This window comes from Helianthus annuus, chromosome 5, assembly GCF_002127325.2.
Source record: "Helianthus annuus cultivar XRQ/B chromosome 5, HanXRQr2.0-SUNRISE, whole genome shotgun sequence".
Lineage (NCBI taxonomy): Eukaryota > Viridiplantae > Streptophyta > Magnoliopsida > Asterales > Asteraceae > Helianthus > Helianthus annuus.
The window spans coordinates 61,826,203-61,898,291 of record NC_035437.2 but is presented as its reverse complement, the minus strand read 5'-3'; the positions used below and the strand labels follow the sequence as shown (position 1 = coordinate 61,898,291).

At 37.5% G+C, this 72,089-nt stretch overlaps 1 protein-coding gene across 1 annotated transcript; it reads left to right on the top strand.

Annotated features, from left to right (window-relative positions):
* The first annotated feature begins 42,076 nt into the window (after positions 1 to 42,076).
* Positions 42,077 to 51,400, top strand: LOC118492110. Its single transcript, XM_035989900.1, has 3 exons — positions 42,077 to 42,420; positions 42,471 to 43,128; positions 51,335 to 51,400. The coding sequence occupies exons 1-3, from the start codon at positions 42,077 to 42,079 to the stop codon at positions 51,398 to 51,400; spliced, it is 1,068 nt and encodes a 355-aa protein (XP_035845793.1).
* The last annotated feature ends 20,689 nt before the right edge of the window (positions 51,401 to 72,089 follow it).

The window sequence follows — 72,089 nt, the reverse complement described above, 5'->3', positions numbered from 1 at the left end:
CTTTACACATGTGTCCTGCACAACCGAGGACAGTAAGTAGTATAAGCATCCAAAGGTTTACGTATGTGTCCTGCACAACCGAGGACAGTAAGTAGTATAAGCATACGTAGGTTTACGTATGTGTCCTGCACAACCGAGGACAGTAAGTAGTATAAGCATACGTAGGTTTACGTATGTGTCCTGCACAACCGAGGACGCTGGTATGGTAGTCTAGTGGTAGTGTCAGTATGAATCTATTTAACCTTATTCCTTCAATCCCATTCCCAACCCTGGGAATCCCATGCCTTAGTAAGGGTGTGAACTCACCTTGGTTTGCTCGGTATGTTATTGCTTCTAGGGTTAATTAGATGTCTAAGTCCGTTACACACGACCTAGGATGCATTGCACATGATACGATGTAAGTATTTTACGTTCAATTAGGGTTGACAACCTCTTGGTGTTCAATCAACTGTGTGTGGTAACTGATTACAGACTGTCAAGACATGATTTGCACAGAACATATAGCAATATGCACAAGATGTAGCAACATATAATATCGTATCATGCAGTAACATGTGTGGCGTTCATTATACAGAGTTTTTGGCTCAGCACCACAAGTAATTCAGACTTTTCAATCAGAATTTGGATCATGTATCATCAGTAAAACTCGGCCATCCTGCTTATATCATAATTTCTGTCAATATACACAACACATAAAGATTCGGGCCCTACACCTTAATAAAACCCGCACCCTTAATGATATATATATTATATATATAAGAATTCGGACATCAAGTGTCCACTAAAGTTCGGATTGGGGGGGTGGGGGTTAAACTCGGACAAGTGATCATGTGATTAAAGAATTCGGACAACAACTATGATGTCAAACTCGGACAAAGTGTATTGTTACAAACAAAAAGTCGGGTATGCTACCATATACATAAAAGTCGGACAAAGGGGAGTCTCACAAAGCTCGGACATGGCTCCTCTTTAAAAACTCGGACAAGTGAGCCCCATATAAAAGTCGGACATGTGTGATAAGTGTGAAAACTCGGACACTTGGTGAACCTCACAAAACTCGGACAATCATGATGAAAGGAACTCGGACATACATGTGTATGAGGAAGCTCGGACCCTTTACTTCCTTTAAAACTCGGGCCTAATGTAATGTTCATAAAACTCGGTCTATATAACATTCATTAAGAAAATTCGGACCCTATGTGTTTAACACAAAACTCGGACCTACTACATTATGTCACAAAGATCGGACAACATGTGGAAATTAAACTCGGACCATGTATTATTGTTAAAGGTCGGACCAATCAACAAAACTTAAAGCAAACCCTAGTTGCACAGAAAACATAATATACGTAACGTAACAGCACATTCATACGATCTTGAACCCTAATCTCATAATGGAAGACAATTCAACAGTTAACATCTTCATCGTATCAAGCATATATTGTCAACAAACCAACAATTTCACAACTAATCATCATAACACAATAATCAAGATTCAATTCGGTAATTACAGAACATCATATATGAAAACTAGGGTTTACAAAAATTACAAAAACCAAGAATCAAGAATTGATACAATCAGATTATCAATTAGGGTTTACAAGTATTAAACCATTACCTTGAACGATTCTAGAGAAAGAGAGGAATCAAAAGTGTTGAATGTCTTGTGCCAATGATGATGGTGATAATGATTGTTAGAGGATTAGAGAATACAAGTACGTGCTTTGGTTTTGTGAAAATGATTAGTGAACAAGGGATTAGGGTTAAGAATCTCTAGGATTTCACTAATTACCCTCTACCTCCCTAAGTATCATATGTTACACATGTACACCATCTCATAACAATTTCATAGTTTCACCACCAAGTTCATATATTTACCAAGTCTTTCACAATTAACAAACAACCATGCACAATCACACAATACGATTCATTGCATCAAACGTATATAATTCCATAGCAATTAATTGTGCAAATAATCAACTAAACAATACAAGAACGTGCAATAAATGCGAAATAGAAATCTTGGAAATTCGAGTTGTCACATTGTAATATGTTAAAACGTATTGTAGTCGGTATATTATACTTGATGGGTGTTGAGTGTGTTTATATGTTTTGATGTGGTAATATTATGCTTTGTGTTATTAATATGTTGGTGAAATCATAATCAATACAATTGAATCATGCCAAACACCCCCCTCATGAAATCATTTCACCCCACGAAAACACCAAGTGTTTTCGTCCACACTTGGAGGTCAACGGAAACAGGTATGGACCTTGGCCCAGTGATGTTCTATTATATGTTTTAAATTCCAACCTATACAATTAGAGTTTGATCGCAAAACCCTAGAGCACTTCTCTAACTGTGACGGCAACTACAAGCCTACGGAACCTTCTTGTGCCATCAATCCATTAGTTCCTATCTCGGTTAGTGTGATCCTTGTTCAGGTAGTAGATTAAATACATTTGTGATTAATTGTTGATCTTATGTAGTAACAGTTAGGTAATTTGGTTCACGGATTTAATATATATGCGATTAGGTTATGGCTGATTATGCATGTGTTTTGTATCGAAAATGCAGCCATAGTAGATAAAGCTTTACTTCATGAATTGTCGGCCACTTTGTTCTTGTCTTGCATGTGCATTTAAGATTTGATATGATGACTACAACTGCTCTCATAAATAAGGATTAGACTTTGATAATTGGCGACTTGCTTTTGATTTGGGATTGCTGATTTCGTAACTGTATTGATGTGATGATAGTGGATAAATAGCGGAATATGGTTCTATGTCGAGTATACGTCGACTACTGTATATTCATAATAACTTGTTAATATTGAATAATGATTTCATGATGATAACCTGTTGATCAAGGGTGTATGTTATAGCTTCTGGTATGATTTGAATGAGCCATTGATTGATGATCTGTTTGATGATCTAGACGTAATTGATAGTTAAGCATTTGCTTAGCTGTTGTTGTGGAATGAAAACCCTACCCCAGCGAAATCCCCACCCCGACGAAAACCCAAACTTGACGAAATCACTTTGGGATTTCGTCACCCTAGTTATTTCGCCAACTAGTGTCTTCGCCAAATAGGGTGTTCGGCTGATGTTCTGCAGTTAGTAGGTAACTCTGTTAGCATTAACTCCGTTAGTTGACAATTCAGTTAAACATGTTAACTCCATTACATCCGTTAAACTTATTAACCCCGTTAAGTGTGTTGGTAACACTGTTCAGCATGAAACATTGTTAGCTTATTGAACCTGTTCATTATTATCATTGTTAACTTAGTAAACTCTATTAGTTTATTAATCCCGTTAGACGGTAACTCTATTAAGATATGCATGTAACCCTGTTAAATGTGTTAATCTGGTAAAGTATGTTAACTGCCTGTTAATCCTGTCAAGCATGAATTTACATGGATTTGACTGACTGCTTATATGCTGCATGATGATTAACTGCCAAACACACTATGTGACGTTAGATTTGTGTGCAAGATATTACGAACATGAACTGATTGAGTATACATGCACTATAGGACCTGATTGATTAACTGTGAGCATATACTTTAGCATACCGAGCAAACCAAGGTGAGTTCACACCCTTACTAAGGCATGGGATTCCCAAGGGCTTGGGAATGGGATTGAAGGAATGAGATTGACTAGATTCGTACATACACTGTTACTAGACTACCATACCATCGTCCTCGGTTGTGCAGGACACATACGTAAAACCTACGTATACTTGTGCTATTCACTGTCCTCAGGTTGCGAAAGACACTCACGTAAAACCTACGTGAACTTATACTCACTACTGCCTCGGTTGTGTCAGGCACTTACGTAAAACCTACGTAAACCCCCGCGTACCCCTATCCTCGGTTGTGAAGGATTACTTACGTAAAACCTACGTAAACTTGTACGTATTACTGTTCTCGGGATATGTAGAACACTTATGGTTACGAATAGTCTAGTGGTTATACAACATGGGAAGCCCCCACCAATAGAACGTACTATCAGCCCAGTAGAGCCACATGTTATAAACGAACTTACTATTACGCATTTACTTTCTGTGAACTCGCTCAACTAGTTGTTGATCCTCTGTTACATGCCTTGCAGGTCGTTAGAATACATGGAGCTTGCACAGGGAGGAGCTGGTCGTTGTGGGCTTGGATCGTGATTGTCTTGTTAAACACTTATGACATTGATACTTCATTATGATGGGTTTTATGTATACGCTTCCGCTAAACAATGATAACTTACTTATGTTTTGGAACATCTTTCACATGGATTTGGTTTGGTTTAATGGCAATTATTTTTACTATATATATTGTTCTATATGATTGGTGGCTTAATCCTGGTCATGTCACGCTCCCAGGCGGTGATACTCCGCAGGTGGATTTTGGGGGTGTGACAGATACAACTTATCTAGCTTCCTCAGTGCCAAATTTCGGGACGAAATTTCTTTTAAGTTGGGGATAATGTGACAACTCGTATTTCGAACCCACTTTTGTGTAACGTTACGTGCTTATGTGAACTATATTAATTGATTTAATGCATGATATGTTATGTGAATGTATATGTGTTTACATGAACCGAACCGCACAAGACTCACTCGATCGCACAATGCACACAAGCCCGTTTGGGCCGCACAATTTAGTTAGCCTGAACCGAATGGGCAGCCCAAGTTGGGTTCGGCCCATCCCTCCCTTATCCGATTTACACTTAGAATGTTAGTAACATTCTCACAACTTGCAAAAGATTAGCACACACACAAAACCCTAGGAGATCTTTCTCTCCTCTCAAGCGCGACGGCAAACATCCCCCTTCAACCGAAGCATTTTCCTTCAATCGGACCACCCTTTCATCCTACCTTCTATTTCGGTTAATGTTTGGAATTCTTTGGTGACATGTTTGATGATGTTTTGATGTGTGTTTACAATTTTGCATGTTGATCTAGAATTACTGTTAACATGATTGATTATGTTGTTGTTCATGTTATAACCGGCTCATAATTATATATTAGATTATGTTCACATAAATCAGAATTGTATGATAAGGATCTAGAACCGAATGCATGGTTGGTATGATGAATCGGTTAGGGTTACATGCTAGTCTTTGAGTTCAATAGTCGAACGAGTAGGTTGTATGTTCATATGATACTGATTGATTGTTCTGGAATTGATATGAACGTGTTTGAATGATTGAATAATTGTGATTTGATCTGATTATGAAACTGCCAAATCTGTTTGCTAATGTTACGGAGATAATGAGCATCAAACAAGGAAATTTGTTACGACACGGGTTGTGAGTCGAGAACCCACTGTCTCGACTCGAGACCACCATACCGACACAAAACAGCACAACTCGAGACCAGCATTGCGAGTCCTGTTGCGACTCGAGACCTGACTCGAGACCACCTAGTCTCGAGTGATATATGCACCAGCCGAGACCTCCTTGTTGCGACTCGAGACCCCGAAACCAATACAACTCGAGATCGTTAGTCTCGACTCGAGACCGCGAACACTTGAACACTATTGGACTTTCACTGTACGAGCCCAACTGATTGGGCCGGATACTTGGACTTGTTACGTGATTTCTATTGAACTGCTACAAATACTTGTGCATGCCATGTTTATACTTGTGTACAATACGTGTAGGACATACGTGCTATACTTGAATACGAACCTAACTTGTATGGTAACCATGGTAGGACGTGGTTGATCACCATATAGCTTAATTGAACTTTCTGTGTATCTGCCGAGCAAACCAAGGTGAGTTCACACAACCAAGGCATGGGATTCCCGGGTTGGGAATTGGGTTGGAAGATTTGAATTGGATAATTACTCGTACTTACGCTATTGCTAGACTATATACCATCGTCCTCAGGTTAGTCAGGACACTTACGTAAAACCTACGTAAACTAGTATCTACCACTGTCTCCCGGGTCGGGAGGACACTTACGTAAAACCTACGTAAACTCATACCTACTACTGTCTTCCGGGTCGGAAGGACACTTACGTAAAACCTACGTAAATCCCACGCGTACCACTGTCCTTGGGGAAGGGCACTCACGTAAAACCTACGTGACCTTGTACGTATTCCTGTTCTCGGATTATGAAGAACACTCATGGTTACAATAGTCTAGTAAGGATAAGCATGGGAAGCCCAAACTAGTAATAAGTATAATCACGGGAAACCCCCCACTAGTAGTACATACGTACATGGGAAGCCCCCACTAAATGAACATACGTTTTGCTATTACGAACGTATTTTCTTTGAACTCGCTCAACTAGTTGTTGACTCTCTGCTGCATGCCTTGCAGGACCTTAGGTACTTATGGAGCTTGCATAGGGAGGAGCAGGTCGTTGTGGACAAGGATCGTGAATGCTATGATTGAACGTTATGACATTACATACTTATTTGCCTCCAAGCGGTGGTACTCCGCATGTGGATTTTGGGGGTGTGACAATATCAATGTAATCCTAAAGAGTCCCACATGAAAGTTGTTAAAAGAGTTTTTAAATATCTTAAAGGCACATCAGATCATAGTTTGTGGTATCCTAGGAACACAAACTTAGAATTCATTGCATACATAGATGCAGATCATGCAGGGTGTAAACTTGATAGAAAAGCACATCTGGTGCCTGTCAAATGCTGGGAGAAAAGTTGGTATCTTGGTCAAGTAAGAAGCAAAACTATGTAGCCACATCAACATCTAAATCAGAATATGTAGCAGCAGCAACTTGTTGTTCACAAGTTCTGTGGATACAAACTCAGCTGAGAGATAATGGAGTAAATCTGACAAAAAAAATTCAATTCTATGTGATGTGCGTGAAGTGTGTTATATTTTAGGTATGTATTTTAAGCCCTTTTACACTTTTTAGCCAAGTTTTAAATTTATAAAACACGACATTTACTAACACTAAACACACATATGGGAGAGTGCACCCATCGTGGACGTAGTATAGTGTTGATAAGATACCGAGGTCATCCAAGGACACAAGAGCTTTTAGTACCGGTTTATCCTCAACGTCTAATCAAACCAAAATGTTAGAAAAAGATTTTTAAACTAAAAAAATAAAACTAACTAAAATGCTGAAAATAAAAATAAAAATAAAAACAGATAGACAAGATGAATCACTAGGATCCGACTCGTGTGTTAGTGTAACCTTTGATTATTTTAGTAGGCCCCTCTTTTGAAAGCGACGTTACCCTCAACCCAGTAGTTTGATTCAGCAAGGATACAATCCTAAAGGGGTCGGATTATTGAAAGATAATTAATTAAGTTATTAATGCATAATGTGGTAGGCCCCTCTTTTGAAGGCGACGTTACCCTCAGCTAAGTAGTCTGAGTCAGCAGGGATACAGTCCTAAATAGCTGGGTTAAAGTTTTAATAGTAGTTTAACTTATGAGGGGATCAAAGAGTTTGGACCCCCGCCATCCAATACCTTTGGGTATTGAAGGAGGTCCTACTAAATTTGACCCAGGTCCCTTGCAGGATCTCTAAACGCTGAACAATGGCAAGACTCTTACCAAACCGTTCCCTTAACCCCCGACCAGGTAGCCAACATACCTCCATATAGACCGTGGAGATATGAATGGTGAAAATCTTTTATTTTAAATAGACAGTAAAATAATGCCAAGACACCACGGACAAACGATAAGGAAGAATCACCTTCAACATAAGAAACTAGTAATTATAGTCTTTAATACAAAACCAATTAAAAAGTGCAAAAGATTAAAAATAAAAAGTATTACACTAAACACTTGTCTTCACCAAGTGATGTAAGAGACTTAGGCAAACATGGCCTTTGATTGTCAAGAACTCTTACGATCAATCTTGGATCCCGAGACGACTCACACACTCTATGATGGACAATGGATGATAGTGGTGGATGATGGTGTTATGGTGGTGGTGGGTGGTGGGTGAAGTGTGAGAGAGGTGGTGTGCCAAGGGATGAGTTGAAATGTCTCCAAGCACTCCTATTTATAGGCTGAACAGAAGCTCGGGCACGGCCCCGTGTCCATCCTTGTCTCTTTCCTCATTAATTGTAATTCGCAATTACAATAAATGCGCCTGCAGGATTCTGACCACGCCCCCGTGTCCACTGGGCACGGCCCCGTGGTGGGCAATAGAAGCTTCTAAAGGTTTGTCTTTTCTGCTGCTTCTTGGGCACGGCCCCGTGCTCGCTGAGCACAGGGCGTGTTCAGTCTTCTGTGTCCTTGGTTTTGCTTGGGAAGATGCTGTTGAGGGGTCGGGCATTCCACTTTTGTTTCTTTTCTTGTATTTATGTTAGATTTTGCTGTCTTTTTACTTCTTTTGTTAATTTGAGCTCATTTAATCCTGAAAATACAAAAGGAAGACAAAAACACACTTTTTCCAATATTAGTACTAAAAAAAGGGTTAGTTTTATGCCACATTTGATATAATTTATATGTTGCATTTTGCGCATATCAAATACCCCCACACTTGAATCTTTGCTTGTCCTCAAGAAAACTCTTAATAATGTGGCTTTATTCACTCCCAAATGGAATGGGTAGAAGAGAAGGTTTTTGGGCTTGTCATAGAGTGTTGGGATTTCCAAGATTCTTTATTGAGGTTTTATTTTTATTTATTTACAATCCTATTCGGCATGATTTATTAAGAACATTCTTTAAGATAAATTACTTATTTGGGCATAACATACCTTTTTAAAATCTCATATATATACAAGTTCACATACCTCACGGGAGATCACTCAACACTCGGCCGAAGGTGTATTTTTTTAGTGAATCACTCGAGAGCGGCATGGAACTTACTTCTACCATAAGCTTGCCAAGCAATCAATCCTCCTCCTTTTTAACTATATACCTTTGTAAATATTAAGAGGACTTTATGGGTTTTTTTTTTTGGCTTGGGCTAAAGGTGGGTGGTTGGGTTAGTGGTTAGTAAAAAAGGCGAAAAGCGTAACAAACGTTGGTTTGAATAACTTTTTATTTTTCATATTTTTATTTTATTTCGATGGATTGTTCAAACAAAGATATTTGATAAACTTTGTTTGTTTTTTTAGCTTCATCGATTTTTTTTTCAAGGAAGTCATAAGAGAACCGAACGTTGTTACTAAAAAAATAAAATAAAAAGGTTTAGGTGGGTAAAAAGGGTTGTTTTGGGTTAAGAAATGAAAAGGTTTAGGCTCAAAGGGGTTAACTAGGGGGATTTTGGGTAGGTGGTAAAAAAATAATAATGGTGTAGAATGAAAGAGGGTTAGTCCTAATGCCTCCATCATTTACTTACTCGGGTTTAAGTTAGTAAGGATCGGGAATGTATTGTTGTGGCAAGTTCTAGAGTCGTATGAACCAAGCGGCTATTCACACAAGAAACGAAAAATGAGCATTTAGTGTAAAGATATATATATTTGTATGCTCGTTAAAGGCTCAAAAATCACTTTTGTGGGAAAAGGGTTTTTTATGTGATCAAGTATATATAATCGTATTTTAACTAAGTTTGTCATGCATTTTCATAGTTTTCTTATGTTGGTTCTTTTTATCACGACGCTATCCGTTGTAAATTTGTAAAAATATAACCTTATTAAGACTTGAATTCCCAACTTAAACTTAGACAAGTAAAAAAATGAAAATTTTTTGGAAAAAATTTGGGGTGATTAGCGGTTCCAATAGAGTTTTGTGTAAGGCTTGTTATTAGGACTTGCAAAATTCAAGGTTTTAGCACCCCCCCCCCCCCCACACTTAAATTACACATTGTCCTCAATGTGTCCCAAAAATAAGTTTTTAGGTTGATTGAATGTGTAAAATGGTGTTAAAAGCAAAATTTTATGTTACTGGCAGTCTGGACACGACCCCGTGGGGACCGGGCACGGCCCCGTGTTCAGGTGCCAGTGACAAAAATTTAAGAAAAGAAACAGAAGCCTGGGCACGGGTGCGTGTTCAGTGAACACGGCCCCGTGTCCAGTTACCTGAACTGGGCGATTTGCTACAGATTGTGCAGCACGAGGCCGTGTTGGGTGGACACGGCCCGTGCCGATCCTACTGTAATGGGAGATTGTTATCGGATTGCTCTGTTTTAATGCATGGGGCTATGTTTCTCGTTTCCCTTGTTATCCTTCCCCGTCCAGAGTGTGTTTTATTTCTTATAACACCATCCAAACCTTAAAACCATCCATTCATTAAAAACCATAGAGAGGATTACATAGTCCTAAATATTACTAAGTTAGATAAGTAAGCACAAGAAGCATAAACCATGGAGTTCTAGCCTACAAGTTATTTTAATTAGCAAAATTTCCAAGAAGTTAATAGTCTTGGTTGGTTGTGGCTTCATATAACTCCTTCTTCCGGGCATGGACTCCTCATATGTCGGCGAGCCACTCCTCTATCTCCCTTGGGAGGAGAAAAGAGGGCTCGTTAGCGTCGGTTTGAGGAGGTGCAACTTCCACCGGGACTTCTTGTAGATCTTCAAGGGGAGGTTCCGCTGGAATGTCATCCCATCCGGTCGGGTTGTTGACTCCAAGTGCTAGGTTCCAATCCTCTTGAGGGAGGACGGGTTCCATTGGAGGTGTTACAAGAATGTTTAACCTTTGGCGCAATAGGTTAATTTCTTGAAAACTATTTTCCAGCCCCACCGTAAGATAATTTATACGGTCAATTAGGATTTCCTCAACCGAAGTCATCTCATCGAGAGCTTCCCAAAGTGACATGACGTAGTGGACAAGGGTAGCTTCAATGGAAGGCCTCCTTCCTCTTCTACTGTTTGTTGAATGCACGGAAGATGTTCCACTATTTTCACTTGACATTCTACGAAAATAAACCGAAAACAGCTTATTTTATGAAACAGTATATTGGACACGGCCCCGTGCTCATTGAGCATGGCCCCGTGTTCATCTTTCTTTAGAATTTTGTAACAAGAAATTTTGAAGTTTTAAGTTATTCCTCTAACTTATGAAGCCCGGTTGAGCAATATTAACTTAAAACCATGTTGTTTAACTTGTTTTTAACAAGATTTCTTGAACAAAACTCAATAATCCCTTCATGAAAGCTTGAAACTTTAAGCTTTAATGGAGGTTTATAGAGAAAGATGAAGAAGAAGGAAATGGATAAAAGAGGAAAGGACAAGATGGTTGTTGGAACCTTCTTTTAGAACATACCTAGGATGGTAGGAGAGAAGATCCCTTCAAATCTCTGTCCCTAGATGGTCCAAATGTGCAGAATTCTTGGCTGCATTTATAGAAAACGACAGCGCGCTGGACATGGCCCCGTGTTGGCTGGACACGGCCCCGTGTGCAGGTAGGATCCTGACACAGTTTGTCCGTATTCTGACGTAAAAGTCAGAAGGGAATCTTTTGGTGGACACGGGGGCGTGTTGGCTGGACACGGCCCCGTGTCGAAGGGCTGTTTATGAAGTTTGTCTATTTCTAAGGAACTTATCCGGATCGAGTGGTTCCTTACTGGATGGAACAACCCCAAAGTGCCTAAGATACCTTAATTAACCTAGGTTAAGACGAGAACGCAAGAGGTTGTCGGTGAGGGTGATTCCTATGCTATATGTAGGTGGACAAGTCCAACCCTTTTTCGGGCTCTCGTTAAAGAAGGTGTATGCCGAATCGCTCAGGTCTATGTATGCATCGAACGAAGTCGATGGAGAGTCCACGGCACAATCGACACAGGGACGACTATCGTCCAAGTCTTTGCTAGAGTCGAAGGTATTATCAGGAGCAACGAGGTTGTTTGAATACGATCCCAACACTTCTTCTTGGTTATTGTCTTGAGATGAATTTAGAAAATTCATCCTAAGTTCTTTTAACCAATTAAGAATCAGATCTTCTAGTTGAAATAGTTCATCAAGAAGCATTTCTCCTAAAATATCTGGTTGGGCGCCTTCGAGGGAGAGATAAGGATTATTTTTACTTTCGCCCCTCTTAAGGATACAGGGAAACGATGGGTCTATATAGTGGGGCTTATAGTTTAGAAAATAACATTCTAATTCTTTATGTCCGCCTCCACATAATTGACACCATATACCATAAGAGTGCCGAAAGTAAAAAAATCGTCATCACTCATTTTTGTGTCAGAATTTACCAACCGTCGGGATCTTACGGTTCTGTTTTCAGCAACTGAATCTTGGGCACGGGGGCGTGTTGAGTGGGCACGGCCCCGTGTTCAGCTTACTGTCTGACTTAAAACAGGATTGCCAGTTCCAAAGATTGGGCACGGGACGTGTTCAGCGGGCACGGCCCGTGCTGAGTTCTGCAGAAGCTGAAAAATTAAGAAATTCCTAAAAATTAAAAAGAAAATAAAAAAATGATTAGGCCGTTGATTCCTAGCTTTCTTAAAATCCTTGTGTCCCCGGCAACGGTGCCAAAAACTTGATGTGCGTGAAGTGTGTTATATTTTAGGTATGTATTTTAAGCCCTTTTACACTTTTTAGCCAAGTTTTAAATTTATAAAATACGATATTTACTAACACTAAACACACATATGGGCAAGTGCACCCATCGTGCACGTAGTATAGTGTTGGTAAGATACCGAGGTCGTCCAAGGACACAAGAGCTTTTAGTACCGGTTTATCCTCAACGTCTAATCAAACCAAAATGTTAGAAAAAGATTTTTAAACTAAAAAAATAAAACTAACTAAAATGATGAAAATAAAAATAAAAATAAAAACAGATAGACAAGATGAATCACTTGGATCCGACTCGTGTGTTAGTGTAACCTTTGATTATTTTTGCACTTTTGCACTTGTTTAAAAGATTATCTTAGTTATTGTAGTAGGCCCCTCTTTTGAAGGCGACGTTACCCTCAACCCAGTAGTTTGAGTCAACAAGGATACAATCCTAAAGGGTCGGATTATTGAAAGATAATTAATTAAGTTATTAATGCATAATGTGGTAGGCCCCTCTTTTGAAGGCGACGTTACCCTCAGCTAAGTAGTCTGAGTCAGCAGGGATACAGTCCTAAATAGCTGGGTTAAAGTTTTAATAGTAGTTTAACTTATGAGGGGATCAAAGAGTTTGGACCCCCGCCATCCAATACCTTTGGGTATTGAAGGAGGTCCTACTAAATTTGACCCAGGTCCCTTGCAGGATCTCTAAACGCTGAACAATGGCAAGACTCTTACCAAACCGTTCCCTTAACCCCCGACCAGGTAGCCAACATACCTCCATATAGACCGTGGAGATATGAATGGTGAAAATCTTTTATTTTATATAGACAGTAAACTAATGCCAAGACACCACGGACAAACGATAAGGAAGAATCACCTTCAACATAAGAAACTAGTAATTAAAGTCATTAATACAAAACCAATTAAAAAGTGCAAAAGATTAAAAATAAAAAGTATTACACTAAACACTTGTCTTCACCAAGTGATGTAAGAGACTTAGGCAAACATGGCCTTTGATTGTCAAGAACTCTTACGATCAATCTTGGTTCTCGAGACGACTCACACACTCTATGATGGACAATGGATGATGGTGGTGGATGATGGTGTTATGGTGGTGGTGGGTGGTGGGTGAAGTGTGAGAGAGGTGGTGTGCCAAGGGATGAGTTGAAATGTCTCCAAGCACTCCTATTTATAGGCTGAACAGAAGCTCAGGCACGGCCCCGTGGCCGCTGGGCACGGCCCCGTGTCCATCCTCGTCTCTTTCCTCATTAATTGTAATTCGCAATTACAATAAATGCGCCTGCAGAAGTCTGACCACGCCCCCGTGTCCACTGGGCACGGCCCCGTGGTGGGCAATAGAAGCTTCTAAAGGTTTGTCTTTTCTGCTGCTTCTTGGGCACGGCCCCGTGCTCGCTTAGCACGGGGCGTGTTCAGTCTTCGATGCTGTTGAGGGGTCGGGCATTCCACTTTTGTTCCTTTTCTTGTATTTATGTTAGATTTTGCTGTCTTTTTGCTTCTTTTGTTAATTTAAGCTCATTTAATCCTGAAAATACAAAAGGAAGACAAAAACACACTTTTTCCAACATTAGTACTAAAAAAGGGTTAGTTTTATGCCACATTTGATATAATTTATATGTTGTATTTTGCGCATATCACTATGTGATTCCATGAGTGTCATTGCAATTACATCAAATCCAGTGCATCACTCAAGAACAAAACACATTAGATGTCAGATATCACTTCGTCAAAGATCATGTGGAGAAAGGTAATATTGAAATGTATTTTGTTCCAATAGAAAACTAATTTGCTGATATTTTCACTAAACCTTTAGATGAAAATAGACATAACTTCTTGATTGGCAAATTAGGAATGGTCAACATGAAATTTGAACAAACCAAAGAAATTTTGTCACAAAAGGAAGAAAAACTGATATGCAATCATCTGATCAGCTTTCTGGTAAAAAATTCAGAGAATCTATCAGAAAACTCAAAAGTCACCAGAAAATCTGATGAATCACCAGAAATTGACCAAGTCAACAGAATTTCTGATGAAGCTTGAAATATCAATTTTTCCTCTCTTCTCACATGCATGAAAATATTCCATACATAGTCATCATTTCTCATTGTTTTTGTAAATTTGATTCTTCATATCTCTATGCTTTTATTTTCTTTGATTAAAATTCAAAGGTTATCGCTTTACCATAGGGTAGATCACGTCATGAAAGGAAAATTTCTGCAAAAACGTTAATGGTTGTTAGCTCTCTCCCCTACATTCATTGCTTACTCATCAATATTAAGTGAGAAAGAGATGACATTTGGGTAGCTCAAAATTTTGGATGATGTTTTGGAAGTTTACAAAGAAAAGAATCCAGTTGAAGATAAACTTGATGTGCTGTTTTCAGAAATAAAGAGTCAAAGATCAGAAATGAAGACTCTATCAGAATTAATGGAGCTCATCAAAAGGCAGACAGAAGAAACACTAAGACCTTGAAGATTCTGCAACAACTGCCAAAGAAGTCATCATAAACCAGTAATCTTGCAGCAGACTTTCAGAAAGTATTTGTAGAAATGGAAAAGATCAAGTCTCAGCTAAAGAATGCTGTGGAGTCAAGGCAATTAACTAGTTCTGACAAGGTTTTGGAGGAAATCAGCATTTTAAGGGCCAGCAACAATAGCATAACAGATTCCCTTGAAAAGTTAATTAAAGAATGGGCTGCACTAAAGGAGTAAAATAGTGCAGAATTTGCCAGAGTGCATGAGGAAGAAACCAGAAATGCTAAGCTCATGGGAGATGTTTGTTGGTGCAGTTGTCTGTCGACTACATCTTCGTTCGAGTCTTAGAATAGGATTGATTATATAATGTACAGAAAACGAGAAAATATGTAATAGATAGGTTCGCTCATTGGTCCATTAGCATAGGTCCGCTCGAACGAACACATGGGTGGTCCGCTCGAACGGCAATTAACATGTCCGCTCGTACGGTTTGTCTATGGTCCGCTCGAGTGGTTCATGGTGGGTTCGCTCGTATGGTTCGCTTATTGGGCCTGTCCAATAAGCGAACCCAAACGCCTATAAATAGGTCATTTGAGCGATCCAGAGAGAACGGTGTGTAGAAATCGTACCGAAGTGCTGCCGGTGCGAGATTTGAAGTGTAATCAGTGTCAAATCAATAAAACAAGTAGTTAAAGTGATTTGCGTGCTATTTCTACTTTAGTTTCTTTTTATTCCGCACCTGAAACCAAGGAGAAAGCCTCTGAACGACTCATTCGGGTCAAAATACGATCCTACAATTGGTATTAGAGCTCAGGAGGAGGTTCTCTGCAGAAAATAGCCGGATTTCGTCACTTTTTCTTACTTCTACACCTTCTTTTACTGATTCGGCGAGATTTCACGGTCGGAATTCGCTCAAATTTTCACAGATTGTGCGCAATAGTACCGAGACAAACCCTGGAAAGTTTGAAGCCGAAATTCGAAAGAAAAATGGGTCAAACCAGGCAGTCCGCTTATTCGGTCGATTGAGATCGGTTCGCTCATACAGCCGGTCCGCTCCAAAAGACAGTTTGGTCCGCTTATCTGAACAATTCAGTCCGCTTATCTGAACAAGTCGGTCCGCTCCAACAAAAGACAATTCGGTCCGCTTATCTGAACAAGTCGGTCCGCTCCAACAACCATCTGGTCCGCTTTTCTGACATCCTGGTTCGCTTATCAGTCAACAAACACGTGTCGGGTTTTTGCGAAAAATGGCAATGGTGTTTGATGAACAGGAGAATTATTATTTCGAAAGATTTAATGATTGGCATCACGGATTTCTAGATGAGGGTTATAGAAAAGTGAGCAAAGATGGATGGGCAAAAAGGTTTAAATATTTTGTGTGTCTGAAAGACGAAACGCTGGATGATCTTAAAGACCGATATGGTGTTTTATTGAATTATTTGAAAAATCATGAGATATATCCATCAAATGCTGAGAAATTAGAGAAGTTTGCAGATGCATTACCGATTGAATGGGATGAATGTTTGAAAAATTTAAGGGAGGACTCAAATTTTTCAAAACTACCTCTAAATCAATTCATCAGCAAACTTAAAGCTCATGAACTTGAAATCAGAAAGAAAAAGAAAGAAATGATCAGGGCTTTGGAGAATAATGTGCTAGATCTGAGTTCAGTAGTGATTGAAGAGATGCACAGAAGGGTTGCTAAATGTGTCAGGGCAAAATATGTGCTGAAATACGATTTCAAACGAGGTTGTTATACTGATAATAATGGAAATCCTCTTGATTTCGTTAAAATCTTTTGTGCAGGTACATTCATAGAAAAGGAAGAAGAAGCTCCAAAAGCTGAAGAATCGGTGAAGAATGAAACAATGTGCTTAAGATGCGATAACGTCAAGACTGATAATGACAAACTTGTGAAAGACATGGCAAGTTTGATATCTGAAGTCAAAAAGTTGAAAGACGAGAAGCACGCTGCTGAAAACCAGATTCTTTGGTTACATGAAAATTGTGACAAACTAAAAGCAGAAAATGACAAACTGTTAAATGATTTTAACAGTTTAACATTAAAAAATCAAGAATTTGAAGAGCAAATGAAAATTCTTGAAGATGGGAGAAATGTGTTTAGTAAAAACAACATTGAAAAACAGAAAATGATAAATTCCCATCTTCAGAAAATTATCGAACTTGAAAAAGAAGGTGAACGTGTTCAAAGGAAAATCAAAGAGTTGGAAAAAGAGCTTGAAAGTAAACAGAAATCTTCAGAAGATTTGGATTTCTGGATTAAGCTTGAAAACAAGAATCTGAAAGCGAATGAATCAAAATTTCAGGAACAGATAAAAGTTTTGATGAATGAAAAATCTGTTCTTGAAAATTTGAAGAATGATAATGAGAAAACAATAAAGTCTCATTTTGGGAGAATATCTCAGCTTGAAAGTGAAGCTGAGAATTCGAGGAACAAAATTGATGAACTTGAGAAGAAATTGATAGGTTTTGTGACTAAATCAGACAGTTTGAATTTTCCCTGTCCAAAACCAATCAATTCTGTTCCAATAAGTGACAATGTCACAAACTTTGACAATGTCAAAGTTAAAGATTGTGGTGAGAAATCTGATGATAAAAAGGAAAAATTTCAGAAAACTGTTTTGCAATCGACTGAAAAGGGAGAATGCTCTAAGCAAAAACCTTTGAAGAAGAAAGTGGAACAGAAACAAAAAATTAAAAATGAGAAAATTGTTCAAAAAGATAATAAAAGTTCATCAGATCAATCATCCAATCAAAATAAAAAATTACAAAAAGTAAAAAATGAAAACTCAAAAACTGTTGGTAATAAGTGGTGCAGGTCAGACCACAGTCTTAAAGCGACAAATCCAGCAAATTTGAGGAAGGAATACCACCAGGCCAAACAATGTTACGACTTGAATGTTTGGTTCAACGGTGGTAACTGGTACGATAACAGGGTGTGCTACAGCTGCGGCTATCACGGGCATATTGCTGTTAACTGTCAGTACTGGAGTTATGAGACCAGGAGGTGCTATAATTGCAATATCAAAGGTCACATTGCCCGAGATTGCCCAAGAAGATCGAATGACAGATTGAGGGCTAATTCTCAGAAAATGGCAAAGAAGAAAACAGTCATTGTCAAGCCCAAAGAATTGAAAGTTTCAGGCCAAAACGTCAAAGAACAGAAGGTCAAAGAACCTAAAGTTCAAGAAACAAAGATAAAGCTTTCTCAGGGGCAGAAAGACCGACTGAGGAAAAAGAGAAAGAAAGCGAGAGAATATCTCGAAAAGATTTTGTCCTCGGATTCACGGGACAAAAAGAATATAAGTTCTAATGAATCTACTCCCTCAGCTGTAAAGACAAGCAAAAAGAATTCATCAGATACAAATCTGAGGACAAAAAAGGAGAAGAAGAAGGAAAAGGTCGGCGATGAATCTGACGTGCCGAAGTCAGACAAGCCACCTTCAGGCGATGAATCTGACTCATCAAAGTCAGAGAAGCCATCTGCAGGCAATGATTCTGGTTCGTTAAAACCAGAAGAGCCATGTGTTGAGGTAAAGGTCGAGAATTCTAGTTTAACAATGGATGAGAAAAACTTTCCACCATTGTTGAACAAGAATTCGAAATCACCCAAGGCTGGTCAGGCTTGGGTGAATCTATTTAAATAAAAAAAATCCTGACTTACCGGAGCTCCCAGGTTGGTAAGCGTGGAGCATGGATCGGCATCTTTCTCAAAACTTTATTCGGTAACGTCAATCATTCAAACGGTAAAGAGGTTTGTTTGTGTATTTCTTACAATTGGTACAGAGGTTTCTGAATTGCAAATGGTAAATCAAGGACATTAACTTGTACTTGGATTTTCCTAATTATGGTTGAAAGACAAGATGATGAAGTAACCCCGTACCTAAAATGTTTGGTAAACAAACTAATTTTTCCGGAAAAAACCATTTTGATTAAAACAAACTTAAGTGTTTTGAAATCACAATGGGAAAATAGTTTGTTCTGAGGGGGAGTTCTGATTGTTTACGCCAAGTGGATGGCGAATTGAAGCGATTCGATATCATGTTGTCACTTTATCTGTATAGTTTGGTTTCAAATTTTCCCAGAAAATCAAAATTGAAACATATTTTGATTTTAGGGGGAGAAAAGTTTAAAAAATCAGAAAATTTGAAAATGTCAAAAACATTGAAAAATTAAAACTGAGTTTTGTTGCGAAATAAGAGGAAATGATAGTAAATCAGTGGACTATCACAGCACGCTAAAGAAATGTAATGTCAAATGTAATAAACGGTCTCACTGATGATGTGACGATAGGTTTTTGTACATTTAGTATATTTATTCGGGATATAAACCTAAAATTTTAAACTTGTGAAATTCGTGGGGAACACTACTTGGATATATAGGTAACCCCTGAAATTTCGTTTGAAAGGTCTCGTATTCTGATATACTAGGTGTTTATACTCTATGATGTCTGGGGTATTATTCCGGGACTTCTGCTGAACGGTAGTTCTGACCTAGTCCTTGGCTAATACTTTATCCAAAATGCTTGAAATATAGCATAAAGCCCTCAGCTGATTAGACAATAAAATTGATAATCATCTGTTGTAGCTGAAAAGATCCTCTAAAGGGGACACACTGCTAAGTCGAAGCTGATATCTCTCTGCTGAACGGAAGTTCTGACCTGAGATCCCTCAGTTCTCGCATTTTTCCCCTAATTTATGTACAGATATCATTGTAGTATTCATACCTGTAAGACTGAATATTGGGATTCTGGATACGGGAGTATATTCAAGAGGTGGGACACATGAATTGAGCTAAGTTCATAAAACACTTAAATAGTATCCTGAATAGATTGAAAGTTGTATGAGAATTTAAGAGGACAACTATATCGTCAATCAACGTGAATCGTTTAGAACTTAAAATGTCCAAAAGCTTAACGGTGCGTGTGATGTGTCTCAAAAACTGATATGATCCTCTTACACAAACTCACAAAAATATGTTTGTACATATTTCATTTCTGCATTTAATTTCTGTCTTTGCATTTATGTTTCTTATTTTCAAAAATCCAAAAAGATTTTCGACAACTGATGTTGAAGAGCTGATTTTCAAAATCTTAATGGCCAAACTTGATGAACAGACAGGTTGGTTAAGTGATTTGAAATGTTTAAAATGATTCATTAGATTGAATTAGAAATTGGAATGTTTCAAATTTGTGATCAGTGTTTAATTGTAAAAATTCTCAAATGTTTAGTTGATTCATTAAGTTGAATCACAACTTTAGTTGTTTGTGATAGATTGTTTGAGTTGTGAAGGTTTCTGGTCCTGTTGCTACGGAAAGCCAGGAAAAACATCAGAACCTGAGAAGAAGTTTGAAGAGATAAAGTCAGGAGATGATTTCAATGGTGGTAACAAATCCCAGACGGTAATCCTAGCATGATGATAGGGGGAGTCTGATGATAGTTATAGCCAAAGAAAGATCCAGGCAGAATTCCTAAAGAAGACCGAGCAATATCCGAGAATGTCATGTTGAAGACTCTCACTAAAGATTCCGTCAACATTCAAGGGGGAGTCTGTTGGTGCAGTTGTCTGTCGACTACATCTTCGTTCGAGTCTTAGAATAGGATTGATTGTATAATGTACGGAAAACGAGAAAATATGTAATAGATAGGTTCGCTCATTGGTCCATTAGCATAGGTCCGCTCGAACGAACACATGGGTGGTCCGCTCGAACGGCAATTAACAGGTCCGCTCGTACGGTTTGTCTATGGTCCGCTAGAGTGGTTCATGGTGGGTTCGCTCGTATGGTTTGCTTATTGGGCCTGTCCAATAAGCGAACCCAAACACCTATAAATAGGTCATTTGAGCGATCCAGAGAGAACGGTGTGTAGAAATCGTACCGAAGTGCTGCCGGTGCGAGATTTGAAGTGTAATCAGTGTCAAATCAATAAAACAAGTAGTTAAAGTGATTTGCGTGCTATTTCTACTTTAGTTTCTTGTTATTCCGCACCTGAAACCAAGGAGAAAGCCTCTGAACGACTCATTCAGGTCAGAATATGATCCTACAATGTTCAATCTCTCATGAAAAGGATGCACTACAATGTTGCCAGATTGGCACAAGTAGACATCCGTGAGCTTACAACTCCCATTCCCAAAGAAGCCTTACAACTGGAAGTCCCAAAGATCATCAGACAGCAACCAAGTGTCACACCTACAAGCCAAATAGGAACACCAACAATGGGTACCCCTCCTGTAGTATCAAAAGAAGAGATGATAAAAAGGTATGAATCTACACCCAAGGTTATCTCTGATTTAAATGTTGCTGTCCCTCAAACAAGTTCAAGTCAAACCACATCAGGGGACACAACCTTTAGTCAAAACTTGACTCTGCAAGAAAAGAGAAAATGGTCAGATTCAGCAACATCTTCTTCAAAAAGGCCAAAAATAGTACAGCAAAAAACTCTTGAAGGGAACACAATCTTTGTTCAAGAAATTGACAAAGATGTGATGATGTTTCCTGAACAAAATCTCAGGGAGTACTACTGGTCTACAGAAGATAAATTGGACAGGCCACTGAGTCCATTAAGCAGAGACTGGAGATTGGAAAGGCTTGAGAGAGGTCTGGAAAGCATTCACAAGACTCTTGATAATCCAGTGGTAAGAGTTCTTAAGATAGATGATGATATTACCTCAGACAGACATTATGAACAGAATAAATACACCCTCCTAAGGAAAGATGGCACTAAAGAAAAGTTAACTGATGGAGATCTAGCAGATAAGCTATATACAATGGATATTCTTTTTCTGAAGAAAATTTTTGATGAATACAAAAGAAACAACAAAGTTGTCAGAAGAGAACTCAACAACAATTCAAAAGTAGGAATCAAGTTGTTTGAAAGGATAGCTCTTTTTGATTTTGATTTATGCATCAATTATGATTATGTTCATCAGAAGGTGGTCCATATTCCTCCACCAAATACATCTGTCTCCAAAGAGCTGGAAAAGGAAGCCATAACTGGAGTGATTCTTGAACAAGCAGGACTCTCTGTTGTGTTCAGAGATATTGAAGGAAACAAAGCTCTTTTCAGAACAATTGATATCTGCAAGTACTCTAATCAGACACTGAAATACATCAAGGAATGTATGAACAAGAAGCAGAAACAACTTCAAGCTAAGGGGAAAGATAAAGAGTTGCGGAGAAAGGATATTGAAGAAATCATTGATGAGTGGATAAAAGCTAGAGGCTGGTATAAAGAAATGTATGATATCTGCCATAAATTTATCCATTACAAGAAAAAGCTGAAGAAATATTTGAATTTCATGTTATTTCTTTTTGTAATTTGTAGGATCGTTGTATAACCCGAATGATTCGATCAGAAGAGTTATTTTTACGAATCAAAGGCGGAATCAATGAAACGGACGCTCGATGTAATTATAATGTCTCTTTTATTAATCTGATAGAATTACAGCACCTGGAGACAATCCGGCTGCACTTCATTACCGAATACAAGACCTAATTCCGCTTCAAATGAAACGGGCATGCTCCTATATATAGTGGTGGTGATTCCGCTTGAAATAACCAAGACACTTTCAAGCGGAATTAGTTAATGTTAATTTCGCTTGAAATGGCCTGTGTCACTTTCAAGCGGAATTACCAACATATCCACTAAAATCAGTTTCTAGCAACTTGAGCACTAGTTGTTCTATCCTATCTCATTATATGACTCGATACAAGACAAAGTCAAGACACATTGCACTAACAGACTCCCCCTTGGATGTTGACGAAGTCTTCAGTGTCGAGTCTTTATCATGACACATCTTCAGTCTTGATCAGTCTTCATTCTCTTTCCAAATTGTCTAACACTGTAAACATCTATCAATCTTTTTCTTTTCTTCAAAAGTTCAGAATCTTATCCTGGCTCTATCTTTATCATTCTACCAGAATCTGAATCTGACTCTTACTTTATCAGCTTCTTCAGGCTCCCCCTTTCATCAAGCTTCCGTGCTTTAGGGATCGACACCTAGCTTTCTGGTTACAAGCTCCCCCTTGCTTTGAGCTCGTCTTCAGACTCCCCCTTAGACTATGCTGTCGGGATCGTAGTCTGGACTCTTACCTGCAACACTCATACGTTTATAAGTAACAACATTTTAAATTTCCAGAAATCATAATCTGGCTCTTTCAAACTTTCTAAATCACTCGCCCTATCAACAGTCTTTACAGATTTGGCAATGTTAAGTATCCAAAATCCCTCACTGTTAATCTTCCAAGTCCAAACGAATGACCTTGGAGATATCACAAACTGTTTTTGATTTTTGTTAAAATTGAAGTTTCAAATTAATGAACTTATTTTATTTTCAGAAACACAATCAGCTTACTTAGATTTTGACACTCAGCCTCTCAGACATCGGTTGTCGAAAACAAAGCAGAATCAAAAATCTTTTTGTATTTTCTGAAATATAAAACAGTAAAGAAATATTTACAAACATATTTACAGACAATATTTTTTGAAATATTTACAATCATGGCATAAACCAATCCTTTTGAATCATCATTCAAATTTTTCTCGGATTTTGTGTTTTTTCAGATATCCATCATGAAGATTACCTTCATTTTCATCCTGTGATTCAGATTTACCTGTATCTACTGACTCTTCTTTCAACACACTTTCAACGACTTTACCTACCACCTCTGAATCACTAGAATCATCAGATTTGGAATAGGTTATGTCAATGTTATCTGGCAATTGATCTACCATGTTGAAAGCTTTTTCGACCTTTTCATCATCATAAAATGCAAACTTTTCCGGTGGTGGAACTTGATGAAACTCTGAGCCAATGCCTTTCTTGTTTTGCTCAGACTCACCATCTCCCGGTTTTATATTGAAAATTCTTTCAAGCACATATGACGACACGTGATAACTTTTTAACTTGTTATTGTCCTGTTCTAAATCAGCAATTTGTCGCTTTAGCTTAGCAACATCCTCAATATAGGAATTAACAACACCTTGTTTTAGTTCATACATTCGCTTAAGCTCTTTAGTTGTTTCAGATAAATAATTCATTCTTGATTGAGCAAATTTCATTTCATCCTTCACTTTTTCATATGATTCTTTTGTAATGTGATATGCCAGTTTTATTGAATCATATTCTTTCTTCATTTCTTGACAAACAATTTCCTTTTGGTCACATTCTTCTGTCTTTTTCAAAACATTTTCTTTCAAAACTTCATTTTCTTTTTCTAACTTTTTATATTTTTCTGAAAGTTTTTCATCATTTTCTTTTAAAACTTTTTCATTTTCTAGCATTTCTTTGCATTTTTCTTTGAAAATGTTTTCGATTTTTGTGAATTTAAGATCTCTTGTTCTGAACTTCTCATCTTTTTAGTACAAGCTCTGCATGTTTCCATGCATTTTTTTGCTCTGTTCAATCGGTTTTAAGATCTCAGAATCAGAATTTACCTCAGTGATTGGCACTTCGGTGTTTTCAGCTGCCTCTGTCTGCTTCAGCTCTTCCTTCTTTTTTGTCTCAACAACTTTCAAATCTTCAACTTTCACAATTTTGATTTCCTTCAAAACCTCAACTTCAACAGCTTCAGCTTTAACCTCTTCAGCAGTTTTCTTCAGATTGTTTACCATTTCTTCAACATTCTTCTTCATTCTCTCTTCATCCCTCTTTCTCAGACACGATGTCATGGCATATCTGATTTCCTTTTCATGCCTTTTTGCATATGTGTCATCTTTTAACACATTTCTATAGTATTCGGCAGATCGAGGAATTATGAGAAGAACATCTTCAAAGATTATGTCTTTCTTTGGAACAACTGGTTCACCTTCTCTGTTGAAGTAACATTCTCTCTTCTTATCCCATCTCTTGTTGCTGACAACACTCTCATACTCTTCTTGCATCTCATCCATTCTGTTCAAGGCAATGTTTCTATCTCGATAAGTTTTCTCTTTGACCTCATCAACAACATTTTCTTCTTTGTTTTCATTTTTGATTTCTGCAACAAAAACAAACTGTCTTTTCTCTGTTATAGATCTGCCATGAGCTGTTTTTCGAACATTTTCCAAGCGATCTTCTTCAGGACAAATTGTGCTCCAGTCAAAACCTTCATCATCGTGAATTACTGCACAAGCTCTAGATTTTTCTCTGGGTTTATCTTCAATCATTTTTGGCTCTTCTCTGCTTCGGTGGTAGATTGCCTTTCGGTAATAATCATCATTGAACGGATGTTCATTTCCACCAACTGCAGAATTATTACATTCTCTCTTGAAATGACCTTTCTGCTTACATTTGAAGCAGGTCACTATGGATTTGTCAAATCCAAGTTTTGTTGATGCACCGCCTAACGATTGTTTCCCAGTAATTTCCATATATCTCTGAGCTCTGCGGATGCAACTAGCTAAACACCAGCGGATGTCAATGAGTTCCATCTCTTCCGGATCAATCTGGTCGTAGTCTTCTTTGGTTAACTCTGAGTTTCCAATTTTGCCTGCAACTAGACCTTCATACGATTCCAAAACAGATTCAAGAAAACTCATTTGTTGTTTAGCTGCGTTGATGCTCATTGCCGGAGAATTTTTCAACTTAAGAGCAATGTTGCATAGTATCTCCTCTACTTCTTCAGAACTAGCTTTTGAAGCTGATGAATGATAACCCGAATCATAACTTGATGAGCTCTTCTGTGGCTCTTTTGTACTCTCACCACTGAATGCTGTCTTTGGTGAACTATCAGCTTTCACCGAAGGTAAATTACCTTTGTAATACAAGCCAACATTCTGTTGATGTGAAGAACTGCTCATCTTGTTCTGTTTCTGCAATTCAAGCTCATGAGTTTCAATCTTTTCAAATAATGTATCAAGAGAAATTGTTTCATATAAAGCATCATTTTTCAAAATAAAAACAAACGTTTGCCACTAATCAGCTCGTGGTAACGCTTCTATGACTTTATCAATAATTTCCTCTCTTGTTTTCACAATCTCAAAATGTTCAAGTTCAAATTTTAGGTGACAGAATCTCTCTATCATTTTCCTCACAGACTCTCCTTTAATGCTATCAAACAGATCGAATTCTTTCTTTAATAAAGCAATTTTGTTCTTTTTAATTTGTTTACCCCCCTCAGCTTTAACTCGTAAAGCTTCCCAAACAGATTTCGATGACCCATCATGGTTAAGCAATGCAAAAATGTCATTTCTAATTGCCGACTGGATCAAAGCAATCATTCTCTGTTCAGCTGCAAATTCAGATTTATCATCTTTGGTTAATTTCTTGAATGGAAGATCTTCTCCTTTATCATCCTTTGGTCTTTCATATCCAAATTCCATACAGAACCAGCTTTCATGCGCGTATGCTTTCGCCCAGTTAATGAAACGCTCTTTCCACCATGTATAATCTTCAATACTTTCAAGAGTTGGTGGCTTTGAGTGTGTTCCGTAGAAATTATCATGCTTGATGTTCTCATTGATCGCTTTTGTGATGGTTTTTGGTGTAACGGTTGTAATCTCGGAAGATTCGGATGTGAACGCATTGAAAAACGTATTGTAGAATTCTTCAGCCATGGTTTGAAATTCTTGAATAACCTGGAGACAAACAGTCAAACAAACACAATCAGTTTAAGAAATATTAAATAATCTGAAACAAACTGACACTCGGTTGACGTGAAATGATCTCGACACAAAATTTCACTTTCAAACGAAATAGTGATTTCAAGCGGAATCACTATTGAAGCGAAATCACTTGTTCAAACGGAATCACTTGGATGACATTTCAAACGAAATCAACACTTCAAACGAAATCTTCAAGCGGAATTAGACTTTGAAGCGGAATCAGATGAACTTTCAAGCGAAATAGCAGATTCAAGCGAAATCACTTGCTAATCTCAAGCGGAATAGTACTTTTCAAGCGAAATCAACTGAACATTTCAAGTGGAATTAGAATGTTCGTTCAAGCGGAATCAGCTTTTTGGCCCATTTTTGTCACTTTTAGTCCGATTTTAAGTCTAAAACTCTCAAGGCTTTGTTAAAACACTGTTTCGCATGTACTGTGAAAAATTTAGTCCATTTTGACCGTGAAATCTTGTCCAATTTGAAAAAGAAGGTGTAGAAGTCAGAAAATAGATGCAATCAAGTTGAACTCTTCTTCCTGAGCTCTGATGCCACTTGTAGGATCATTGTATGACCCGAATGAGTCGATCAGAAGAGTTGTTTATCCGAATCAAAGGCGGAATCAATGAAACGGACGCTCGATGTAATTATAATGTCTCTTGTATTAATCTGATAGAATTACAGCACCTGGAGACAATCCGGCAGCACTTCGTTACCGAATACAAGACCTAATTCCGCTTCAAATGAAACGGACATGCTCCTATATATAATGATGGTGATTCCGCTTGAAATGACCAAGACACTTTCAAGCGGAATTAGTTAATGTTAATTTCGCTTGAAATGGCCTCTGTCACTTTCAAGCGGAATTACCAACATATCCACTAAAATCAGTTTCTAGCAACTTGAGCACTGGTTGTTCTATCCTATCTCATTACATGACTCGATACAAGACGAAGTCAATAGACATATTGCACTAACATAATCTGCGTTTTGAACAAAGGTTTTGTACTTTGCAACTTTGATTCCATTGTTGGGAATTTTTGTTTGAATTATGTTCACTTGTTATAAGGCAGTTTATTTTTCTTACAATACCTAGGGGGAAATTGTTAGAAAACTTTTATGTAAGTATTGAAGAAAAAGATGATCAACCTGATCATATGCTGAAGACACAGTAAAGAAAGATCAATAAAAAGGTGCCTACAAGATAACAGGACAAGAAGAAAAGAAAGATACATCTTCAACTAATATCAGGAAGTGATCAAGACAAAGAAGGCGATCAGAAAAGACCATTCTGATAAGTCTGATGATATATCATCAGAATCTAGTAACTCTGATCATCAGAATTTCTAACGATCAATCTTATCAGAATTCTGGTAAGCTGGTCATCAGGATTTCTGATGAACTAACTTCTCTTAAAGAAAAAGCCCTGACACAATTTGGAAAGTAGCAAGTTGACATCAACGGATTCGATGAATATGCCAAAAGCTACTTTGTGCAGAGCAAGTGCATGAATAAACACACGTTAATTCATGATCCACACTCTCTATAAATAGAGATGTCAACGCCGAAGGTTAAATGATTTGAGCTAAGCATTTAATACACACACCACAAACTCCATTACCCTTCACACAGAATTCTTTAAGCATTCATTTGTAACAGTCAATAACTTTGTTTTCCAAAGTGATCAATATACTTGAAAATTCTGTAAGTTGTTTCTTGAAAGTTTGATTTCTAGTTCCACGCAACATTTTCCTGCTTGTTGAAGTTTATTTGTCATACTTAGTCTTTGAGCATCTTATCTGGGATCAACAATATACCATCATGAACTTAAACAAAATGTTTTTATCCATCATGAAATGGTGAGCCTACAACATTTCAGGGAGCTAACTTATTTCTGAGTATCATACTTTTCATCCAATTCACACGAACATATTTGATGATGATTACGTAATATGTATGCAAATATTTGATGATGATTACGTAATATGTATGCAAATATTTGATGATGATTACTTAATGTGTATGCATCCTATCACCGATAATATAGCAACATTCACTTTATAGTTAACAATCAAGGTTATGTGTCAATGACCATAGTCGTATACTTAGCTATATACACAAAGCAATTGATGTTAACACACATAGTCAGTAAAGAAGGTAAATATAAAGTGAATATCATAGCTCCCATTGTCAACTTTAGCCATCCGTTATGTCTAGTTGTCTAATTCGACTATAATGTTTAAACACATGTGACTGGATTTGAGCTTCATTAGTTTAATTTCAACACGATAGCTTTGCATTAAAATCCACCAAACTAAGTTTTATCACTTTTCCAATTTTTGTTAAAGTGAAATACACTTATGGAAATATAATTGGATTATTTGAAACCATCTTTATCAATTTGGCTAATCAATTGATCAAAATAAAACGGTGGATTTTAATTCAAAGATATCGTGTTGAAATTAAACTAATGAAGCTCAAATCTAGTCACATGTGTTTAAACATTATAGCCGAATTAGACAACTAGACATGACCAATGGATGGCTCAAGTTGACAATGGGAGTTATGATATTCACTTTCTTTACTGACTATGTGCGTTAAGATCAATTTCCTTGTGTATATAGTTAAGTATACCACTATGGTCGTTCACACATAACCTTGATTGTTAACTATAAAGTGAATGTTTGTGTATTATCGGTGACATAATGCATACACATTAAGTAATCATCATCAAATATGTCTGTGTGAATTGGATGAAAAGTAAGATACATGGAAACAAGTTGGAAAATTTCATCTGACACATTGCTCCCTGAAAGGTTGTAGGCTAACCATTTCATGATGGATAAAAGCATTTTGTGTAAGTTCATGATGGTATAAATTTATCAAATTATCATTTTAGGTCAATGTTAGCCAAAATCATCACTTTTGTAAAAAGGAACTGCTTTTATATGTTAACATTCGATTACTATTTTATTCATTTTCACTGACGATTATAATAAATTTACATTAGTAGGGATGGTTATAACAAATATTCACAATAAATCTCACTCTAGGTCATAATATGTCAAATTTTAACAGCAAACTTGTACCATCCAATTTTTTTTATTATGATTCATCACGAATATCAATTGCTTCTAACAAGTTATACTACATAAGCTAATTGAAAAAAAAAAACTCTAGTGTTTGGAAATTCAATGCTTTATTTCATAAACTAGTTATTTTTTTAATTTGAACATTGTGTTGATAATATACTTAAAAACTGGTTGGACCTTGACTTTAGTTTCTGATAATCTTAGTATCTAAAATATAGTTTTCTATTGCGATCATTGGTCCTTGTTTCTGGCTCCTTGTAGGGATGGCAAACAAATCTAAATTAGACGGGTAATCAAACTTAAAACTTGAAACATATAAGATATGGATTGTGGCAAGTATTTGAATATGAGAGCGGGTATGATATTAGTATCAACGATTCTGTGGGTGTTGGACGACTATTGTATCATGTAATATCCAGCTCAGTTACATGAAACTTACATACCCATTTACCTTTTTTGGAACGACGAATTTCTTTTAATCCTTGTCGTATGTGAGACTTGAACCCAATACATCCCCTTTTATACCCAGGTGTTCAAACGCTTTGTTTTTGCCAATGGACCACCACCCCGTTAACTTACCCATTTACCTAACAAAACTCGTAAACACTTTCTTTTATATTTTTCATTTTCCGTTGTTATGCACTAAAATTTTAGATTTTATTAGGCAATAAAATTAAATGAGAATATAACTTTTACAGATGTAAAAAAAAGGGTAAATGCACGGTACCCTGACCGCGGAAGCGATCCCCTTACAGATGTAGTTGCGAATTCAAACATAAAATTTTTAACAACAGGCATACTCTTATAGATGTGACCTTGTACCATGTTCAACATTGGCTAAGAAAGTGCCAAATATATCCGGATATAACCCCCTCCACATAGTAACCCTAATCACAATCCACACAACTTTTACAATTACACACACAAATGTGTTTTAGCTTAGATGTTACCAAATTAGTCTTCTAATTTTCTAATCAATTCAAAACCTAATTTACAACCTCTACATGTTTGATGCCCATAGTGAACTTAATGATTCAAATCCAAATCCCCAAATAGAAATGATAGACACAAAACCAAATTTGGAACGACCAAGCACTTGTGATGGTTTCCAAATCTCACAAAAGATAAATAGTCCAACCATTCCGTCAATCAGTAAGGCAAATTAACCAATAACCCTTTCTCCGTTCTATGCCCACTATTATTTCGTTTGATATGTTACTTGCTTGCATTAAGAAATAAACATCAAAATATCAAAAATAATACAAACATTTACAAATGGATGTATGAAGACAGAAAATGCATATATATTTTCTTGACCTACGTACTTACAAACTAACATGCAAATCACACAATGAATGTTATCTCAAATGGTACTAAAAATTACGCTATATATATTTCTAAATATTATAGAATGCGACTAGTATTACAAAATAGTATCATAACTTATTTTAAAAAATGAAGGTATAGGTGTTACTTGTTGGGATAAAAGAAAAATATCACTACAATACTTAAATAGTATCAATGACAATCCTTATGTATCATGAGATGAGTCTTGGGGTGGGTGGAGATTAAAGAAAACTATAATACCACCAAGGTAAAGGAGAGATGTTATGTTTATATCGAGCAACCCGTAAATATGTTTAAAACGATGAATAATGATTATAAATTGTGAGATAATAAAGAGTAACATAATTATATATAATATATCTTTTAAAAAAGAACGTGTTACTCTAATAGGAAAATTAATAAGTTTGTTAATGATTGTTTAGTATGTCTAGGAAACAACTAAAGTTCTATAGTTATACATGTTGAAACAAGAACAATATAACTACAATACTTAATGTTTTACAAGATAGTATCAATGTCAACTCTTATGCATCATGATGAGTCTTGGAGTGGGGTGAGATGGAGATTAAAGAAAATTGTTACACCATCAAGGTAAAGGAGAGATCCTAAGTTCATATCGAGTAACCCGTAAATGTATTTAAAACGATGAATAATGACTATTAATAGTGAGATAAAGAGTAATATAGTAATGTATAATATATCCTTAAGGGGAGGGAACACCCATCACACTATAAAAAATAAAAATAAAAACAAGGCGATACTTGATTTGACATAATTCTATCACATTATCACTAAATCCCTTACAGCAGTCATCACCTGAACCATTTCTATCACTTGAATATTTTTTTCTAATAAACTTGGATATATAATAAAATAAATATAGAAAAAAATTTTATGTATATAAAAGGCAAATAAAGTAAAACGCATTTTCATTAAATTTTAAAAAACTACATTAAAAATAAAATAAAAACCTAAAAGTTACAAATCAAAATAAAAAACGATTTAAAAGATAAAAAACAACCTAATTAAAAGTTAACGGGTCAATTCCACTTCCTAAAAATTTCTTGTTTGCATTTTAGTAGAATCGACAACCATGATTATTCAACGTTTTCATGCAACTTCATTACAAGCTTTAATTCGCGGTTTTCTCTTCTTCCTGCAAGTGATTAACACCTATTTGATAACACGTCTTGTATTTGATAATGCTTGTATAATATATACTCTAAACGCATAGGTTAAGCTGTATTAATAAACTTAAAATTACAAATTATATTGAAAAATATATATAGTGCATATTAATTAAGTTTTTTATATCTTTAATGCTTTTTTTGTACGATAAAGGTCCGGTTTATTTAATCATTTTGACATTTAGAGTCCGTTTGGTATGTGGTAATGGAATGAATGAGGGAATGGAATGGTCACGAGGTAACGGAATGTACAACGGAATGAAATGAATCATTCCATTCCATTGTGATGTTTGGTTACTCATATGTGAATAGAATGAATCATTACTTTATACAAGTTGATAAACAAAAAAAGACGAAACAACGAAACACAATTGTCTTAAAAACGACAAAAGTATAATTGTCGTAATAATAATAATAATAATAATAATAATGGTAAAAAAATAATAATAAAAATTTTGATATATATTAATATTAGTATTAATATTAATAATATGGGTAGGGATAGTATACATTAATTCAGAAGTGTGAGAGGTTTATTATAACACTATATATAACACTATATAAACATCGTATAACACTATGTAACACCATATAACACCATATAACACTATATAATATTATATAACAAATATAACACTATACATCTACCATAGACATGCTAGCAGACAAAATATAATGTTATATTTGTTATATAATGTTATATAGTGTTACATAGTGTCATATGGTGTTACATAGTGTTATACAGTGTTTATATTGTGTTATATAGTGTTATATATAGTGTTATAATACACTTCTCACACTTCTAGATTAATGTATATGATCCTCTACCTTAATAATATAAATATAAATATAATAATAATAATAATAATAATAATAATAATAATAATAATAATAATAATAATAATAGTATATTTCTTTCCATTCCTTAGAGGAATGAAAAAAAAAAACCCTTAGGTAGTGTTTGGTATGTAGGAATGAGAGGCGGAATGGAATGGATCATTACGAGAGAATGAAGAAAAGAGTGTTTGGTTGGTCAATGGAATGGAATCACTCATTCCATAAGGCATTCCATTCCCTCAAACTTATTCTATCCACTCCCCATGTTTTTTTTCATTCCATACCATCTAGCACCATTCATCACTAACACCACAACCCACCACCTTCGCCACCACCCACCACCACCACCGACGCCATCGTCATCTCCACCCGCAACCCGTCAACACCTCCACCGCCACCCCAACAACCACCACCACCACCGCCGCCGCCACCCACCCGCCACCATTGCCACCCGCCACCGTTGCCACCCACCACCGTTGCCACCCGCCGCCGCCACAAACCACTATCGCCACCAACGCCAGTCGCCGCCGCCACCCACCGCTACCTCTGCCTCCACGCACCCCCCGGTCACCACCACCCGCCATCGTCTCCTCCACCGCCACTCGCCGTTGCAGCCACCATCCACCGCCGTCACCCACAATCACTACCATTGACCACCACCACTCACCGCTGATTTTATTCCTTCGTTTTTCTTGACTATCAAACAATACACAATAATAATTCATTTCATTCCCATATGGTAACCAAACAAGACATGGAATGGTAATAATCCATTGCATTCCCTTGTTCATTCCATTACCTCGTCCATTCCATTCACTCGTCCATTCCATTACCCCGTACCAAACAGACCCTTAGCAAGGAATGGAAATTGTTATATTTGGAAGGAGTTACATTCATTTGGAATGCTCCATTCCATTACCACATGGTAATCAAACATGTTTATTTTCATCCCATCAAAATGATCCATTTCATTCCACATTCTATTCCTTCATACCAAACGCTACCTTATAGTTCTATCATCGTGAATCAACACTTTTAACCTTATATTGTTTTCATGGCATAGATATTTGTTTAAAATAACAATATTATTTTACTCCAAACTAATATAGCAATTATTAAAACAACAATAATAAAAAAAGGTAACAATGAAAATACAAAAATTAAATAAATGCCCCATCAGAGCCGTGACTACCATCACGAATTTCCATCACTAAGATCGTGCGTACTCGTTACATTCCGAGGTGTTTTTATGCCCGAAAACGCCCAAACACGCCCGACGACGGCCCCTGGGGCGTTTTTTTTTTTTTTTTTTTTTTGAATTTTGGCTGTTTGGCGTTGTATATTCCACGCCTTGCTCCCATTTATTTGTACAATCACCCTTCATCTTCACATTCTTTGTCCAATAAGATTTTTTGATGGTTTTTTATTTATTTAATTATATTACATCTCATTTAACATAATGCCCCACATCCTTGTTACACCCATTTTAGAAAACACCCTATAATGCCCCATTGCTGACTAGGCTGCCACATGGCGTAAAACGCCCAAAGGTAACGCCATTACCACTACACATGGTCTAAGACTACCCGTAGTGGCCAACATTTTGACGTTTTCCCCACTCAAACACGCCCCGGAACGCCCGGTCCCACCCCCAGCGTGATTTGAAACACGCTGGAAGTTCATTTGTTTGCCCAATAGGACCTTGTCATGTTTGTGTATAATTAGTTTTAATTAAAAAAACAAAAGAAATAATATTTGTGTGTGTATAATTAGATTTTGCTAAAGGTTTTTTTTTTTTTTTTTTTTTGAAGGTTGATATTGCAGGTTGTTGTGGGTGACAAGGTAAGAAGAAGATGATTTTGCACATTCAGTTCCTACACTTTGATTGTATTTAAAAAATGTTTTAAACTTTAAAACCTTTAATATTTCAAGTTTCAAAAAAGCTATATAAGTCCCTAAAGTTTTGTTTATTAAATGTCTGATTTGGATCTTTAGTATTTTTTTCCGGTTTTTTTATTTTTAGTATTGTAATTTTTTTATTTAATGAAGTATTATTAGGTTAATTTAAAAAAGAATTAATAATTGTGTAATGATTGGTTGAGCATTATTAGGCATTATTCCACCACGTCCCTTTTGTAAAAACGCCCAATAATGTCTCTTGCTGATTGGACTGATATATGGTGAAAAACACTCAAAGATGGAGACATTTTTAACTAAACCACTACATATGGTCTAAGCCCTTCACCAGATGTCCCTCCTCCTTTATTGGACAATTGGAGAATTTATTAATGGTTGTTTATGATGTATAGGAAACAACTAAATTTCTATAGTTATGCTACGATCATAATGATAACATACCCATGTTAAAGTTATATGTATGTATATTTTGTACACTCACCCCAAGATGAGCGTACTTAGTGTTACAACAAAGATTAAAGGATTAAAGGATTAAAGTGAGGAACAATTGTGGTGCCCAAGAAATGAAAGATGTTCTTTATAAAAGAAAGTTAACTACTGTAAACCACCATGCACATTGGCTTATTATATTTGTGGGGTTTTAATAAGCGCTTTGTTTAATCTGTTTAATTAACCTAGTAACTATAACCAAGATTTCATTTTCTTAACAATATTAACCCCTCTCCGTTTTTCTATTACTTTTTTTGGGATCTTCTCATGCTCTCTTCATGGTCCCCGATAAAGCATGTGGTTAGGGCAATTCTATCATTCTATTTTCTTACTATAACGGATGTATCAAATGAAAACCACTTTTATTATGAAAACTCAAAAACTAATTAAAAAAGCCTAAAAAATACACAAAAAGTTTTTCCTTTCAATTTTTTTTATAAAAATCGCTGGTTTTTATATATAAAAAAAAACTTTAAAAAAAAAAAAAAAAGAATTTGTAATACACATGTGTAATAATACACATGTGTAGTACACATACACATGTGTAGTATTTATTACACATGTGCACTACACAAAAAAAAAAAAAAATTTTTTTGAAAATTTTTTTTATATAAAAAAACCTGCGAAAATTATTATGCAAAAAAAAAAAAATTGGTATGTTTCTTTTGTCTTTTTTAGTTTGTTTTCGAGTTTCACAATAACTAGTGGTTTTCATTTGAACCTTCCCCTATATATATATATATATATAGGGTCGGGATTTAAAGAAAACGGTAGAAAGTGTGAGAACGGTGAGAACGCTTATCGATCGTCCGATCAAAACAATCTATGGACAAGCTTGACGCGGTGGCGTTTTCGTAAATAACATCAATTATATTACGTGGATGCGCTTTATTAAGGGTAAAAGGGTTTTTTGACTTCTCCACACAAAACGCCATCTCATGAAATAAAACGCCAAAAACGAAAATCTCTGACCATTCCTAGTAAAAACGCCATTATATATAAAACGCCAAACTTAATTAGAGTAAAATCCCGCCTAAAAGAATCGCCAAAAAAATCCTATATATACAACATCTCAGACCTTCAATTAAAAACACACATAAAAGCCCAAACGCCATATTTCATATATCTCATTCGCCTTAGAAACGCCAAAAAACCCAAACATCAAATACCTTCTAACCCAAAACGTTTTCTTGAAATTCAGTTTGGTTGTCTGTAAAGATTTCACTCAATGAAATGGACAAAATCCTTAACTGAGGATGTTGTCCATTTTATTGAGTAAAATCTTATTGACTAATCATCAACTTCCATCCAATTTATAACGCCAAAACATACATAAACATTATTGAGCTTTGTTGTCAATAAAGTTTAGCTGTATGGGGTGGACAACATTGTCAGTTATCTTTTTTTAACAGAGGATTAACAATATTGTCCATCTCATACAGCAAAACATTATTGATTTTAGCATGATCAAATTTTAAGGTTTAAGGTGCTCTTATTTCGTGGCGTCCTTTTTATAGGTAAAACGCCAAAAAAGTTAAAAAATCAAACATCGTTCATTGTGAAATTCAAGATTGTTGGCTGAAGGGTCTAAACTCAATAACATTTTGCTGCATGAGATGGATAAATCTTCAAGAAAAAGATGCTGATGTCAGACTGTGTGCTTCCAAACAGCGGCACATAAAACTACTTGAAAAACAAAAAAAACAAAATGAATCACACGAAAGTCGAACCAGCCAGTCAACATGATTCAAAAAAAGAAGAAAGAAACTGGTGACAGTGAAGATTTGGAAGATCAATTGTTTATGTATTCTTTTTTTTTTCCTTTTCAGTTGATTGTTATATAACAAAAACGCCATATATAATAAAAACGCTAAAACAGCCAAAATGCTTGTTTAAACGATATCATCCCGTTAAATGCCACCAAAAACACCCAAACTATAATAAAATTACTTTGAAAACGTATTATAAAAAACCAAAAAAAAAATAAAAAATAAAAAGCAAACTTGAAAATATAACTAGAAACAAAAAATACAAATCAGTAATACTGAAGATAGGGAAAATTTATTATATTAGAATCTAAAACGCCAAACTTGAAAGATGGGACGTGTTATAGACTTCAGAGATAAAGCTTATTAAAAACAATAATTACAAACATTAACTGAAAAGACGGATACTTTATTATAATAATGCACCGCCTAACTTAGGCGCCGAAAAGACATCATATAAAATGATACATCTCAACAACTTCCATTTGATAAAAAAAAAAACAAACGCCAATACTACTAAATACCACTCACTAAAAACACAAAAAAAAAATCAAAGATGGCTAATATGCTTTCTTGGATATTCATAACTGTTCTTCAGGAAGTTTCACTGAATGAATTATTATCAGAAGGGAGTAACTCAGAAAGATTTTGCTGCATGAGATGGACAAAAATTTAAGAAATAGATATTGATGCCAGTCATATGGCATTTTGTATTTTTTGTTCTTGAAGAAAGTTTGGATGACGAGAAGAGATCAATGACAATGAAGAGTGGGTTGATTATAAAGATGAAGATCAAGATAATCAAAAAGCGAAAAACCCACCCACACGTCATAGATCTATGTCCCCAAACATCCAAAAAAGCTACTTCAACAGACGAGCAGGCAAAATAATCAAACCAATGGGTTTGTTAAGTTTTAATTAAAACGCCATATATTTGGTGACAGTTCTAGTACTATTAAAAAAGAGAGAGACTGATGACAGTGAAGATTGGGAAGAGAGATCCTATTAAGATTTTTAATTTATTTTCTTCGCTTATATTTTTTTTTTCCTATGGTTGAAATATAATATAACAATAGTAAAACGCCAAGATAACACAAACTCCAGAATGTTTATAAAAAATAATAGAACAATGGGCCATCTTGTTTAAAACGCCTTGGAAAACCCCATTCAAATAGATAATGGCATACGAATTTGAATAAACGCCATAAACCCCATAAACACCATAAACGCCATAAACGCCAAAATGTTAATACAATGAAATCATTAAACGCCATTAAAATATTGAATTTCGTTAACGCCAAAAATCTCAAAAACCAACAATATTGGGAAAAGCGGAACTGGAAAAGAAGAATATGAAAAGACAGAAAGCCCCTCCGCCCTTTTCTAAGCGGCGTGACACGTGTTAGGCCAGGAAGCGTTCTCACCGTTCTCACACTTTTGAGCGTTTTCTCCTGATCTCGTTTCTATATATATATATATATATAGTGGAGAGTTCAAATGAGAAGAAATTTTTTGTAAGAACAAAAACGATGAAATTTCAACCAATAAGAATGCTTCATTTTACTTCATTTAATTTTTGTATTTAATATTAGTGTAAGGGTATATTAGTAAACTTAGATGGATCATCAATTGGTAGTCTTCCTTTTTAATAGCTAACTACATTAAATTTGTAACTTATTTTCAATAAAAACATAATTTTCAAAAAAAAAAAAAAAACATATATAATGTAAAGTGTAGCATAAATTACGAGGTGTGTAGGATGAATTACGAAGTGTGTAGGATAAATTTCAATATATGTAGGATAAATTTCAAAACGTATAGGATAAATTTTGACGTGTGTAAGCAAAAATTTAAGTGTGAAGGATGATAGTGTTTATGAGAAAATTAATTAGTCAAAAATAGTAATAAATGAGTTGAGAGAAAAACTACTTAATGTTTTACATTTTTAGCCTTTGGTCTTTTTCTTCTTAATTTAATTTTCTTCTCAAATGAACTTTCCCCTATATATATAGGATTAGGTTCAAGAGTGAACACTAGTGTAGCTTGCGAACTGAGTGAACTAATCCTGGACATACACGTGTGTAGATCAATGGTCAGGATTTGTTAACTCAGTTCGCAAATACACTAGCGTTCACTCTAGAACCCACCCTATATAAATATATATACACACAAATTGTGAGTATGGTATGATATAAATTGTTTTCACCCAATAAAATTTAGGCAAATTGGAAATAAATAATCCCACCTAACTTAATTTGGCCGATAATAATATCAAGTCAGTTATTGGCCGATAATAATCCAAACTGTTTAATTTTTTTTTTTGTAAAATAGTTCGCCGTTAAAATAGCTTAACGGAGTTAAGTTTTTTTCCGAATTACAAACCGATGTTTTAGGACTTTTGATCAGAACGAGGATACAAGCCGATTGATATAAAACTTACCTCGAAATACTGCCCAACCCACGAAAACGGTACTTCAATTCGGGTGTTTAAACTTTCAATTAACAAAAATCAAGCCATTTCGAGCACAAATTCGAGGTAAGTTTTACATCAATCGACTCGTATCCTCGTTCTGATCAAAAACCCTAAAACATCGGTTTGTAATTCGAAAAAAAATTTAACCCCGTTAAGCTATTTTAACGGCGGACTACTCTACAAAAAAAAAATTGACTAATTCAGATTATTATCAGCCAATAACTGACTTAAGATTATTATCGGCCAAATTAAGTTAGGTGTGATTATTTATTTCCAATTCGTCTAAAATTTATCTACAAACACACTTTTCCAACATAGTTTATTGTACCAATTTTGGAGACATTTTCATACACATCAATAGTTTTATGTATTTTGATTTCATTTATATAAAATAATATGTATTTGTATCAAATTTGAATATTAAGATAAATCCTTAGATATTTAACTATAAAGAGAGTAAATTTTTGGGGGTGGGATTTAGCTTTTGTTAAAAGGAATCAAAGCATGCCATGGTGCATGTGATCACATCTATAATTACGTCTTGTAATTCCAATTTTTAATTCATATATTTTCCACCCTTTTAAGGATTTTACCATTTTTAATGCAAAAAAGTGGGTTGCATGCCTCTATATGTGGAAACACATTGGGATAATTAATGTACATGCTTTTATTTATTTGCTTGATAATTTATAACTTTTATCCCTGGAAACTGTCATTTTCAGATGATACATATAACCTTGGTTATTATTTAATTTATTTTGTTTAAAGAAAGACATATTAGCATTCTAAATATTATATATAAATCATCCTTATAGATGATTATTTTAAATGTACATGCTTTTATTTATTTGCTTGATAATTTATAAGTTTTATCCCTGGAAACTGTCATTTTCAGATGATACATATAACCTTGGTTATTATTTAATTTATTTTGTTTAAAGAAAGACATATTAGCATTCTAAATATTATATATACATCATCCTTATAGATGATTATATTTTAATTATTCTTGTATTGTTGCATCCAAAATTCACATTAGAAAATTTTGACATATGTTCCTCATAATATCAAGCATTTTTATTGAGTACGTATTTAATTATTATTTTTAATGCACTATATCATTTACAAATAAAATGACGACTAATCAGGCATAAATCTACACTCTAGTCATGATATCCATTGATGACGGGTGTAGCCCAAGACCAAATAAAATGACTAAAACACATGAATGCTTAAAAGGTTAAAATGTTCAAAGGTTAAAAACCCGGGAGTTGAGATAAAGCGACACGTGAACAGTAAGTGGTCACATCTCTGATTGCTTCACCAACTCGCCCAGCCGCAAAAGTAACACAAGTCCACAGAATGCAGTCTTTTATCCGCAGGTCAAAAGGCTTTAACTCCCAAAAGGGTAAGTCCCCCACTGCAAGCATGTTCACTAGTCAAATAGCTTCCTCTTTGAGAGATGGCTTTCCTTATAAATGTGACGCTTTATTTAGTGTGAAAAACATTCCGGATCAGCTTTGATTCCAGGCGAATCTCTGGTCATTGTTCTTGAGTACTTGTTCTATGCAAGTCACTCTCCATCACATTCAACACACAAATTCTTATTGCTCCCACATCCGAGACTCAACACATTTCAGTGGAGGATCCCGAGCAAACAACAAAATCAAACTAGTGAATCTCTCTCCACGTCTTGCAAACGTGGGGGGACCCCACGACCTGCGTTAGGCAAAACCAAACCCTTCAACCCTTTTGCCTACCCAGCCCAGCTACTATCCGTGGTCTATTATTTGTTGCATCAAAAAGTTGGTGCCCACCGTGGGGCTACGCCACTGATTCTCTCCAAAAGACCTAGTAGTGTAGCTCCATTCTCTTGAAACTACCATGTCAGAAAGTGGATCCCCGGGAGAGGTGAATCGGGTTCCAAATATCTCTACCCCAAGCACTGGCCAAGCCCATGTTGCTATACCAACGTCTTTCTCGACACCGGGGAGCACTCCCAAGTTTCTCCTTTTCAATACCCCAACTCCATCCAGATCAGGGGTCCCTTCCCCTAACGACGGTGTCTCTAGCACCCCATCACATGTTGAACTTACCCCTAAAGGGGTCGCCAACAATTTCCTGGAGTTGAGGTCTCTCCTCAACCAATATGTGAGTAGGGAGAGAGACAAGGGAGTGAGGATTCGTTTAGATTATGACGAGCCAGAGCCGACACTATCTCCTGGACCCCCCATCCCTCCTTTTGCAAACTCACAACCTCCTGCGTCTAGGGATGAGGCCGGTCCCAGTAATCCTCCTCCAAAACCTAACCCATATCTGTCAGCAAGGCCAAATCCGACAACATTTCCTCTCTTTTCGTCCCAACCGGCTACAAACGGTGCTCCCTTGGGGCATGAGCTGACTTTAGATTAGCTCCTGCAATCTCCAGTGGCAAGCCTTCCACCCTCAGCTACAACCACGTGGGAACAAGCTTTGTCCGTACTACCCTTGGCACGTAGTGCCGTAATGAGCACTCCCTTGGGAGTAAACTGCCCATCAGCACCTGGAAGCCTTCAAGGCTTCAACCTTATGCCCCAGATGATGGCGAGCTTCCTGTGGCAACATTTCATCAATCAAGTGCTGACTACCCAAGGGAACAACAATAACAACAACAACACAGGTGCAAGAGTGGAAGAAGATTTAGCCAAGCCTTACAAGCCAAGTAACCTCTCGTGCTTCTCACAGCAAATAGCCGATTATGATTTTCAAACGAAGATTAAGATGCCGTCCCACATCAAAACATATGATGGGACTGAAGATCCTGAAGACCATCTTCAGATCTTTACTGGTGCAGCTAGGATTGAGAAATGGTCGAATGCTGAATGTTGTCTAATGTTCACGCAAACCCTTGTCGGATCAGCCAGAATCTGGTAAATGATTTACCTGCTCGAAGCGTTCGAAGCTTCGATGACCTTAGCAAGGGGTTCCTGGCCAACTTCTCTCAGCAGAGGCAATACGTTAAACATGCTACAGTAATCTTTCAGATAAAACAAAGGGATGACGAAAGCCTTCGAGAGTTTATCGAAAGGTACAAGAAGGAAGGTCTCACATATGGAGGGGCAGACGAAAAAATGAGAGTGGCCGGATTCATGATCGCCATTACATCCAAATATCTCACAAGAGATTTCAACAAATCCCTGCCCAAGACCTTGGAAGAAGCTCTCGAAAGGGCTGAAGCCCACATCCGGGGAGAGGAGGCTGTAGACATTAAAGAGCAAAGAAAAAGGGGATCAAGCTGGCGAGGCAACAGCCCAGCTAGAAAAATGGGAAACTTTAACTCCTATGACAGATGCCAAAGGGGTTCAAAGCAACGAAGGTCTGAAGGCCGAAACCCTCCAAGCAGGGAAAGGACCACGAACTTCACACCCCTTACCAAGACCCCTCAAGAGATTCTTGCCACGGAAGAAGTGAAACAAAGCTTTCGACCTCCCAGACCTCTCCCTAAAAGCAAGAAGAACGAAAACTCCACCCAATACTGTGAATTTCATGAAGAAAAGGGCCACCACACTAATGATTGTGTCACACCCCCAAAATCCACACGCGGAGTACCACCGCTTGGAGGCGTGACATGACCAGGATCAAGCCACCAATCATATTGAACATGTAAGTAATAAGTAAAAGTAAATGTAATCCATCACAATACAATTGGTGTTCAATAAAAAACATAGTATAGGTAGCGGAAGCATAGTATGAAAAATCCAACACAAGTGTCAATATTAAAGTGTCATAAAGTTTTCATCAACACATCCACAATTCGTGCCCACAACGACTACGCCTCCCGTGCAAGCTCCATGAATACCTATGGTCCTGCAAGCCATGTAACAGAAAGTCAACAACTAGTTGAGCGAGTTCACAGTAAGTAAGTTCGTAATAGTAAGTTCGTTGCATCACCATGCGTCATTAACTAAGTCAATTGTATGTTCATTTAGTGGGGGCTTCCCATGTGTGTATGTACTAGACTAGAGGTAACCATAAGTGTTCTTCTTAACCCGAGAACAGTAGTACGTACGAGATTTACGTAGGTTTTACGTAAGTGTCCTTCTTATCCCGAGGACAGTGGTACGCGGGGGTTACGTAGGTTTTACGTAGGTGCCCTTCACAACCCGAGGCAGTAGTGAGTATAAGTTTACGTAGGTTTTACGTAAGTGTCCTTCGCCACCTGAGGACAGGGATAAGTACATGTATACGTAGGTTTTACGTATGGGTCCTTCACATCCGAGGACGAGTGTAGATAGTCTAGTAACAGTGTCAGTAATAGTAATTGTTCAATCCCATTTCTTCCATCCCATTCCCTACCCACCGGGAATCCCATGCCTTGGTAAGAGTGTGAACTCACCTTGGTTTGCTCGGTTTGTTATTGTGCTTCTAGTGTTAATTAATGGTTAGGTCCGTTACACGCGACCTAAGGTACATTGCACATAAACTCAATGTAAGTGTTTACGTTCAAATAAGGTTTACAATTCCTTGGTGTCCAAACAACTGTGTTGCGTGTGATAATTGTTTACAGATTGACATGACATAGATTGCACATACACACAGTAACATACAGCAACATACAGTAACATACAGTAACACACAGTGACATGCCAGGTGTTCTTCACACAGGGTTTTGAACTTAGCATTATAAGTAAACTCGGATCCCTAGTGTTAACATTAAGCTCTAATACTGGTGTTTACAATAAACTCGGGCACTTTTATTTACATCAAACTCGGACTACGCACACACATATCAAACTCGGACATCTAGTCCTTGGGTGAAACTCGAACCAAACAACAACAAGAACTCGGACCAAACAATCAACAAAGCTCGGACCAAACATCAATAACAAAACTCGGATCAAGCATTACATCTAAAACTCGGACCCAATCTTCAATTAAAAACTCGGACCATGCCTTCAATCAAAACTAAGACCATATATTATTCACAAAACTCGGACCCTTACATCATTTACAAAACTCGGTCCATACATTATTCACAAACTCGGACCCATACATCATTTACAAAACTCGGACCCAAGGAGTCCTTAAAAATTCGGACCATGAGTTTCCTTTACAAAAATTCGGACTTGTGTTTCTCTAATAAAACTCGGACTTGTGACTTCACAAAGCCCTGACACTTAACTCCGAGTTAACAACATGCGTGATTTCCAAAACCAATTTACAGTTTTCAATGGAACAGTTACATTGCAGGTTACGATCAAAAACCCTAATTTTCATACATTGGCAATGCTGTAATCTAATCAACAATCAAACACCTCTAACATATCAGGCATCTTAATGTCAGGCAAGTGATTACACAACTATTCACAAACCATTTCACAATAATCAGGATGATCAATAAACACAGAACCATTGTTTGGAGAACTAGGGTTTGCATGTATCAAATAACCAATGATTAACAACAAATAATCATTAAACGTTTACCTTAGATTGATTCTAGATGGATTGGAAAATCAAGATTGATGCGAGAGAACTTGTGTAGCCAAGAATGATGAGAGAAATTGTTGTAGAGAGAATGATTTGAACTGCCGTAGAATGATTTTGTGAGGAAGGTTTTAGGGTTAGGAGTTTCCTTGATAGCCAAGAAGTGAGCAGACTTTGTGAGTCGATCCACGATCATCCAAATAGTATCGTTCCCACGCTGGGATCTAGGCAGGCTAATAACAAAATCCATGGAAATTTCCTCCCATTTCCATTGTGGTATCTTAGGTTGCTAAAGTAGGCCTGATGGTTTCTGGTATTCCGTCTTGACCCTCGCGCAGGTCAAACACTTGCCAACGTAAGTTGCTATGTGGGCCTTCATACTAGGCCACCAATACGTAGTTCTGATGTCGTGGTACATTTTATCCGAACCTGGATGTACCGAGTAGCGAGACTTGTGTGCTTCATCCATCACAAGTTCTCGTAAACCGCCATATAATGGGACCCAAATACGCCCCGTTACATAGTAGGCGCCGTCTTCCCTTTGTTCTAATCGTTGCCTTGAGCCGCGTAAGGCTTCAGCCCTTACGTTTTCTGGTTTCAATGCTTCCACCTGAGCATCTCGTATCTGTGCAGGAAGACTAGACTGAATAGTAAGCTGTAATGCTCGCACGCGTCTAGGTACAATATCCTTTCGACTGAGAGCGTCAGCCACAACATTGACTTTGCCTGGATGGTACTTGATGGCACATTCGTAATCATTGAGTAACTCAACCCATCGACGTTGACGCATGTTCAATTCCTTTTGCTTGAAGATCTGCTCGAGACTCCTGTGATCGGTGTAGATAGTGCACTTGGTACCGTACAGGTAGTGTCGCCATATCTTGAGCGCGAAAACAACAGCTCCCAGCTCTAAATCGTGTGTGGTGTAGTTCCGCTCGTGAACTTTGAGTTGGCGCGAAGCATAAGCAATAACCTTGTCACGCTGCATTAACACACATCCAAGACCCTGGATGGATGCGTCGCAATAAACCACAAAATCGTCTGTGCCCTCTGGCAGTGAGAGAATAGGTGCGTTGCAGAGTCTATCCTTTAAGTGTTGAAAAGCTGCCTCCTGGGTATTACCCCAGTGATAGGTAACACTTTTCTGTGTCAGTAGTGTAAGCGGCTGTGCAATCTTTGAGAAGTCTTTAATGAACCGCCTGTAGTAACCCGCCAAACCCAAGAATTGGCGTATTTCCGTTGGTGTACGTGGTGCAGGCCAGTTCCTGATCGAGTCTACCTTGGATGGATCAACATGAATCCCATCCCTGTTTACCACATGGCCTAGAAAGTGGACTTCACGAAGCCAGAAGTCGCATTTTGAAAACTTGGCGTACAGTTGTTCCTTTCGAAGAAGTTCCAAAATGAGTCGCAAGTGCTGTTCGTGTTCCTCCTAACTCTTGGAATAGATCAGGATCTCGTCGATGAAAACGATCACAAACTTGTCCAGGTAAGGGTTGCACACTCTGTTCATTAGATCCATGAAAACTGCATGTGCGTTCGTTAGCCCGAACGGCATGACTAGAAACTCGTAGTGGCCGTAACGAGTTCTAAATGCTGTTTTGGAGAAGTCCTCATCCAAGACTCTCAGCTGATGATATCCTGACCTCAGATCTATCTTGGAGTAGTAGCTCGACCCTTGCAACTGGTCGAATAAGTCATCAATACGTGGAAGAGGATAGCGATTCTTTACAGTCACTTTGTTGAGTTCACGGTACTCTATGCACATTCTGAAGGTACCGTCTTTCTTTTTCACGAATAGCACTGGAGCTCCCCAGGGCGAAGAGCTTGGACAAATAAAGCCCTTATCCAAGAGCTCTTGTAGTTGCTTAGACAGTTCTTCCAGTTCTGTTGGAGCTAGTCGATACGGTGCGCAAGCTATGGGTGCTGCTCCAGGAGCTAATTCGATTTGAAATTCGACCTGGCGGTGAGGCGGTAGCGCAGGTAAATCTTCAGGAAACACTTGAGGAAAATCACGTACAACAAGGATATCCTCTATTCTCTTCTCTTTCGTTGATGCATCAGTAACAAGTGCCAAAATGGCAGTATGATCCTTTCGTAAACATTTCTGAGCCTTCAGGAAGGAGATCATGCCAACCACAGCACCATTCTTGTCGCCTTGAACTTCGAGAGGTTCTTGACAAGAACGAGGAATACAAACTATCTTCTCCTTGCATAAGATCTCTACTTGCTGTTGGGATAACCAATCCATCCCAATGACGATGTTGAAACTACCCAAAACTATGGGAATGAGATCGATTGAGAAAGTCTGACCAGCGAGGATAAGATTACAACCCTGAACTATGTGTGTGGCCTCTAGACTTTTACCATTAGCTAACTCTACGACATGCTTAGTGTTCAGAAGTGTGGGTGTACGTTTGAGCATTTGACTAACTTTCAAAGACATATAATTGGTATCTGCACCCGAATCAAACAAAACAGTAACATAAAAGTCATCGAGAAGAAACTTACCCATAACCACGTTGGGATCATTCCTGGCATCACCTTGCCCCAGCACAAATGCACGACCCCTAGCGCCGTTGTTCCCATCATTGTTATTTCCCCCGTTGTTGTTTCCGTTGCCTTGGTTATTGTTGTTGTTGTTGTTGTTGTTGTTGTTGCTGGTTCTGAGTTACAGGCCGAGGGCTCCTACAATCCTTGGCCTCATGACCCATCTTGAGACACCTCTGACAACGACCCTTGTTGCACTGGCCACTGTGGTGTCTGTTACAGTTGTTGCACCTGGGGTGATTTCCACGATAAACTCTCTGCCCGCGACTACCAGAAGACTGCTGACTAGGGCTCTGGTAGTGGTCAGTCTTTTGCTGCTGAACTTGAGACTGAACTGTAGCTGAACCCTTGCTGGAATCCCCCTCCCATTTTCTCTTGTTGTCACTGGGAGTAGCAGGAGTAGCTGAAATGGTAGCGGTAGTAGTAACACTGATGCGTTTAGGCAGCCTGTTCTGTTCCACTGCGTGATCTGTGAGGGGATAAGCAAGACGCTGAATATCCTGGATGTTAGCAAGGTGGGCCGATGTCACGTAGCTTTGAATTTCTGGTTCCAGCCCTTTGAGATAAAACTCAATACGTCTGATAGGAGGGTCCACCATAGTTGGACACAGAACGGCCAGCTTGTTTGACCGTTTAGTATATGCCTCAATTTCCGACCCCGTCATTTTCAGATGAAAGAACTCCACCTCTAACTTGTGGATGTCGTCACGTGTGCAGTATTCCCGTTTAATCAGCTCCTTGAAATCATTCCAAGGAGTGGCGTTAGCAGCTGCCAATCCTAAAAGTTGAACTTGCGCATTCCACCAAGTCAGCGCGATTCCTTCCAGTGTGCCAGTGGCATACTTCACCCTGCGAGCCTCAGGGCATTCACACATCTCAAACACAGACTCGAGCTTTTCAAACCAATGGAGGAGTCCAACTGCTCCCTCAGTGCCACTGAACGTGCTTGGATGACAGTCCATGAAATTCTTGAAAGTGCAAACAGGTGGCTGAGCGTGTTGAACTGTTGTGTATAAAAACAGGATTGGGTTAAACACAAGAGTTGGTCTAGAAGTGTAGGATCTAAGAATCCTAGTGTGGGTTACGACTGCAGGGTATACCTCCTGCTTGTGCAGCTGCAAGTGCCGCAGCAACTTGTTCGTTAATGAGAGCCGTCAACTGGGCTTGTGTCATGTTAATGCGTCCAACCATGATCTTCATAGTAAAGGTAACATAAGTGAGAGACGTTCGCGAATAGTGCGATGACAGAAGAGAGTGAGCACACAAGTATTCCCAAGCAATAGGGGTTATGTGTATCTAAGCATACCATGAGCAAGGTTCTATGTAATCTAACAAGTAGGCAATAAAACATATACCATATTACCTAAAATGTTGAGTCTTGCACGTGGAGCGAAGCGTCGTTGTGGATCGTTGAGCACTGTACAGGTTATAGTCTGGTTTTAATAAAAACGTTTTCCCCATATTAAAACCAAGTTCTCTATAACCAATGGCTCTGATACCAATCTGTCACACCCCCAAAATCCGCACGCGGAGTACCAGCGCTTGGAGGCGTGACATGACCAGGATCAAGCCACCAATCATATTGAACATGTAAGTAATAAGTAAAAGTAAATGTAATCCATCACAATACAATTGGTGTTCAATCAAAAACATAGTATAGGTAGCGGAAGCATTGTATGAAAAATCCAACACAAGTGTCAAGATTAAAGAGTCATAAAGTTTTCATCAACACATCCACAATTCGTGCCCACAACGACCGCGCCTCCCGTGCAAGCTCCATGAATACCTATGGTCCTGCAAGGCATGTAACAGAAAGTCAACAACTAGTTGAGCGAGTTCACAGTAAGTAAGTTCGTACTAGTAAGTTCGTTGCATCACCATGCGTCATTAACTAAGTCAATTGTATGTTCATCTAGTGGGGGCTTCCCATGTGTGTATGTACTATACTAGAGGTAACCATAAGTGTTCTTCTTAACCCGAGAATAGTAGTACGTACGAGGTTTACGTAGGTTTTACGTAAGTGTCGTTCTTATCCCGAGGACAGTGGTACGCGGGGGTTACGTAGGTTTTACGTAGGTGCCCTTCACAACCCGAGGCAGTAGTGAGTATAAGTTTACGTAGGTTTTACGTAAGTGTCCTTCGCAACCTGAGGACAGGGGTAAGTACATGTATACGTAGGTTTTACGTATGGGTACTTCACATCCGAGGACGATGGTAGATAGTCTAGTAACAGTGTTAGTACAAGTAATTGTTCAATCCCATTTCTTCAATCCCATTCCCTACCCACCGGGAATCCCATGCCTTGGTAAGAGTGTGAACTCACCTTGGTTTGCTCGGTTTGTTATTGTGCTTCTAGTGTTAATTAATGGTTAGGTCCGTTACATGCGACCTAAGGTACATTGCTCATAAACTCAATGTAAGTGTTTACGTTCAAATAAGGTTTACAATTCCTTGGTGTCCAAACAACTGTGTTCCGTGTGATAATTGTTTACAGATTGACATGACATAGATTGCACATACACACAGTAACATACAGTAACACACAGTTGCATGCCAGGTGTTCTTCACACAGGGTTTTGAACTTAGCATTATAAGTAAACTCGGATCCCTAGTGTTAACATTAAGCTCTAATACTGGTGTTTACAATAAACTCGGGCACTTATATTTACATCAAACTTGGACTACGCACACACATATCAAACTCGGACATCTAGTCCTTGGGTGAAACTCGGACCAAACAACAACAAGAACTCGGACCAAACAATCAACAAAGCTCGGACCAAACATCAATAACAAAACTCGGATCAAGCATTACATCTAAAACTCGGACCCAGTCTTCAATCAAAAACTCGGACCATGCCTTCAATCAAAACTCAGACCATATATTACTCACAAAACTCGGACCCTTACATCATTTACAAAACTCGGTCCATACATTATTCACAAACTCGGACCCATACATCATTTACAAAACTCTGACCCAAGGAGTCCTTAAAAATTCGGACCATGAGTTTCCTTTACAAAAATTCGGACTTGTGTTTCTCTAATAAAACTCGGACTTATGACTTCACAAAGCACTGACACTTAACTCCGAGTTAACAACATGCGTGATTTCCGAAACCAATTTACAGTTTTCAATGGAACAGTTACATTGCAGGTTACGATAAAAAACACTAATTTTCATACATTGGCAATGCTGTAATCTAATCAACAATCAGACACCTCTAACATATCAGGCATCTTAATGTCAGGCAAGTGATTACACAACTATTCACAAACCATTTCACAATAATCAGGATGATCAATAAACACAAAACCATTGTTTGGAGAACTAGGGTTTGCATGAATCAAATAACCAATGATTAACAACAAATAATCATTAAACGTTTACCTTAGATTGATTCTAGATGGATTGGAAAATCAAGATTGACGCAACAGAACTTGTGTAGCCAAGAATGATGAGAGAAATGGTTGTAGAGAGAATGATTTGAACTGCCGTAGAATGATTTTGTGAGGAAGGTTTTACGGTTAGGAGTTATTAAGGTTTCACTAACTACTCTACTCACCCCTAAGTATCATCTTTTGCATAAAACACACACACCACATATAATTTACAGTCAAGGCACAAAGTTCTCATGTAAGTCAAATAATGCATAAAGTAATGCATAGTTCCATGCAATGCTAAAGATTAGGTGACCAACTTAATTGTGTTAAGTTAAAGCATTAACCTGAAGTTACGGGTTGTCACAGATTGCTTCCAGCTTAAGAAGAGGATTTAAGAGGCCGTTAAATCCGGGGAACTTGCTCACTTGGTGAAGGGAGTAAGGGACAAGATGGCCGAAGGAAAGGGCAAGGAAGTTAACATGGTGGACTTTGATGCAAAGGTTCCTCACAAAAGGCAACGGTTAGAAGCTTGGGAGCTTCAGTGTGTTTGTTTCCCTCCGACAGAGAAAGATCCACTTTCAAACCCTCTTGTGGTTGAGGCTACTGTGGGAACCTTGCAAACAAGAAGAGCATACATAGACACTGGTGCTACCATAGAAATCATGTTCGAGAAGTTCTTCAACCGTTTAAGCAATGTGGAACGTTCAAGGCTCCAACCCTCAGGAACATCCATAAAAGGTATTGCTGACATACCCCTTAATGTAACATCTCAAAAATATAATACTTTATATTGAAATTATATAGTATAAAATAAACAAATATAAACTAGCTAGGAATAAATAACCTAGTTAGTCATAAGTCTAGTATAACAAGAAACTTGGTTGATAACATGGAAAAATCTAACTTAATAATTGATGGGGGGCCAAAGTTGTCAATTTTGAAACTTGAATTACTAAAACAAAAAAAAAATACCAAACACACACTTTGAGTGTGTGTCTGGTTCGTACAAAACACAGGGGGCGACCAAGAAACCCCCATCAAACCCTACTTCATGTAAATTGCTCAAATTGAAGACCAAATTCAGTTCCAAATCGATTTCCAAGCACGAAATTGTGATCTCCTCTAAAAAGGGATCATAAGGTATGTAATTTCAATGCAAAATCTTCACCCAAATTTTTAAGTGAATTCATGGAATTCAAGAATTGATGTTGCATGTTAGTTGTTTTGAAAGAAATAGTGACTAGGGACAAACCCTAGTTAATTACTTGTTGAAATTTTGCTTAATTCTAGTAAATTCCATAATCACCATTGAAGGTGATAGGTGGGTTTTGTAGGAGCATGTAAAACACTAGAATTTGATTGTTTTTCTAGTATAATTTGAATTCTAGGAAGTGAATTCAGATATTGATAATGTGAAAATTGATATGAACATGCTTAGTAGATGCTAATATTGGCTAAATAACAAGCCATGAACATGATCATAAGCTTTGAGAAATTATGCCCTTAAGGTGTTTGTAAAAATGCCTCAAAGAAGGATTAGAAACTGAAATTTGAGCTAATACGCATAAAAGTAAGTTTCGGCAAACTATGCGATATATGCTAAGAAAAGAGTTCTAAACATGTTGAATTGAACTCTTTAGGTAAGGAATCCGGATCGTCAAGTGGACAAGCAGGCGGAGATACGCGTTTGAAGAGGGTGCTTTAAAGGTACGTGACTTGTCGTCTCGTTACAATTACATAGATAAACCTAGTCTTAGATATGTTTAATAGTGATATAGTGAAAATGATTACGTTTGGTATGTCAATGAAGTGATGTAACTCACTCGACAACCAAACAGGTCAAAATAGTTAAATAAATATGTTGTTGATGATATTGTTTAAAATAGCCGTGTTGGAACGTCAATGAAGTGATGTAACTCACTCGACTAACCAAAGGGGTTAAATAGTGGCCGAATTGTTAGTGTTTGAAATGACTTAAACTTCACTAGTTAAATGGGGTCAAAAGTGCAAACCATGGAATGGTAGTGATACGCTAAGATTAACAAGCCCGTGAATGGGTAATTATGGCTAGAGACCAACGTTGATGAATTATGCAAGTACGTGACTTTAGTCTCGTTAAATTGTGCATATTTGTTTGAGTTTAATGTATAGATAGAATTGAAGCATGAAGGATGCGTTTGATGCATTCTAAAGTGGCGTAGTTCACTTGAACATCAAACGGGTCAAAATAAAGATTTGGGAAGGGGTTTGACTTGTTAATAAAGTGATGGTTTCACTAGATAGTCAAACGGGTCGAATAATGGTGTAAATTGTAGCGTTGATGTCTAATTACTTAGCAAAAGCGACGTCAAGCACAAGAGTATTAAGCTATGGAATTGGTAAGGAAATGCGAGTGGTGTTAAGCCCCGGATGTTGGGTGAAAAACGCCCCAAAGTTGCTAGTGTACGGTAGCAAAGTTGTGTAATATAGTGGGTCGAATATCCAAACAGAGCTTTTAGTGACTAAGTCCGTAAACCAAATTTTTGGGAAAATAATTATGGTAGACACGTCGGTAATTTAATTACGGTCGTGTAGGAAAAAGAATCACTAAAAACGGACTTACAGATCATAAGTTATGACGATTTTAAGTTAGGATTGAAAATACTTGGAGCTGGGAATGTAGAGCACCAGCAAAATGAACAGTCTGTGAAAAACAGGGCTTGGCGTGACGCCAAGGCCCTTGGCATCACGCGAAGCCTCCTGATCCGAGAAAACTTTATTTTCTTTATTGTTTGACCCATAGAACTTGGTTATACCCATTGTAGCTTCATTAAAACTAACATTTGATGTGGTTTTGACCTTAGGTGAATATTGGTCTTATCCCGGATGGCGATCAAGCAAGAATCCAAGAACCGAACACTAATTTTGAAGCTTCCGCACTAATATAATCATGTTTTAGATGATGTTTGTTTGTAAACACTACTTAATGTTGAATGCTTGAAACTATTTAGTTGGTTATAATAGAACACTAATATCATGTAACCTTAGTTTTATCAACTAAGTTTTTGATAATTATGCATTTGGTTTTAAAAGTGCGTATTTTATAATAAAATAATAGAGAAATGAGACGGGTGTTACACTTAAGCCTTTAGGGCAACTGACCCTTAATGTATGTTTCTGCGAAGGCCAGAAGAAGAGAGTTCAACCTCTCACTTTTGTGGTCATCAATATACCTTCAAACTATGACGTGATCATAGGAAGGCTGGAGCAATGTGCATTCTACATGGTTGTTTCTGTTGGTCATGGAACAGTCAAGTTTCCTACCGAGAGAGGGATTGCAACCCTTCAACCTACTCAAGAGGCCTATATGGTTGAAGGTGAAAGTTCCAAAAGTGAAGAAGACAAGCAAAGGCTAATCATAAATCCCAAGTATCCTGAACAGAGGATAAGGGTTAATCCGAGCCTTTCACAAGAAACTCTCTCATATCTTGAAAAGTTGTTGGTACATTACAGTGATGTCTTTGCTTGGTTCCCGGAAGATATGACGGGCATCCCTCGAAGCATTGCTGAACATGAGCTGAAGATACCATCCGATGTCAAGCCTGTTGTCCAAACGAAGCGGAGTCTAGCACCCGAAAGAAGCTTGGCTGCATGCCAAGAGGTTGAAAAGCTTGTGTCAGCCGACATTCTTCGAGAGGTCAAGTATCAATCCTGGGTTGCAAACCCGGTCGTGGTTCGAAAGCCGGACAACTCTTGGAGAATGTGCATAGACTTCAAGGATTTGAACAAGGCTTGTCCCAAAGATTGTTACCCGTTGCCAGAAATTGATCTCAAGGTTGACTCCCTCACCGGTTATCCTTTCAAGTGTTTTCTTGATGCTTACAAGGGTTACCACCAAATTCTCATGAAGGAAGAGGATGAAGAGAAAACCGCCTTTCACACGGACAAAGTAATCTTTTGCTACCAAAAGATGCCTTTTGGCCTCAAAAACGCGGGAGCAACCTACCAACGCCTAATCGACAAGGCTTTTGCCAGCCAGATTGGTAGAAACATGGAAGCATATGTCGACGATTTGGTAATCAAAAGCAAAACAGAATATCAAATGCTCGATGACATCCAAGAAACCTTCAAGAACCTAAGGAAGGTCAACATGAAACTCAACCCCGAGAAATGCTCATTTGGGTTTGAGGAAGGAAAGTTCCTAGGGCATATTGTGGGAAAACAAAGCATAAAGGCTAATCCAAACAAAGTCAAGGCTGTTCTCGAAATCAAACCACCACGAAGCAAAAAAGAGGTGGAAAGCTTAAACGGGAAGCTTACAGCCTTAAAGTGTTTCACCTCAAAATTGGCTGAAAGATCGCTGCCTTTTTTCAAAACGTTCAAGGGATGCTCTGACAAGAAGGATTTTAAATGGACTGAAGAAGCTGAGGAAGCCTTCAACCATATGAAGCAACACCTAGCTTCTCTCCCAGACATTGCAGCCCCAGAAACGGGAGAACTGGTCTCTGTATACCTTTCGGTTGCTGAAGAAGCAATAAGTGTGGTCCTCGCTATTGAAGGAGACAAAGTTCAGGTACACGTCTATTTCTTCAGTAAAACTCTAAAACTAGCAGAGATCAAGTACCCTCCCTTGGAGAAACTTGCTCTAGCCCTAGTCCAAACGGATAGAAAGCTTCGAAGGTATTTCCAAGCACACCCTATACAAGTTGTCACTGACCAACCCATTAAGAGTGTGCTTGAAAAACAGAAAATTCAGGACGATTAGCCAAATGGGCAGTGGAACTAGGTGAACACAACATCACCTATGTTCCAAGAAAAGCAATCAAAGCCCAAGTCTTGGCTGATTTCATTGTAGAAGTCCCAAAGCAAACAATCACTGAAGTGAACACAGCTGCCACTGAACCCTCAAACCTTGAAGCCTAGAAGCTTTTTACCGATGGGGCTTCAAGCGTTGAAGGGTCAGGGGCTAGGCTCATTTTGATCAACCCAGAAGGGTTAGAATTCACGTATGCTCTTCGCTTTGATTTTCAGACCACCAACAACGAGGCTGAATATGAAGCGTTGATAGTTGGCTTGAGATTGGCTAAGGAAATGAAGGTTCAAAAGATTGAAGTGTTCACAGACTCGTTGCTGGTATCAAGCCAAGTGAATGACAGTTACATTGCAAAGGAGCCCAACATGAAGAGATACAAAGAAAAATCCAAAGAGTTGATGAACACCTTCCAAACGTGTACCATCAAGCAAATTCCTAGGTCTCAAAATAAGAAAGCTGATACCTTGAGTAAGCTCGCTTCCCTCACTTTTGCCCACCTCACTAAAAAGGTGTTGGTAGAAGTATTGAAAACCCCATCGATTGAAGAGTTGGAAGTTCAAGACGTAATCACCGAAGAAGGTCCCAACTGGATGACTCCAATCCAGAAATTCCTTAAAAATGGTGAATTACCTGTTGATCAAACATAGGCTGAAATGGTTAAAATCAAGTCTAGACAGTACGTGTTTCAAGGTGAAATCCTCTACAAGAAGGGTTACCTTGCACCCTTACTGAGATGTGTTGGTCCCGAACAAAGCCAGTATTTGGTCAAAGAGGTTCATGAAGGTATATGAGGAGCTCATTTTGGAGCTAGATCGGTGGTTGCTAAACTAATGAACCTGAGGTATTTTTGGCCCTCCATGCACTGAGACACCACTGAGCAACTAAGGAAGTGTGATTCCTGCCAAATTCATGCACCAGTCCCGAAAAGTCCCAAGCATGATCTTGTCCCGATAACCTCAGCATGGCCATTTTATAAATGGGGGATGGACATCGTTGGCCCATTCCCACCAGCCAAAGGTGGAGTAAAGTTCTTGTTGGTAGCCATAGACTACTTCACCAAGTGGCCTGAGGTTAAACCACTTGAAAAAATCACGGGCAAATAAGTCATTGATTTCGTTTGGGAAAACATCATTTGTCAGAGTGCTTGTCACCGACAATGGAAAGCAATTTGCCGAGAAGCCTTTCAGCGTTTGGTGCAAGGAATACAGAATAGCTCAGGTTTTCAGCTCGGTGGCATATCCACAATCAAACGGTCAAGTAGAAAGGATGAACAGAAGCATAGTTGAAGGGATCAAAGCCAGATTGGGAAGGTATGAAAGCAATTGGCTTGAAGAGTTGCCAAGTGTTATATGGGCAATAAGAACAACCGAAAAAACAAGCCACAAAAGAATACCCTATAGCTTGGTATTTGGATCTGAAGCCGTGATTCCAGTTGAAGTAGGAGTTGTAACACAACGAACGGTCAACATGGATCCCGAAGTAAACCAAAAAGAGACCATGTTGAACTTACAACTCCTAGAGGAAGCACGAGACCAAGCTGCAATTCAAGAGGCCAAAAATAAACAACGAATGGAAGCTTACTACAACAAAAGAGTCAAGAATGAACGTTTCAAGCCAAGAGACCTGGTGCTTAGAAACAATGAGGCTAGCAAAAAAGAAAACCAAGGAAAGCTTGGCCCAAAATGGGAGGGGCCATATACCATCCTTGAGGCACATAAAGGTGGATCCTATAAGCTAGCCGACTCAAAAGGTAAAAAGCCTCCAAGACATTGGAATGGAAAGACCCTCAAGAGGTTCCATGTCTAAATCAAGAAAGATTGGTTTGTATTTCACAAGTTGTATTTCAAGAGTTGTACTATGATCACCTTTTGTAAACACAATATCTCTTGAATGAACGAAGTTGTTTTATCAAATTTGTCTTTCTATCCTAAAATCAGGTTGAGAACCTAGTAATAGACTCCATGGCAAGGGCCATGTAAGGGGATGAGCTCCCAGGCCATATCGCTCAATAGGTTCAAGGGTTGAATGGACCTATATAAGGGGTGAGTTCCTAAGTCAATACAACTCCATGAGATTTATAATTAAAAACAAATTAGCTCATAGACGGGTCTGAACAGCCTACACCAAATGTTCCTTAAGCCTTAGAAAAGTTATCAAAAACAGGCGTACGAAATAAAATCAAGCTAAGGAAAATAATGAATAGGATAGGTGCTATGTCTTCTTGTTAAAAATACCAAGGCTAAGTGACTACAGCACTGAACCCTTTAAGGTATGAAAAACATAAAGACAACACAAACCCAACAAAGACAATACAATAAAGACAAGAATAATCCAAGGAACAGTGTAACAACATGAGTAAAAAGGTTACAAACAACCTAAAAATCAAAAATACAAACCAAAACATCGAATCAAAGAAGTAGCCGGAAGTCTTGAAGGCTTCAAGCTACATACATGCTAAACAGCCAGAAGCCTTGAAGGCTTGAAGCCAACCAAGCTGCCTTATCAAACAGGCACAAACACAAAAAAATATAACACAAGGCAAATAATAGAAACTTAGTAATATAATAAAAGAAGCCTTAACAGGCTTCCAAGCATCCAAACAAGTTAAAGCAAGCCTTAGTGGCTCGCAAACCTAGGAAATTGTTCAAATGGACATCAAGGCCTAACCACAACCACACAACAGGAACCTTAAGGGTTCCTGCAAAACCTAAGATTGTTTAAGTTAACATACAAACCACAAATTGTTTTCAAGGGTGCTAAGAAAGCTACGAATATCCATCAAGCATCAGCAGGAGGCTTGGAAGCCCCGGAACCATCACTCTTAACCTTCTTTGCTTTCTTTGACTTCTTAGCTTTCAAGCCACCATCACCACCCACTGTTGAACCTTCCAAGCTCGCATCCTTGTAAGCATCAGGTCCTCCTGAAACGGTATCTTCACTATCTACTGAATAAGATCGCCTTCTTGAAAGGGAGCCGAGGACTTCAGCACAAACTTTTTCGTTAAGACCATCCGGTTTTAACTCCTGCAAGACAGAAAGGGGCTTACCAAAACAAGTAGAAACCTGATTAACATACGGGTAGGTCAGCCTTTCCATCTGCTCAACAGAACCCTTGAAGACCTCAGAAGCTTCAGGACGGTATAAGGGAGACTTTTCTAAAGGATGACTTGACTCATGTAGCTTGTAACCGACAATGAGACCTTGATGTTTCCCCAAGTTGAGCAATTTGGTATACACCTCTCCAAGAGTAGAATTGAACTCATTGGAGTGAAGAAGGTAAGTAACAACTTGCTGGAAACCTTGCTCAATAAGCCATTGGTTATCACCGGTGGCTTGAGCAACTAAAGCCTTCAGGCCTTCTTTCTCTTCATCAAAGGCTCTCTGTTGAATAGTCAAAGCCTCCCTATCAGCCTTTAGCTTCAACCGATCAGCTTCGAAGCCTTTCTTGAGACCATTTATCTCAATTTCATGCCTTCTCGTCAATTCACCCACCTTCTTGACCCAAGCCAGCTCCTTCTCAGAAAAACTATCAATTTCTTTCTTCATAGCAGCCATAGAGGCTTTCATCTTCTCCGTCTTCTTGGAAGCTTCCTCATACTCCCGCATACCCTTTGCAAAACGGGTAACACCTTCAGCCAACATGGCTGAAAGGTTGCAGGAACTTAGCATCATTCTAGAAATAAGATGATTAGCCTCCATCTCAGAAATAGCACTTCGAACGCCAGGAGGAGCAAAGTGGGCCAACGCTTCAGCATAAACAGCCGAATCTTTGAAGCTATCTCCAATCTTCACCCCCCAATTGGGAACATACACCTCTGCAGTCTCTGGACCTTCGAAGCTCTCAACACTTTTGGCAGATGAACCCTGAACAAGAGTAGTCATAACCTTCTTGGCTGAAGCCTTCTTCTTGCTATGAACAACCAACTTCTTCTCCTTCTCAACATCCACATCAACACCTTAACCTTCGGAAGCCTCAATATCATCACTCAATTCCATTGGTTCAGAGGAAGTGGATTGAGGTGCACCCTTTAACAAACGGCGAGTAGATCGACGGTTGAAGCCTTGGGAGCAGCAGGCTTAGAAAAACCCTTAACGTTGGAAACACTAACATAGCCAACATCCTCAAACCTTTGATCTATACCCCTAGCAACAGCATCATCCCCTTTAGCGGCTTGGGCGTCCGTAAAAACAACGTCAGATGTATCATCACTCTTGATAAAGTCCAAAGTAGACATGACTGCGAAATGTTTCAAAAACAAAAAACAAATAAGTCACCAAACAAAGATGTTCCAAAAATGCAGAACAAGGAAAAGCATACCCTGGCCATTCCTCATAAGAACCGGATCCCGATTGGTCTTTTCCCACAATTTACTAACCCCTAACAGAACTAGCAAATGTTCAGGGAAGGGACGAACCCTTGAAGGACACTCTCGGATGGCTTTAAGAAAAACTTCATTCAAATCAGATTCGGAAGGTTTCGGTTCATTGAGAATGGCATCCGGGTGCCTCCACACCATTTTGAAGGGGATAATAGAATCGGAGACCCAGAAAAAACGATCTTTCCAAGTACCAAGTGTGGTAACCATGGAAGAGATTAGACAAGTATCAACCTTGGATGTTTCAAAGGTGAACCAATCACCGTTTTTTGCCAAACGAAAAAACCGATGAAATAACAGCAACGAAGGATCATAACCAAGGGCACGACATAAAACCTCGAAGTGTAAAACCCTAGCCACGCCTGTAGGATCGTTCTCGGCCCTGTTTGAGTTGTTCAGAGAAGTTCGTATCCGAATTAAGAGGCGAAAACTAATAATTCGGTGCTATAGAAGCTGTATTCACTTTAAACTTGCTGTATTATTGATCTTCAACTCGATTACAAGATTCGACAGCACTTCGGCAGCATACCGGAACAAACACCATCAACTATGTGTTTCTGGATCGCTCCTACAGACCTATTTATAGACACTCTGGTTCGCTTATACGTACATGTACGTATAAGCGATCCTACATCGTGACAGAAAAGCGATCCTAACCTAAACATGACACAAAAGCGGACCAAACCTAGTGACAAATAAGCGAACCTATTACAAGCTCCTATTTCTAGGTTTCCGTGCCATATTTGATCTGTTCAACTTCAAGACTCGATGAAAGACGTAGTCAGCAGACGTAAGTGCACCAACAGACTCCCCCTCGGATGTTGACGAAGTCTTCATAGAGTCTTCGCACATGTCTATCTACAATCTTCATCAGTCGACAATTTGCCTCTGAAATATCTGTCGCTTCAAGAATCCTCGTTCTCAATTTTCATCATCAACAAACTCTTCTTCCTTGAATGTTGACACGGTGTCTTCAGACTCCCCCTCTCACACAGCTGGGATCGTAGTCTGGAATTCAAACTTTCACTGGTTCTAAGATCGTTAACAGGCTCCCATCAGGTTCCAATCGATACCTGGCTCCATTCTCTCTCAGGATTAATATCTGGCTCAAGTCCTGCACAATCTCTACCGAACCATAAGTTTCTTCAAAGATTAAAACTTTTCAACTTTTCAGAAACTATGTTGAATCAAAACAGTAATGATTTTGCATTCAAGAATTTATTATTGGTTCTTATTAAAACAACTTTACCATCTACACACAAACACTCCCCAAACCAGTTCTTCAAGTTTAGCAATTTGAATTTCGAAAATCAGCATCTCAACACCAGTTGTCGAAAATCTTTTTGATTTTTCAAAATTTATGCTAAAACACACCAAAAATCTTTTTGGATTTTCTGAAAGAAAGTAAATACAGAAATGAAATATTTACAGACAATATTTTTGTGAGTTTGTGCAAGAGGATCATATCAGTTATGAAACATATCACAAACACCGTTAAGCTTGATTACATATTCAGTTCTAAACAATTTACCTAGATTGTCAGTATGTTTGTCCACTTCAATTTTCACACAGACTTCAATTGATTCGAGATACGATATTAATGTTTTAGAGACTTAAACTTAACTGTGTATCACTCCACTTGAATATACTCCCGTATCCAGATCCCAAATATTCAGTCTTACAGGTGAGTATACCACAGATGATATTTGTAAAGGGGTAGATGCGAAACCGTGAGAGCTCAGGTCAGAACTTCCATTCAGCAGAGAGATGACGGCTCGACCCCCTTTAGAGGATCTTTTTTACAACAGCAATGACTATCAATTTTATTGTTTAATCAGATTGCTGAGGGCGAGCTTATGTTTCAAAGCTTTTTGCAGAAAGTATTATCCGGGGACTAGGTCAGTACTTCCATACAGCAGAAGTTCCGGGATAATACCCTAGATATCACTGAGCATAAAGACCTAGTATCTCAGAATACGGGACCTTTCAAACAAGATTTCGGGGGTTACCCATATATTCAAGAATAGTTACCCACGAATTAAGTAAGTTTGATTTAGGTTTATATCTCGTTTCAATTTACTAAATGTGCAAAAATCTACTGACACATCCGCAGTAAGATTGTTTATCACATTTTGGCTTTACAAATCTTTAGCATGCTGTGATAGTTCACTGATGCACTATCATTTCCTATTTTATGCAGCTAAAACTCATTTTTCAATTTTATCATGTTTTTGGCTTTTTCTAAATTTTCTGATGTTTTTGGATTTTCTAAAAATCTTCTAAAAATTCTTACTCCCCCTAAAATTCAAATACATCTAAAGAAAATTGAAAACAAACTATACAGAACATGACAACTGATATCAAAACACTTCAATTCTCCATCCGTTTGGCTTTAACAATCAGAACTCCCCCTCACAACAAACTATTTTCCCATAATGATTTCAAAACACTTAAGTTTGTTTTAATCAGAATGGTTTTTCCGGAAAATAAGTTTAGTTGTTTTTACGACTTGTAAAAATTGGGGTTCAAATCATCACGTTGTTTTAACAATTTCCTGAATGATAATTAAATCAAGTCCAATTCAATGACCTTGATTTAACCACTTGTAAGATCAACTGGTTCTCATTCTGAACCATTTATAACAACTACAAACTTACAACCAATTAAGCTTTTCAAACCTGTTTTTCAACCAATTACCATCTTTTGGTTGAATTTTCAAAGTGCCGATTCCTACTCCTCGCTTACAAACCTGGGAGTTCCGGCAAGTCCTGCAAAAACCTCACAAACAGATTTAGAAAGATGCCGATTCATGATCCACAATACCATCTTGGGATCTCCGGCAAGTCAGGATTTTATTCTTGAAAAAATATATCCACCCAAGCCTGACCTTCCTTGGGTGTAACCTCATCGTTTTCATCGTTCCTTTCAACCGACTTGTAAACCCATCCTTTGGAAGCATAAAAATCCTTAATGCTTTGGGCCTTACCACTGACCATTTTTCCAAAGATGCGTTTTACATTTCCGTTGAAAGTTTTTTCAACATCAATTTTCTTCTTGTCAGAATAAAACTGATTTGAAATTTCAACTTTTCCGATTTTAGATTTGTAATTTTTAGCATTTAGTGGCGGAAAATTCACATCGTCCACTTTCGGAATTTTTCTTACAATCTCTTTCTCAACATGTGGCTCCTCTGATTTTATGGAATCAGAATCATTACCAGACTTTTTACCTGAACCTTTTACAACCCATTTCTGATTTGTAGCATTGTCTATTCTTTTGGAAGCACTCTTTGAACATTCTCCTTTTTCATAAGTTGAATTCTCAAAACCTGTGAACTTCCGGGTTGACAGTTCAGTCTTCTCAACAATTTTTTCTTTCATTTTTCGTGAGACTTCTTGTTTTGGTCGAAATGTCTTTGGACAATTTTTCGCAACATGACCCACAACTTTACACTGAAAACAAGATCTCTTTTCAACTTTCTTCGGATCTTCCTTCTTCTTCATGTCCTCTTGCTTCTTAGCAAGGAATTCTTGATTCGTCTGATTTCTGAATGATTTTTCTTTTTCAGCTTCTGTTGTTTTTCCTGCAACAAACATTGTTTTTGGTTTATACATTTTCTCATTTTTATAGTTTTTCGGTGGAATAAAACCAAGACCTTTCTTTTTGAAATTACGATTATGGTTTGGTTTCTGTCGGAAACTATAACCACAATTGTAACCCATTTTCTTGTTGATTCTTTGTTGATCTCTTGAAGTGTATTGTTTAGGTTTTCCATTAAGATTGAAATCTTTTATTTCAGAAATATTAATTTCTGTTATTTTGAAAACCTTTTGAATCATTTCAAGTCTGACACTTCTTATTGGAAAACTTTCATCTGAAAATAATTTGTCAGAACCTTTCAAAGTATATGCCACTTTGACTGATTCATCATTCAAATTAGATTTCGAAAGTAAAAATTCTTTATCATAAACCCGTTTGTCCTTTTTAACTGTTGGCTTTGACACACTGGACCCAGACTTTGACTCGGGTTTTGACTTCGGTTTTGATTCCTCATTGTCATCTGTGTCTAACACCTGATCGACCATACTTTTTATCAACTTTGACTCATGATCAGTGTCTGATGACGTATATGTGACATCAATACTTTCTGGCAAGTTATCCGACGACCCAGACTCCCATTTCAAATTGATCGCTTTATTGACTCTTTCTGAATTTGGATTTCGAGGTGAATATCCATTTTCGACCGGGGGCGGACATCTATTGTAGGATACACTCGGTTTCTTACCAGAAGCTTTCAACTTTTCTTCAACATTTGTCACACACTTTTCTTCATCCGATGTCTGCTCTTCTTTGAATGTCTTCAAATCTTTCACCACCGGATAAATCCTGTCAACCACAAAAGTAGAACATGAGTAACTATCTAATAATTTCTTAATTTTCTCAGTTTCTATCTTTTGTGTTGCCAACTCAAGCTCGAGATCTGCACATTTCTTTATGTTAAAGTTTGCCGTATCAAGCTGTCTCAAATAAGCTATCTTCAAAGTATTCATAGCTTCAGCTTGTTCACCATCAGAATCTGTATATTTGTTGATTTCTCTGTTCATAGTATCATACGATTCTTTCAACTTATGAATATTAGGCAGCAACTCATTGTTCTGCTTAATCAGCGAATCACAGTTCATGCACTTTTCTTGGACCATGACCGGTTCAGCATCCACTTTAACCTCAAACTCAGGAACTTCTTTCACTGTCCTACTTGATTGTAAAAATTCAGCTCTTCTCATCTTTTCAGCTTTAGCTTCTTCCTTCAATCTCTCTTCCTCTTCTGCCTCTTCTCTGATCCTTCTTCGTTTTTCTTCAGCAGCTTCCATGACTTTTCTGCACCGTTCTGCACATTTCAAATCATAAGCATTAGCAAAGAAAGCATGAGAAGTGTTTTTGGACATCTCTTTGGCCATAAGATTCTGATCTGGACAAAAATCATCCCAAGTAAAACCTTCTGCCAACTTCTCATCATCTTGTTCCGCTAGACACACTTTGCTGTCTTTTGAAAGATACTTTTCCCAGGTAAAGTTATCATATTTTCCCTGACTAACAACACATGCTCTTTTCGAATTATCCATCACATCTCTCCCATGAACTGTTTGTGCCTGCTGCTGTGCTGGTGGTGTGATTTGATGATAAATGGCCTTCTTGTGATAGTCATTGTTTCCGAAAGGATTCTGGGCACCGGTAGCTTCACGGTTTTTGCACTCCCTCTTGAAATGCCCCTTCTCCCTACAACGAAAACACGTAACTTTAGATTTATCAAAACCTAAAGCTGAAACGTTTGCATCACGAAAATCATCACGGCCAGTAATTTGTTTAAACTTTTCAGCACGTCTCATCACACTCGCCATACACCATTTGATATCCATCAATTCCATTTCCTCAGCATCGATTTGATCGTAATCCTCTTTCGTGAGCATTGGATTTCCGATCTTTCCTGCAACAAAACAGCTATAAGATTCTAAAATCATCCCTAACAAAGACATTTGATTTTTAGCAATCTCTTCAGTGTAGTCTTGATCATTTTCAAGGCTTAATACAATGTTACACTGAAGTTTTCTACCATTCTTTGTTACAGAGATGTTAGGATCGAAAGATGAAAATCTTGTGCTGTTGCTTGATCCTTGAGATGCCTTCTTCTCAGGAGAATCTTTAACACTGTAAGCAGTTTCGATTTTAGGAGAAAACTTTGTTGAATCAGTAGCACCATGCTTGTAGTACAGACTGATATCCTGTTCTCCATCATAGTTCTTCATCCTAGCGATCTTTCTCTGCTCCATCTCTTGAGCTTCCAAATGCTTTATGAAGTCTCCTAGCTTCATCTTTTTATATTCTTCTTTGTTGGACTTCAGCATCATCAAAAATGTTCCCCATGTTTCATATGGAGGCGCATCTGCAAGTTTTTCAATTAACTCATCAGTATCTTTCTTAATACCTAACTTTGTCATATTTCTCACCAAGTTACAATATCTATCAATAATTTGCTTGGTGTTTTCATTTTTCAATCCCCGAAACAAATCAAATTCCTTTTTCATGAGAGACATTTTGTTCTTTAACATATCATCACTTCCCGTAAACTTTGCTTCCAATTCTGTCCACATTGAATATGCAGTTCCGTCATGTTGAAGCAGTATCAAAATATCTTCTTTTATCGCTTACTGAAGTAAACTCACCATCAATTTCTCATCTCGATATTTCTTTTTATCTGCAGTACTCATCTCTCTAAGTGTTAGCGGAGTACCATTCACAACATCGTTCTTTGTGGGTTTAACATATGGTTCCTCGGTGTGTTCCCACGCATCAAGATGATAAGCTTCGACCCAATTGCCAAAACGTTCAGACCACACGTTATAATCGTCAATATCCATGAGTTTCGGTGGTTTCTGAGATTTTCCGGTTTCGTTTTCAATCAAAGCACTCTGAGTAATCGAGGTCGGGGTAGCAAAAGCATTATAAAATTCAGTATCCATTGTTCAAATTGTTTACAAATTCACAACAATTTCCTAACTTTGACAAACTGTTCAAATAAGTGAACTGTTCCAAAAGCAAACCAATCAGTGTCTTAAAAGCGGATCAGATGAAATGTCTAATGAGCGAACCAAAAGACTTGACCAGATAAGCGGACCAAACAACTAATCCCTTCGAGCGAACTGTCTTTCGAGCGAACTGATCAATTTACAGGATAAGCGGACCAGTTGATTGACAAATGAGCGGTCCAGATACTGTCACTAAAAGCGGACCGAGCTGAAATTTTCGAGCGAACCTAACCCAAAAATGTTCCTTGGAGCGAACCAGACAGGTATTTTGGAGCGGACCTGATTGATGACGTCACTTTTTGTGCGAGACCGTAAAAGCGAACCCCCTAAAAATCAACTTTCTAGGTCGATTTTAGATCTGAAAACTTCAAGGGTTTGTTAATTCAAGATTCCGAGTGCACTGTGTGATTTTGAGCTTGTTTTACCGTGAAAATTTTTGAAAAAGTGAAGAAAGTGTAGAAAAACAGAAGAAATGCAGCTAAAATGGCAAGAACTCCTCCTCCTGAGCTCTGATACCAATTGTAGGATCGTTCTCGGCCCTGTTTGAGTCGTTCAGAGAAGTTCGTATCCGAATTAAGAGGCGGAAACTAATAATTCGGTGCTATAGAAGCTGTATTCACTTTAAACTTGCTGTATTATTGATCTTCAACTCGATTACAAGATTCGACAGCACTTCGGCAGCATACCGGAACAAACACCATCAACTATGTGTTTCTGGATCGCTCCTACAGACCTATTTATAGACACTCTGGTTCGCTTATACGTACATGTGCGTATAAGCGATCCTACATCGTCACTGAAAAGCGATCCTAACCTAAACATGACACAAAAGCGGACCAAACCTAGTGACAAATAAGCGAACCTATTACAAGCTCCTATTTCTAGGTTTCCGTGCCATATTTGATCTGTTCAACTTCAAGACTCGATGAAAGACGTAGTCAGCAGACGTAAGTGCACCAACAACGCCCTTCAGATGAATTTGACCAAAGGAAACACGATAATACTCCAAAACATTCAGTACAAAGAGTGAGAAAGGATGACGAAGGTTGGAAAAATCAAAGTGTCGACAGTACAAAGCAATCGAACCAGGGGGACATTGATCAATAGATTTATCACAAGCTGGTGCAATCGGATTAAACTTAAGGCCAATGCCCCAATCCATACAAAAATTCTCCACTTCCTCTTGAGTGAGGCGTGAAAAACTAACAGAAAGATCCTTCCGTGTACCCATGATTAAAATAAAGAGCAAAATAAAGCACACAAAGAAATCAAACTAACCTGGAAAACAGACGGGGAATATGGAAGAAACTTGAGAGAGAATGGAGAAGTATTGTTAATGGTCTTGAATAATAAATGAAAAATAAAAACCCAATAAAGGTTATGATTACACGGCAGTTAATTAACCTGCCCTATGCAGAAAGCGTCGTCAATCATATCACCTGTCTTGTCAAAATTCAAATTTCAAAAAACTTAGCTGCCACGAACCCTTTAAGCCTTCAAGCCTTGAAGCCTTTAAGCAATACAATTAAATGTCTAAAAGTCAGAAGTCTTTGAGCTCATTTCCCAGAAACCCCTGACTTGGGGGGCTGATGACGGGGGTAGCCCAAGACCAAATAAAATGACTAAAACACATGAATGCTTAAAAGGTTGAAAGGTTCAAAGGTTAAAAACCCAGGAGTTGAGATAAAGCGACACGTGAACAGTAAGTGGTCACATCTCTGATTGCTTCACCAACTCGCCAGCCGTAAAAGTAACACAAGTCCACAGAATGTAGTCTTTTATCCGCAGGTCAAAAGGCTTTAACCCCCAAAAGGGTAAGTCCCCCACTGCAAGCATGTTCACTAGTCAAACAGCTTCCTCTTTGAGATATGGCTTTCCCTATAAATGTGACCCTTCATTTAGTGTGAAAAACATTCCGGATCAGCTCTGATTCCAGGCGAATCTCTAGTCATTGTTCTTGAGTACTTGTTCTATGCAAGTCACTCTCCATAACATTCAACACACACATTCTTATTGCTCCCACATCCGAGACTGAACACATTTCAGTGGAGGATCCCGAGCAAACAACAAAATCAAACTAGTGAACCTCTCTCCACGTCTTGCAAACGTGGGGGGACCCCACGACCTGCGTTAGACAAAACCAAACCCTTCAACCCTTTTGCCTAACCAGCCCAGCTACTATCTGTGGTCTATTATTTGTTGCATCAACATCCATAAACGGTGTTTGGAAATTCGCCCAACCACAAAAGAAAAAATGAAAGCTTTACATCCATGGAATAAATACTTTCGTTCACTAATTGTTAAAGATAGTTTGCTTTGAATGAAGCAATAAGTTTAATTATCGTGATGTCGCATATAACACCAATATAATTATGAGATAACCAATTCATACCTATTGCGTCAAACTTACCAATAATAATCAATATAAAATCAATGTTTAGTTACATAAACATAAGGCTATAGGATGTGGTCATTACCCTTATGATCACTATGAACCTCCACATCAGTGTCATGCCACCTACTTCTAATTCATCATCCAAAACCAATACCCTAAGGGTGTGGTCATAACTCAAACCACTATTGTCTTATTTTAATTTATTTTTATGCAAAGGAAAGGAAATATTAAATAAGGAAAGTAGGACCATGGTTGCCATGGTTTAATCCGTAGGAATAATAGTGGATGAGACAAGGGGGTGGTGTAGCAATCCATTAATGGTGCTACGTGGCGATTGATGACCCAACCATGCCCCTCACACCCTATAGCCTAAGAAACATCTAAATTATCGAATTAAAGAAACTAAAACAATATTAGACTCAAATTAAAGGGAATAAAATTCTCGTTTTTATTGTGTATTTAAAAAAAAATTGTAATGTATGAAAAAGGTATGATTGCTAAAAATTATGGGGCTAGTTAGTTTTTTATAAGTGGGAAAAGTGTAATTACTAATTAATTATCCATAATTTGGTTAAAATTTTGGGAGTTAAGGTGTAATTAAGATAACGAGATTAAAGTGTAATTAGAGTTTCAAAGACTAATTTACTATCATTTTAGGGTTGTACCATATGCATTAAACAAAAAAATTCTTAACTTTTGCGTATCTTAAAATATAAACTTCTCTTATACAATATAATATAGTTATATATATAGAAGAGAGTTATCTAGAGAACGCTAAATATTACGAGAACCGTAAGAACGAATAAAAAAAGCACAAGAAGTTGGTCAAAAACAATTAAATTTCAATTTTTTCACACTTATCATTATTATTCGAATACAATATTAGAACTTAAATTTACATGTATTTATAAATAAAGAAAATTTACACATGAGTATGTTTGTCATTTGCACATGTGTAAATTTATTGTATCTACACATGTATAAAAAATTATTTTAAGAGAAGAGATTTATTTAAAGAGTGAATTCTTTTTTAATGTTGTATTTTAATTAAAGTAAGGTTTTTAATTAAAATAAAGTTTGCGTTAAAAAAACTGATTTTGATTGATCTTTCATTCGTTCTCACGATTCTTATCACATTTTTCTCAAAACAACCCTCCCATATATATATATATATATATATATATATATATATATATATATATATATATATATATGTATATATATAGGGAAGCTTTAAATGAGAATGCTAATATTGTGAGAACGTTGAGAACGAATGAAAAAAGAGCTAGAACTTGGATAAAAGCAATTCAAATTCAATTTTTTTACACTAATCATTATTATTCGAATACAATGTTAGAAATTAAATTTATACTAAATTTACATATATTCGTAAATAATTTTTTTACACATGTGTAAGTTTGTCATTTACACATGTGTAAATTTATTGTAGTTACACATGTGTAAAAAAATAATAAGTGTGATTTTGAGAGGAGAAATGATTTATTTGATATTGTAAATTCTTTTTTTAATGTTGTGTCTTAATTACCATGAGGTTTGTATTGAAAAAATTGGTTTTTATCGGTTTTTCATTTGTTCTCATAGTTCTCGCAATATTTAGGGTTCACTAGATAACCCTCCCATATATATATATATAGGGGACCGCTAAAATGAGAACCACCACGAGTTGTAAGAACCACGAGAACCGCGACCCGCGGGTGGCCGTTGACCACGAAATTTTTTTTACACCTAGATCCGTATATTTTAAGACCGGGTGTAAATTTTGGGTTCAAACGGCGGGCCCGAGGGGGTAGTTTTTTACGCCCAAAGTTTGGTTAAAAAAAAAGAAAAATTAAAAAAATTAAAAAAACCCAAATTTTGGGCGTAAAAAACTACCCCCTCGGGCGCGCCGTTTGAACCCAAAATTTACACCCGGTCTTAAAATATACGGATCTAGGTGTAAAAAAAATTTTGTGGTCAACGGCCACCCGCGGGTCGCGGTTCTCGTGGTTCTTACAACTCGTGGTGGTTCTCATTCTAGCGGTCCCCTATATATATATATATATATATATATATATAGTTGGATAGTTCAAATTAAAAGAGAAATTTTGTAATAATAAAAAATAAGTTTAGACCAACAGATATGCTTTATTCAATATGTGTAATTAATGTTATTGTAAGGGCATATAAGTAAATTCACAATTTTAACTAATTTATTGTATACCTCTAGAGTAACTAACTAATTAAACTTATAGATCTTTTTTTTAAATATACTCTTTCAAGACAACCTAATTAATTGTGAAGGACAATTTTTTATATGTATATGATAAATTTGGATATGTGTAGGATAGTTTCGGTATGTATTGGATATATATATGTATGATAAATTACGATATGTGCAGGATAAATTTTGAAATGTATAAGATAAAGTGTTTTGTCTAATTAATAAGAGAGAAAATAATTAATGGAATGAGTTATAAACTAAGTATTGTTTTACCATTTTGTTATATATATATATATATATATATATATATATATATAGGGGATGGTTCAAATGAAAACCACTTTTATTGTGAAAACTCGAAAACTAACTAAAAAAAGCCTAAAAAACACACAAAAAAAATTTTTTTTTTCAATTTTTTTTTATAAAAATCGCTAGTTTTTATATATAAAAAAAAACTTTTTTTCAAAAAAAAAAAAATTTTGTGTAGTGCACATGTGTAATAATACACATGTGTAGTACACATACATATGTGCAGTATTACACATGTGCACTACACAAAAAAAAAATTTTTTTTTTTGAAAATTTTTTTTTATATTAAAAAACCTGCGAAATTTTGATTGCAAAAAAAAAAAATTTTTTTGTATGTTTTGTTGGCTTTTTTTAATTAGTTTTCGAGTTTTCACAATAACTAGTGGTTTTCATTTGAACCTTCCCCTATATATATATATATATATATATATATATATATATATA

Excerpts from the sequence above, each read along its gene's own strand:
- LOC118492110 (XM_035989900.1), top strand. The coding sequence starts at position 42,077 with ATGAGCACTCCCTTGGGAGTAAACTGCCCATCAGCACCTGGAAGCCTT. Across the intron at positions 42,421-42,470 it reads GCAGCTAGGATTGAGAAATG|CCAGAATCTGGTAAATGATT; the intron begins GTCGAATGCTGA and ends TTGTCGGATCAG. Across the intron at positions 43,129-51,334 it reads GCCACCACACTAATGATTGT|ATTGCTTCCAGCTTAAGAAG; the intron begins GTCACACCCCCA and ends GGGTTGTCACAG.